Genomic DNA, 72089 nt, shown 5'->3' with positions numbered 1-72089 from the left:
TTCAATTATTGATTACTATAAGTAAATATCTGTCATGCAGTATATGTTTTAGGCATTGATTATTTCAGGTAAATATCTAGCACACAGTACATGTACATGTTTCAGGCATTGACTGATATAGGTAAAAACACTCACTGCATGATTCAGGCATTGATTCATATAGGTAAATATTTCTCATCTAGTCATGTTTCAGGCATTGATTAATATAGGCACATATCTGTCATGCAGTACATGTTTCAGGCATTGATTAGTATAAGTAAATATATGTCATACTGTATATGTTGCAGGCATTAATATAGGTACATATCTGTCATACAATACATGTTTGAAGCATTGATTAACGTCTGAAATTTCAGTCACATGGCATGTTTCAGTTCTTGATTAATATAGATAAATGTCTAACACATGCTTCATTTTACAGGTACTGATTATTATACATACATATCTGTCACACAGGATGTTTCAGGCACTGATTAATATAGGTAAATATCTGTCTCACATTTCAGACGTTGATTAACATAAGTAAATATCTGTCACAGTTTATGTTTCATACATTAATTAATTTAGGTAAAGATCTACCATACGTATATTCAGTTCATACAAATGTATTACTAAGGGAAGAAGTATATGGTCTCCATAATCTGGTACCTTTGATAGAGAGCAAGTTATTACATATATACAAGTTGCCATGAGAAGACACCGATGTAGTCTAGCTGTATTAATGTGTGGTCCAAGCTTATAATTATACATGACGTGATTTAGGCCAGTCTGCTGGCATGGCAGTGGGAAGTATCAAGCTTTAGGAATTCAGTTAGTGAGACTCCTGGTATTCTGTCAGCCATTTCTCTAGCTGTGCCTTATTTCTTTCAGTATCAAATTCCACTGATAACCTCTGGAAGACAGCAGTATAAGGGCTACAAATCTAGTTGTGCGCAGCAAATCATTTTACAAAAATTAAAATGTTTGAGAATAACTGTAACATGCAAGCATACATTTAATAGATAAATGTGTAGTTAACTATTCATTTTGTGTTTTTTTTATTTATTTTACTTAACCAAGTATTATCAACACATGCATTTTATTAAAAGCTTTAAAAATCTATGTGACTCTGCCCTGTGGACCTCACAGCAACCATGTGCAATATCAATCTGCAATAATGCTTATAAAAGTAGAACTAAAGCTTTAACATAGACTGAGATTTATTATTGTATATCATAGTTACATTACACTTGTCATATGATTAAAAGCCATTGAATATACCCAAAACGTTTCCACATTGTGATTCCACTTGGATTGTCCTTTTGCTTCTATAAAACAGGTTTTAGTTGTATGACTTGCAACTTAGGAATAAAGAGTATATTTTAAAAAGTAGACTTATTTCTGAATCAATCATAATATTAATTGAGCTCTGAATGCTAAGAATTACATCTATTCTCCTGCTTATTTCATTAGCGGACAATAAAATATGAACAAAGCATAGTATTTAGTAACAACTGTACATGACTTTTCTAACAAAAAAGAAAAAAGAAAGTCTTTTAATGGCAGATCACTGATGACAGATGTCATATACAAGCACACCTACATAAAATACAAGTGCATATTTTTTTTAGAAAAATGGAATATGTCAGTTTTTCATTTTTCTGTCTTATTACTACTTCTGAGTTTACTTATTCTACTATATTTTTTAACATTCAGTATTTATAGATGATATCATGCACACATCCAGAGAGTGCTGTGAAGTAAAATTTAGTCAAATCTTCTACTAGATTATTTATATACTCCTCTAAGTTATTTAACTGACAAGTATTTCAAAAGAGATTTCACTATCAAAATATAGAAAAAATGAAGCCTTGTTATTAGGAGAAAAAGCATTTCAGTACAACTCTTTAATTTAGTCATTTTATTATCATTTCATGTTGTTTGACGTATTGCAAATTAAAGAAATTGTCCTTGTGTTGTAAATGTAGCCACATTTTTTGCAAATGAAGACAATTCTAGTTCAAGTAGAAAAAGAGATTGTAGTTCTAATTTTATAGGGCATAAATTATAAATTGTTAATTTGGGAAGTGCGCTGGATGAAGAAACCTTTTCATGCTTGACACAGACCATAGCCAGTCAAATTTAAAGGCAAGACAATGTTAAACAATGTAGTTAATGTGCATGCATTCAAATAAATAGTGGGTCGAAATCTGTAAAGCTCCTGGAATCCTGTGCATTATGCCGATATCATCACTAAAGCTGCTGATAACAATGTAATATGTACATATGCCAAAGTGAACTCTGAATATCTTGGCGTACAAAGGAGTATCTCAATAGTAATAGTGTACTGAACAATGCCTGCAAGTAATTCATAAGAAATGAAAAATTGCTGTCTAAGTGTGATGTACAAAAACAAAGTTATGGAAAGAATCTCACAATTCAAGAATCCTGACAGTCTCTAATACACATGTATAACAGAATCGGCCCAGTAAGCTTAAGAACAGCTATGGAATATCACCTTAGCTCCATTATTATAAAATTATGCTATCACTTACAAATTCTAATGGACTCTGTAAATTTTCTAATAAAAAACTTTAAAAAACAAACGTCAATTATGGCCTGTTTGCCTCAGCTAACAATAGTTAACAATGAGTACGGGACTTGTATGGAGAACGTAGGTAACACACATGCACACCTAAGGAAAGTGGGATATAGAAAAGAAGATTTGGGGTATGGGTTAACAAGAGGGACACACAAGATGGATGATGGAATAGGAAAATCAGAAGGAAAGCCAGAAGGGCATGGGCAATTTTTTTGGTAGGAATAATCCCCATTTTTTATTTTGTTAAGAATAGAAGAAAATGTATAGATAGGGAAAGAGGAAGGCAAGGCCATCACAACAGGTATACCCATGAAACAAATATCACAACACATGCCAAATGTTGGAAAAAACACTGCACAACATGAGCAATGGAAACTTGGCAAACATTATGGGGATGCATACCAACCATGATGAAATGCAGAAAAATATATCTATCTATACACTATCAAGTCATGGCATGTTGCAAACTGTGTGAAAGTCATACCTGAATGTGTATGACCAATGGAAGATGTATGTTGTAGGTTAATAAATAAGGATTAATTTGGGTAAATAAAGGCATATCCAAGTTGTCTGTCAGCATGCAAGTGTAAGGCAAGCAACATCACAGATGAGCACATGCAGGTCTAAGAATGCTAGATAACTCCCACAGAGGATAGAACCAAACCTCCGACCATGTATTTCAAGGGCAAACACCAAAGCACAGTGCCAAACAGCAATGCTGCAACAAAGCAGCAAAATGGCTGCTAAGTACACAGGTTGGTGTTTACATCCCAAACAAACATGTAATGGAATGCATATATGTGACACACATATGCCATATCAAAGGCAACATGCAGGTGTGTGTGTGTGTGTGTGTGTGTGTGTGTGTGTGTGTGTGTGTGTGTGTGTGTGTGTGTGTGTATATATATATATATATATATATATATATATATATATATATATATATATATATATATATATATATATATATATATATGACTGTCAGTGGCTTAAACGGAATGTACTTTAAAGTAATGTCATACATATACCCATACCAATGACATGTAAGAATATTTGCAAAAATCTAAATCTAAAGGAGGACTGCCCTTAGGTATGACATACCTGTATATGACCCTACATGACATCAGCATTTTCAACATATGGCACATAACATGACATCATGGCAGTGAGACAGCATGACAAATGACATCCAAAACAAATGGGAAATGACTTGTACTTCTGTTGCATATACATGATATGGCAATATGCAAATTCTAACCATACCACAGTGGTAGTTCTGGACTATGGGCAACATCTGTTGTCTGTCATTTTCCCTCAGTAAAACATATGCTTATAGGCTAATTGTTGCAGCATTAGCTGCAGGTTAACTGCCACAGTGCATTGACAGCTGAATGTGGGAGGAAAGTGTAATGTCTTAATGAGTGTCATGCACACATTGAAGTATAATTAAATGTCACATGACGATAGCACATAAGCATGGCAGCTACATGGTATGCATGCACAACAGTGCATACACAGTCCAGCCAATTATGTGGCTATCACCATGTTGGCATCATAACACAATTGGAGCACACAGACAATACTTGCAAACCAGATGGACCAGTCTAATGGGGAAAAGCCTCACAGATAACATCATGTGCTATGTCCCTGAATGAGTCAAGCATAGTCTGTGCCATATCCTGGAAGTATTTCACCATCATGTGCCTCCTTTGTGTTTGAAACACATCTGTCACAACCTCCCAGATATCATCCTGATAATTGTCTCCGCTCCAGTCCTGGCATGTCTCTTCCAGGTTGCAGCAAGCTTGCCGCTTGATGGCATGGACAGATGCGGTCCATCTTCCTCATCATCATCATCATAATCAGAGGACTCCAAAAGTGGCCTGGCATTTGCTTGTTGTCTCCATCTGATATGTGATCTTCCACAGGTTAGCTGATAGTGGATGCCATAAAAATATATATTAATACTCTTTAAGTCTAAACAAGGGATAATTGGCTAGGCTTGCAATGGCTCGCAAGGGCAGCTAACCTAGTACAAACCTATGAACCTATGAACCTATGACTTAAAGAGTATTAATATATATTTTCATGGCATCCACTATCTACTGGTCACTTTTTAGTTTGAGTTGATATTTTGTGACCTTGCAGATGCCTTACTTCCAGGAATCCATTTTGGACTGATCTTCCACAGGTCCCATGCTCTGTCAAGATGAATTGCAAAACACAATAGAAATGAATCACTCCAAACATTCCCATGAAGATCACGGCTGACCTTAAAAGGAAACTGATATGTACATCTGCAGTCTAACATACTTAATTAACATCCCATCCACTTGTGAGTTGTGGAGATACAAATATGAGACTGAAGGTATAGCAGCATACATTGAAGTTCTTATTCAAAACACAGTTCAGTTTGAAATGGTGCAAACATGAGCAAGTAGCACAACTATAATCAACACAATTGTTGCTAGTGAATTGTTAATGCACACAGCACCTTTCCTATGTCACTTTCTCTATACTTATGGACATGTCCAATAACAGAACATTTCAGAGAGAATGTATCCATCATCAATGTGAGCAGCTCATTGAAAGCCCTGCAATGGCATGCATAACGCAGCTTAGTAGTGGGAATCTTGACATCACCTGAACATTTGAATATTGTACACCATGATGCATGGGAAGCATACACAAAGCCATCATATGTAGCTATGAATGAAATATTGTATTTATTTATTTATTTTTGACATTTGTTTACTGGGAAGGTCCTACTGGACACAGTCCATTTTCAGCGGAGGCCCGAGGAGGAAAGCTCCACATGCCTGACAATGCCTCATGCCACATTAACATGACTGAAATCTGACAAAATAAAAGCTTGTAAATGCTGTAATAACATTATTATTGGGACTTGCACTGTTTAATAATTTTATCTGCCTCAGTAAGTGTTCATCAGAGTGTATATCAGCATGTCATTATTCCCTTTCTTTTTTCCCCGTGCATGCCTTCCCTAAGCAGATATGTCTGTGTGTGAATGTAAAGTGTACTCTTGTCTTATAATGAGTCATATGAACAGCAACCAAATGATGTTGTTAAATTGAAGACACTTTTGAGATGACAATATTTTGGAAATTAGGCAAGCAATATGACAAACATCTGATCAGGCAGCATGGTAATTGGGTGAACCCACATCAGCATAACGAATTAGACAGTAACAAATATGCATAATGTTCTATCACCACAGCCTGTGATACATGAGAATCTACTATATGTTGCAGTAACAGTATTCATACCTCTCAACTGTCCAGATTTTCACAGAATGTCCAGATTTTTGCCCCATATTTTTGGTCTGTTCCTTATAAAATCTGCACTTCTTTGGCAAATCATTGAGGGTTGAAGTCATTAAATAATACTACATAATGATAAATATTTGCATTTCAGACTTCATATCCTTCAGAAAATGCATAATAATGCAAAACCTGTTATTCTAGCAAATTTTAAGTTTATAGGAGCAATATTTAAAATCTGTCCCTTTGTTTTGAGCCTCCCCCCCATTATTTTTGGCTTTGTCCAGATATCTAGTACTGAGAGGTATGACAGTATTGTATGTGTGCAACTTTATGCAATGACATACTTACAATTAGTAGCAATCAGTAGCCTGAAAAATAGAAGCATTCTGATGATGCTTGCTGATTATGAAATATTGCAAAGAAATGCTTATCTGCAAAGGTATCACCAAACACAAGATACAAGTAAGTTGTAACAAAATATGCCACACCAATGTTGAACTGAAAGACATGCCATAGCCTGCAAACAACAGTGTGAACACTGACACCTCAGACACCCATTCAGTGTGTGAATAGGCAAGCTATGCAAAACAGACCAGTCACTGGGAAACACATTCACATATACAGCTGTGCCAACCCATACATTATAAGCAGCAGTTAAAGCGTTAAAGACTTGTATGTAAAACATCTACCTTAACATATGTGTGATAGGTACACAAATCTGACTGTCATTTAAGTTGTGGTGTACATTTCAAAAACTATCTGCAGTAAGCATGGCTTGATGCTAAATGGTATTTCACCATATCTGGATTTGAATCAGACTATTAAGCACAAGTACCTTTCTAATGCATGCTGGGTATTCAGGCATTCTAAGCAATATACTCTACATGGTAATGTAAAAAAATTACTGGCCCGTTACAAGGATCAGATGCATTTCATTAAAAAAAAAGTAATAATTAAGCTATATACCTCATTACTTCCATTGCTCCTCAAGCCTATGCATCCACGTGATGCACAGGGCTCAATCCCAGCTCCACCTGAAAAAAGAAAGACAAGAGCAGCTATGAATGATGTAGACCTCACATAACATGGATATAGATTGCTCTGATCAGGTCAGAGAAAATTTGCATCTGAAGAACATCAGATAATTAACATCCACATTTTGAAATGCTGGAATGAATGACAAAACATTACTTCAGAGCACTTTTGAAAATACCATATTGCATAAAACTTTGCCAGACATATAACAGTGTGTAGCAAGCTTTACGAAACCTGCACTTAAAGAGCTGCTCTTAACAGATTATTATGGATTATGACCATATTCATAGGAATTCACTGAAGAGCCAAGTTATTTCTAACTGTGCACAGAATAAGCGATAATATTGACAATCAGTTGTGTACTGAAGAATATTCATGTATGTGTGAAGTAAACTAAGATAACAGTTTAATGATATGTTTCCCCTATGTGGTGTTCAACCCACTGCACAGTAAAATATAGGTATGCTGGACAGTTTCCTTAAAAGCCAAGCTAACAAGCACACACATTTCATCTTGACAAAAAGGTGCTGCTTGTTTAATCCGTATTCCTGTGGTTAATGGATGAATATGGAAACTTCCAACACTTGTTGGTCATTATAATCTAGATGAATAGCAGCTATCAAAACATAAATGAAAAATTATGTATACACAGTCGGATAAGTGCTCCTCTTGGCTTAAACAAGCAGGACTGTAGTAAGAATGTTCACTTTATTAAGAGAAAGGAAGTAACAAAGTTATTTATAAGTTACCATTCAGACATATACAGCTAGAGTAGGCACTATGTTGTACTACAGTGGATAACTACAAAATGCTTAGTGACCAGTGGCCTAGCTGCTATAGACATCAGTGATACACGAGTACATTGGATGTGTGCAATTGTTGTTATATATTGGAAAACAGATGTACATCAACAAAGTTCAGAATTATGTATATTATAACATTATTAAATAAATTAACACCATGGGAATAGAACCCATACCATGTCTTCTTGATTATCCAGATGAACTAATTGTCAGAACATCTACTTAATAGTTACAAAAGCCATGTATCTGATAGATTTGGGACACAGCTATATCTCTAAATTCCATAGGAATGCTCAGCTATACATATGGTTATGACACTTACTGCAAGGATACATGGGCTGTATTCTTACCTCACTGGCCCTCTGACAAAGCTTCCCTGTGACACTCCGATGCAGATCATCATAGTGGTGGCAAACCTGCACTCCAGTCTGGTACATCCCTGTACATCATCCACGCTTCCTCACAATCTAGTTAAAGATGTTGATCACTGAGAAGTTCTTTGGCCTGGTTCACATGCCATGCTCCACTTCAATGTAGACATTCAGCATCTGTGTGATCTCCTCAGTCCATTTGGGTGCCCAGACATTTCTCATCATCCTGGAAGTAGCCATCTTGATTCTCCAATGAAAAATGCAGTTGAAATTGAAAAATAGAAAAATGCTCGCTGAGGCCCTACTCACTTCACAGGTAGCAATGGTCTGATCTGTAAATGTACTGTACCAGAATCAATTTTTAAAGGTGGCAGTTATGTCAAGTTATCAAATCATTGGAAGATAATGGGCACGTGCTACATATGGTATTGTTTATTGATAACTATTGGGTACTTACTTGGAGAAACTACCCATTATGCCAAGCTATTAGTTAATGCACCAAATTTTGAGAAGTTACATGGAGGTATGCAAATGGGATTCAAAAACCTAAAATTTTAATGAACCTCGTTAATTATGTATGGTGCTAATTGTAATTAAAAATGTGTTCATTAAGCTCTCTCACTTTCAGTTATACCAGAGTCATAGGTAGTTGATAAGGTAAATTGCCACCCACTAGAATTTCTGTTTTGTGGAATATTACTACTGCTAACATTGCTCATTCTCAAATGTATCTATTAAGGGTTCTTTTTATTGAAATTGTTTACTTTAAGACAACTGCTTGAAATCTACTTCACTTCTGTCTAATTTACCTTTATACATACAGATGTTGCCATCTGCATTAAGGACATGCATTCATTTCCCATATGTAGTTGTACAGACAGATTTATTTAGCCAAAGTGTACAATACATAAAGACATATTTACAGATCATCTGCATGTCTTATGGGTAACACCATACACTCTCTGGTGTACGTGTGAAAACTTATAGATTCTGACAGTATCTGTATGTACTTTGTTCATTTACTGTTATAGATGTTTCTTCATTGATAGTTCTTAACACAAGTCTAATACTGCTGCCTTAATATAAAAGGGATACATACTTTCAGGGGCCTGCTTCCAGATACTGAGGTTTTGCAATCCTTTGTGTTAGTTGTTCAAATGACAATCTGTGCAGTATTTGAATGTGAAATGCATGCAGACTCATGTGGCATGATACTTTTGTCTTTGGACTTCCATTCAACACATATGTAGTGTAAGGGGTACAAATCCTACACTTGCATTAATTTTACAACTCTTATGCATGCAGACATTGGTGTTACTTTTGTATGTCACATTAGTATTTGTCCCAGTTAGTGTATCATAGACTTTTGCATTGCACAGGAATGCAGACTGTTTATGGTATCATATAATGTCCACATAATCATCAGCATAACTGGGTCCCAAGAGGAATACGATCAGATGCATATCACTACCTTTCAGATGGCAAACAGACTTAGGGGTGACAATTACTCCTGACAGGAAAATCACATCATACTAAATGTTGTGACAACATGGACAGAGATTCCTTGGATGTGCTTTTAATGTAGTATGTGGGAATGAAGTGTTGACTGACATCACCAACCTGATTAATTCAGTTGGAGGTCACAATAGATCCCCATGAGGCCTGTCAGTGATGCTACTGACATGCTTCTCCATGCAGCCAACAGGTTACAACAGTAAGAGAGATCAAGGGATGCCACCGGTGGTGGACCACCATTGACCTCCCCTAATGAGATCACAATATTTCTTGCATCTCTGCATATGGCGAGTGAGAAGTGATGCATATCTGTGGATGGGATAGAATCAGGAGTTCCAGGCCAAATGTTTATGTCTTAATTTGCATGGCATGGATGATTAGAGAATACATCCTTGCATATTGTTGTTACATGCATATTAATGCACTGTCATTTTGGATTTACAGCAGTGGAACTGAATGTTGTACACAGATCCATACAGGATGATGATGATGAATGTAAGTGTAATGGCATGTACTTATACAACTACAGTATGGACAGAATAGTGCAGCCAACATGTGCAATTCTGTCTGCATTAATATTCACATGTCCACCCACCTCTGGACAACACCAGGGAAGGGCAGGTGAGTATCTCTATACTGTGTTACTGTGACACTGTTATTTCCTCAGCCTCAAGTCATGGCACTACTATTTACTGTCATATTGATATTTCCTTAACATCATACACTATGGGTATATCTAGTGGGGGCCTAAGCCATGCAAGAGTAAATGCAGACAGACCAGGTATGTTACCACAACAGGTTCATAGTTTGCAGCAATGTGTAGCAGATTTGTAATATATGGCATTAATGTTACTGTCTTTTGACACAGGGACATATTGCCTACAGATGCAATGTCTGGCACATGAGTGTCTGCAGCCGCTGTTACTGTGTTGTATATGTTATGTTTATGTTGTCAGTATTCTGTTGCCTGCATACATGACTGTGTTGTCTTTCTCTTTACTTTTCCACTGCAGGATCTGCAGTACAGCACACAAACTCACAACATGGGGAGTCTGTCAGCAGTAGCTATTACCTGTCTGTCATACCTGTCATTGCTGTTAGTCCTGTTGTTGTCCTTCATTAATACTGTGTCTTTCTGCCTATTCTTAGGACAGGCTGCATCATCATCATCAAGTGCACAAATAAGTGATATGTCTATGTAAAACATACGGTATATTTTAACACTATTCAAATGGATCATGCTTACAATGATGTAATTAATAATGCTGACATTTTTCCCTACTATGGTTGAATTGCAATCATCTTCTACCATACCATCTTCCTAGGAGGACTTGTCAGGTGTGTTATTTTTGTATTCATCACAAATGTCATGCATGTTAGCTGTGTAACTACCTGTTATGTAGATTCTGTGACCCATACAGAGGCAAGACCTAATGGTAAGCCATCTGTAACATCGCAGTGAGATATATGTGTCATGTCTTTAATGATATCCAGCATGTGATGTAAGCATGTTGCCCTGATCTATGTCATCTGTCTCTTTTTTTAGAAGATCAACTATCTTTATCCTCCATTCGCCCATCCAGTGATCATGATGTGGAATCTGATGTGTCTTAGTGTGGTAGCATGGCCCTTGGCACATAGGACAGTGACGTGGTTATACAGTCCTGACAAGATGGGGACAGTTATGCAGATGTGGCTGTAGCCTTAGATGTGGAGAGAAACTTATCCAGCCATTCTGACAATGAGGGGAAACTGGGTGGTGGACAGGATGACACCAGTATACAGATCCAAGTTGAGATTGTTGCTGATGTTGGCAATTCCCAACAACATATTGATATTGACCATCACAGTAGGTGTAAGTGTGCAGATGGTGTACATGGGCAGTTGTCAGAGGATGTCTGCCTACTCCTACAGGTAAATTAATGTTCCAAGTACATCATGGATCTGACATCTGTGCACTTGCCCATGCCATAAATCATGTTGCACACCAGCTGGGTGTTCTGCATGAAGGACAGGAGTGCAGATACAGTGAGATTATGGTGTCTTTGGCTGTTCAGAATGAAAGTATGTTATCTGTGGAAAAGTCAGTAGAATCCCTCGCCTCTACACTACTAGAGCAGTGTCATAGTGCAAGCAGGGTTCTGTGTGCCCTGACTCTGCTTAGCCAACTGCCACATTCAGCAGAACCAACATTGCCCATCGGGAATCAGTGACTATGCTCCAATGTGCACCCACTTTGCTGTCAGTCCATCTGCTGCTGACCCAGCAGTTATGAGCAGACAACCAAGTTACAGTCATGCTCCTTCACCTCCTCATGTTGGTGTCACCCCCTCAATATCCTCTGTAGAGCAACCTGGGCCAAGTGTTTCCATGCATGGTAGGGGCAGAGCAGACAGTTGTGTGAGCCATCAGTGTGGGTGCCATAGACTGTGTCAAAATAATACAGACAGCTGATCCACACTAGCCTGTACTGTCATTCTCACCTTTTAGTGATGATGATTGGTTTGTAGAATACTGAGAATGTCACCTGTCTGTGTTTGTTGGCATGTCTGATGCCATGTGAGTTCAATGGTTTTAATAAACATGGCTGACTCCATTTAATACATTACTTTATCCATACTTTGCAGTGATATATTTAGCTTTTGATATTAGCAGTTCTGCATTATGGCCTGCATTGTTTACCTCTTTTCAGTTTTTACACTGGAAAGATAGGAATGTATGTCCCTTATTGTGTGTCATACACTGATACAACAATCTGAGTCTGTATGCATGCCTGTGTCAGTTGTGCCCTGAATTGATGATCCCCGTTGTGACAGATTTGTATATGTTCATAATGATATATGCTATGATTATGGTGTTATGTCTCACGCTCAGTGTGTACATCTAGTGTATAATTGCCATTAGATGCTATTCATGCGGCGGTGGTGGTGGTACAACACCTGAACATCAGTGTTTAGTCTGTATACTCATGTACGTGAGGCTTGTCATAACATAAAGTTGTGGATCAGATGATGTAATGTTGCCTGGGCCTGCACTTGTGATCACACCCTACATTGCCTACACCTGTGTCTTCTGTCCCCTATGTCCTCCTGCTCCTCCTCCTCTGATATCTGTAGGATCTCATCTTCAGACATCTGGGGTTCTTGGGGTAGTTCACCCACATCTGAAGTTAGAGGTCCACCATGTGCTCTAGTCAGTGTGTTGTGCTGCATGCTGTACACCATTATCATCTGTGCTGCGTATCAGGTGTATATTGCAGTGAACCCCTCAGATGTTTCCAGACATCTGAAACTAACCTTCAGTGAACAAAACTCATGCTCTAATGTTTTTCTAGTTGCTGTGTGCACTTTTTTTAGACCTCCTCTGCAGGGTTGGATGGTTTACAGTATGTGGTCGGTCATTAGTCACAGCTTAAGTAGATAACCACAGTCATATGTTGTGAGGAGTAAACATATATTTGTTTAGTATTGATATTGTTGTGAGGGGTATCCTTAGCTTACATCCTAGCTGTGTTTCTGTACTTACCCAGTAGCAGTTTCTCAGGTATTTCACCTTGCTGGAATGGAGCCCTCAGTCCACTTTCCCACCAAATGGGAGCATCATGGACAGTTCCAGGGTATGTTGCCTTGATGTTTGTTATGCTGCCATCTGCTGCACATACAACCTGGCTGTTAAGGGATGACCAGCCCTTTTTGTTTATATATTGACCTGCTTCAGGATATACCGGCATCTTGATCAGTATATGTGTGCAGTGCTGTATAATTGGTGCATTACAGTTCTCTACTCCATAGGGGAAGGATAGAAAGTGGATGTACTCTTCTACATTGCTATACTTTGCTGCCATTAGTTTTGCCGTATTATAGCTGGCAGCTGTCTTTGACACTCCCACAGCATACCACATCTATCAATTATTCACTGGTCTGACAGCTAGTTTATTTGCAGCTTTGATCTGACTGTTGCTGGCTGCCTTCTAGGATGCAGAGCCACAACCTCATTTATAGCTTGAATCGCCGCAGCCTGTTGCATTTCATTAATGGCTGGTTGCATTTTTTTTTTTTTTTTTTTGTTTTTTTATATCATTATTGTTATGGAATGGGCCAGAATCCTTAGAAGTAGGCTCCATTTCTTGTGGGCCATATAGCATACATTGAAGATTTTGGAAACAGAGTCAGTGTTGCAGTTTGGCACAGTTAAGGTGGTTTAGCATGCCTGATGTGTTTTGGAATCAGACAGGTATGTGTGGAATCCATGATTATCCTACACCTAGTACTTGGAAAGCTTTCACCATGTTTTCTGAAATTGCACCTGGAACTGGTACATAGAAGTCTTCCTTCAGCATGCTGCACTGTCCGAAAATATCTTCCGTGAACTTTAGAGAATCCAGCCCAGTATGTTAAATAGTTTGTTAGGCAAAAAGAGCACTTAAAATTAAACAGATATAGCAAGTCTATTAGCTAGAACTAAAAGGACGTGTAGAGTTGTAACCTATATAACCTACGGAGATGTGTGTATCAACACAGTAAATAATGCTTTAACTTGGCACACCAAGAATTAATCAAGTTACAGTGTTAATCAAAACTAGGTCAGCTTACCAGAGAAACTCTTGACTGAGATTATTAGCCAAAGTATCTTGAGAATAGAAAAAAATTATCAGAGGAACAGAAAGGGTAGGGAAAAAGACCCATCTCCCCTAGGAACCAGTTTGCATGTGAATAAAAAGAAACAGAAAGTAAAAAATAAGTAATTTTACTTTTTGCAATACAAAAAATAAATTGCTGTCTTAGAAATACCCATCTTCTATGAAATGCTTATCATGGCTGCTACACTCCCTCTTTTGGCTTACTGCAAATGATTGGGCACTCATCCTTGTGTTTTAGTAAGTGTTAAGCCCGAGACACCACACCAGGCATTGGTAGGTTCCTGATATGGGTGCTGGGTGTAACAGGCAGAGGAGGTAGAGCAGGTAAAGCAGTATTAAGCTGTAGTGTGCTTTTTATATTTGGTGCTGGTAGCAGGAGAATATAAATTTAACTGCAAGAGAGGATCGGACTGCTCATGATTTGTTAGTAAGCTAAGCAAAACAAAAATTATTTTATTATATATATATATATATATATATATATATATATATATATATATATATAGGTCTACCTGATTTAACCAAAAGCTTCAAACGCCGACAACGAGAACACTGATACCGGAAGATTGACAACGGAGAAGACCGACAGTTGAAAATCCTGACGCTGAGCACACCGACATGTTAAGGTAAGTGTGCGGTAGGGACGGACGTTAGGGTCAGGGTGCGAGTAAGGTAAGTGTGTGATGGGGACGGATGTTAGGGTTAGGGTGCAGGTCAGGTAAGTGTGCAATAGTGACAGACTTTAGGTTTAGGGGCAGGTTAAGTGAGTTAGGGTTAGGGTGCAAGTAAGGTAAGTGTGCGATAGTGACGGACTTTTGAGTTAGGGGAGGATTAAGTGAGTTAGGGTTAGGGTGCAGGTAAAGTAAGTGTGTGATAGTGACAGACTTAAGGGTTAGGGTCGGATTAAGTGAGTTAGGGTTAGGGTGCGGGTAAGGTAAGTGTGCGATAGTGACGGACCTTAGGGTTAGGGTTTGGGTTAAGGTTAGTGCTTAGATAGTTGGTATGTAAGGTTTAGTGTAGGTTTGTAAGGTGTTTGGTGTGCTTGTGTTGTGTGTGTGTGTGTTTTTCGGAAAAGGTATTTGTTTTGTTGATTGTTGGGATTGTGGTTTATCGAGCATGTGAAGTTTCGTGTTTTTGAACTTTCGGTTTCGTGGTGTCGGTTATTTAGTTGTCGGTGTTTTGGCGTGTCAGTGTTATCAGGTAGACCCATATATATATATATATATATATATATATATATATATATATATATATACACACACACACACACACACACACACACATATTAGTTTTCATTATTATTATTTTCTTTTTTTACTGGGATGGTGGCACATGTAAGAGAAACGAGACAAACAAAACAGAAGACTGGATTCAGACTAGAAGACTTCTCTAATCAAGTAAGCCACCCACAACACTGCAGCAAGAGTTGCCACATATATTCTCAGTAGCACAATGTTCCTGATTTTTCCATTGTTAGCTCTACTTTGTTTTTCAGTTTCACAGTTTTAGAACAAAAGTTACAGGAAAGGAAATCATTGGTTTTGAATTAACATGTGACTGAATCAGAATGCTAAAACAAAACCCATTATTCTTGTAGCTTTTCTTATGTCCCTAATTTTGTCATTGTAATTTTTTCTTCATTTTTTAGTTTCAGTTGCTGCAGTATATATATATTTTTTTATCAGCTGTCTGACCTTGCAACTTTTGTTAAACACAGGACAAAACTAACATGACACAAGACTTAAGCAGTGAGCTATATAATTAATTAAATTATGGACATGGACGGAGGAAGGAGGACAATAACACACCTGATGTGGAATGAGGAAGTACAGTAGAGAATACAGAGGAAGAGGCTGGTGAAGAAGAAGTGGAATTGTCAGAGAGATGGAGAAAGTAGATAGGAATACAAGGAGATGAAGTGTATGGTGAAGAGAGAGGTGGCAAAGGCTAAGGAAAAGGCATATGGTGAGCTATATGAAAGGCTTGACGCTAAGGAGGGAGAAAAGGAGTAGTAACAACTGGCTAGACAGAGGAACCACACTGGAAAAGGTGTGCAGCAGGTTAAGATGACTTTAACAAAGGAAATTTCCTTAGAAGCAGAGAGAGTGTGTTGAGCAGACGGAAAGAGTAATTTGAGGGGCTGATGAATGAAGAGAATGAGGGTGAGAGAAGGTTGAATGATGTGGGGATAGTGAATCAAGAAGTGCAATGGATTAGGAAGGAGGATGTAAGGATAGTTATGAAGAAGATGAAGAATAGAAAGGCTGTTGGTCCACATGGCATACCTGTGGAAGCATGGAGGTGTTTAGGAGAGATGGCAGTGTGATTTTAAGCAGATTGTTTAACAAAATCTTGGAAGGTGACCGGATGTCTGAGGAGTGGAAAAGAAGTGTATTGGTACCAATTTTTAAGAATAAGGGTGATGTACAGAGCTGTAGTAACTACAAAGGGATAAAATTGATCAGTCACACCCTGACGTTATGGGGAAGAGCACTGGAAGCTAAGTTAAGAAGAGAGGTGATGATTAATGAGCAACAGTATGGTTTCATGTCAGGAAAGAGCACTACAGATGTGATGTTTGCTCTGAATGTGTTGATGGAAAACTATACAGAAGGTCAAAAGGAGTTGCATTGTGTCTTTGCAGACTTAGAGAATGTATGTGACATGGTACCTAGAGAGGAGTTGTTGTATTGCATGAGGAAGTCAGGAGTGGCAAACCAGTATGTAAGAGTGGTACAGGATATGTACGAGTGCAGTGTGACACGGGTGACATCTGTGGTAAGAGTGACAGATGCATTCAAGGTGGAGGTGGGATCACATCAAGGATCAGCTCTGAAACCTTTCTTATTTGCAATGGTGATGGACAGGTTGACAGACGAGATCAGACAGGAGTCCCCGTGGACTATGATGTTTGTGGATGACATTGTGATTTGTAGTAAGAGTAGGGAACAGGTTGAGAAGACCCTGTAGAGGTGGAGATATGCTCTAGAGAGGACAGGGATGAAGGTCAACAGGACTAAGACAGAATATAGGTGTGTGAATGAGAGGGAGGACAGATGAATGGTGAGGATACAGGGAATATAATTGGCAAAGGTGGATAAGTTTAAATACTTGGGATCAACAGTTCAGAGTAATGGTGAGTGTGTAAGACAGGTGAAGAAGAGAGTGCAGGCAGGGTGGAGTGGGTGGAGAAGAGTGTCAGGAGTGATTTGTGAAAGACGGCTACCAGTATAAGTGAAAGGGAAGGTCTACAAGATGGTAGTGAGACCAGCTATGTTATATGGGTTGGAGACGGTGGCACTAATGAAAAGACAGGAGTCAGAGCTGGAGGTGGCAGAGTTAAAGATGTTAAGATTTATATTGGGTTTGATGAGGATGGACAGGAATAGAAATGAATAAATTAGAGTGTCAGATTAGGTTGGATGGTTTGGAGACAAATCCAGAGAGGCGAGACTGCATTGATTTGGACATGTGCTGAGAAGGGATGCTGGGTATATTGGGAGAAGGATGCTAATGATGTAGCTGTCAGCTAAGAGGAAAAGAGGAAGGCCTAAGATAAGTTTTATGGATGTGATGAGAGAGGACATGCAATTGGTTAGTTTTACAAAGCAAGATGCAGAGGACAGGAAGAAATGGAAACAGATGATCTGCTGTGGCACCCCCTCATGGGAGCAGCTGAAACAAAATAAAAGAAGAACATGGACATTTAGATGGTAGTAGTCATTAGCTCTTCATAGTCTTCTTTGATAATAAAGATTATCTGACATACCCCTCAACTGTCCAGAATTTTACTTTACATCCTGATTTTGCCTTATGTTTTTGCTTTGTCTCATAAAATGTTTGATTTTCTGATAAATCAGAGAGGATTATAGTAAATCAATAATGCCAGACATTAGAGTTTCCCAGTTTTTATTACTCAGAAAAGGTATAGTGATGTAAAACCTGATGATCTATTAACTTTTTTAAGTAAATTACACAGATATTTAAATATTGTCCACACTTGGCTCTTTAGTTTGTCCCTTCATTATTTTTGGCTTTGTCTAGTATTCTTACTAAGATGTTGAGAAGTATGGAGACTGAAGAAGATCGATTTTTAAAATCTGTCATTTATTATTCTTGATTTTTGAGTCTTTTGTTCTTCATTATTTATTTATGTATTCACTCAATCCTTTATTTATTTGTTTATTTATCTTTTTTATTTTCAGCTTGGAGGTGGAGGGAACACCAAATGATGGCCTTGTCCCAGGTGCCTAATGGCCTAGCTACAACTCTAAAAATTATATTATTCTTTTTCTTTCTAAAGATGGTAGATGAAATAGTACATCCTATACTGTCCTTCTTAATGAGTATACCAAGGAACTCTATTTCCTTGTCATGAATTCTAGATGTGAATCTTAAAACTCTAGTTGTCACATTTAAGTATTCTATAAATTCCAAACCTTCATCTACTATATTTGATAACTTGAAATTAAAATTGGGGATGAGACCAAAGATAACATTCAGTAGAGGAAAGAACTTAAAGGAACTTTTGGAATCAAGTCAACAACCTAGGTCCAACACATTTAGATCACATATGGATGTAGATATATAAATGAAGGACCTTACATTTACATTCCAGGGTATCACAGAAACCTAGAATGCCCAGGTAAATGCAATTGTGAAACTATCTGCGTTGTTTATGCAGCATCATGCACAGCATGCCTAGTGTTTTACGTCGGGAAAACAGCTAGAAAATTAAAAGAGAGAATTTTTGAACATGTCCGTGATATAAAAATAAGAAGTTATGCAGTGCATTACATATGCACAGCATTAAATGCATGAATTTCAAAACATTTTTGTTTTTTATTATTGACAGGGTCAGACCGATCCAAAGTTAGATGTGGAAATTAGAGAAACAGAGTGGCAGATTAGGTTAAATGCCCACACACACCCCTGGAATTAATGACTTTATTTCTATCAAGGCAATTCTGGAAAAGAAAGCTACTATTATATAACAATTACATACAAGAAATAGGTTTGATGTCAATGTAAATTTCATATTTGAATTCATGTTTCCAAGTACGCAATAATCAAGGTTAAGTCACACTTGTAGTAATTACAGTGTAAAGAATTACTGATAACTAGTTAGAGGCTGAATCAAACATTACATTTGGGGTCGATGTTCAATAAGATTTGTAGAAACAGCACATAATGATTCATAGGTTTGCAAACTTAATTTAATTTCATTGCTAAATATACTGTTGCACACATTTGTTGACTGTCTATCAGGTTTTAATATTTTTGAAAAATGTTTTTAAATCAAGGGGGAATACATGAAATTATGTCAGTTATTTTGATGCACCATCATTATAAAAATGGAGTTTGTTTTATTTTTGTTGACTCTGATGAAGCTCTGCAGAGGGTGAAAGTGCTTAGTCAACGACGATATATATATATATATATATATATATATATATATATATTTTTTATGTTGGTTTTACTTATTAAAGTGGTGTATTTCTCTACGCTGAGCAGGTACTTCGTTTACTTTGTGGTTTGTGTGGATGCAGCAGAACAACTCATTTTTTACATCTTTGAAATTCTCTCAACATATGCAAATGGACAATATTACCTTCTACTTTTGAAATGTTTGGAGAAATAACACCACAATTTATATGTTTAGTGGCAAATCAAACATTGTCATATGCCTTAAAAATCCTTTTGTAGGTTGTTTAGGTAATGTAACCCATTTAAACTGGCACAATAAAACTTGCATGTTTTCTCCTAAAATGTATATTAATGTATTTCATACTTGGTTGCCAGACAAGCTTGAATATCATAATTTGACATTTAACTTGAATTATTTACAGAAAGTATTAAATAACACGCAACATCTTGGAGAACATTTACGAGCAGTAAATCATAGTATTTTTCATCATAAAATGATAAGTATCATTACAGGAAATAAATTGATTAGTTTGGCAAAAAAAAAAAAAATGTAATACAGCACATTAACTGGTGGAACATATTCACCAGATGATCAGCATCCGCCACCAAGTTGTTAAATTGGTTAATACATCCAATATTAGTTTTAACAATTGCTTTGATTTTACTGAAATTCTGGAATTATGGTTTAACTTATTGTATATACAAAAAAAGCAAATACAGTCTTAAATGTCAGATATAAGTGAGTCAATGGTCAAGGGGCAAATGTGATAAAATGTTTTACGAAAGAGGGGAACATTGAGTGGTTGTGATTATTTGACTGTTGCCTCACTATATCTCGAAATTCTCTTTATTTTCTTCTGTGACCTATGCTATGATATGATACTGTGTTCTGGGACATTCTAGTGACTTCTAGTGCTTTCAGCAAAGCCACTATATTTGATTATGAAACATGTTGTGTGTGTTCTGGAATATTCCTGTAAAGTACTGAAAATTGTAAAGTGATTGGAATATTCCAGTAAAGCATTTGAAAATTGCAAAATCATTGTATTTGGCAGGATCTGCTGTCCTTTCTGGGGTGGGTGGCCATTGCCACAAAATGTTCTAGCAAGAGCCAGCATAGACGGGAAAAGTACTGATTCTCATGATCTGTGGTAAACAACCTGGTTATATATATATATCTGATGTTCTCTACACTCAGGTAGAAGCCTCACCTATGGAGTGGATGCACTGCCCAGGACAATTTTCCTGATAAATACTCCTGCCTGACTACAACGGGGCTTCCCAGTCGAGACTGAAGACAGGATGAAGATTTTCTCTTTATCGGTGATGTATAACTTTCTTTAAATGTATTGTCTAATACTGTTTGATTTTCTGTTTTAGTTTTCTGTTTTAGTTAAATAGACTTTATTTAGTTTTCTGTTCTAGTAAAAATAAAGTTTGCTAAAATAAATTCTTTGGTGTACAGTGTATCATTTCTTATCCTGCTTATTAGGCAATACAATCAGCTACTTGGGGTAGGGACACGAAGCACTGGACTTACAGAGACGGTGCTGGAGGACTTGGTTTGGACACTTGGCTGAGGATCTAACCCTACAGCTGTACCAGTGGGGAGACTCATTGGAGACCTGGAGGGAAACAGATATAGAGATATCCAGACCCCGGCTGAGTGTGTTCCGCGTGTGCTCTTAAGGGAAATTGTACTTGATGCAGGGAGGTCTGCATCTGGAAATACTGGGAACAACCATTTGTATTCCAATTGCATGTTTCTCTCCAGTGTCAGTGGCGAGGATTCAGGCTCCTTTATTACTGGCCCAGCATGGGGAAAACACATATTTTGGTGGCCATCACATATTGGTAGCAGTGATGGGCATCACAGAAGGTAGATTGGAAGTGATGAATGAGATTGCTAGTGTGAAAGATGACTTGACAGAAATCAAAGAGTGGGTTGAGCCAGACCCATGGCAGAAAGGGATAAATCTCTGTCTACAATGCAGGTGACCTTGGTTCAATTAACAGCTTAGGCACCTGAGATGCTAGTAGGGAGGATGGGCCTGCCTACTCAGAAATGTCTTTCCTGTCCTGGGGGAAGATGAGAAAGGGCAAGTGCATAAGATACATGTAGATCAGAGTGTAATGTGTATGTGCTATTATCTTTAAGAAGCATGCGAGGTTGTGCGTGCACTTATAAATTCCAGATGAGTGCAATCCTTAGTGACATTTTATAGAAGCAGCCAGAGAGTGAGCATGTATGATCAGTTGTTAGTTTGTATTTAAGTTACTTAAGTCATAGTCAGTAAGCCACTATAGTGATGTCTTTGTATAGAATAAAGCTGCTTAAACAGAACCCACAAAGACTTGTTTATTCATGTATCAACACGAAAGCGACAGTACACAACAAGACTGGATTCTGGTGGAGTTTGGAGAAAACCACCATATAGTGCTTCCTAAGGGTGAAGGGGCAGCTTGCCGACATCAGCCCTTCAAAGAAGTGATAGATGTCTCTGTGCAATCCACCTACTGCACATCCCACCTATAGAGCTTTACCATGACATATGCATAGAGAACAGAGGTTAAAGCAGAAATCCCCCAGGCAGCAATATGATGTTATGCTGAAATGCCTCCGTGTACTCACCAATCCTGAACATGGGTCAGAGTAAGTCTGGAGGCAATATAGACCCATGGAAGTTGATGGTCAGCTACAAGGTTTAGACTGTAGGAAACCTTAGAGAAAACAATTTGATCTAACTATAGTAAGCTGGTAAGAAAAATCACAGATTTGTTGAGTAAGGAGTCAAAACATATCAATAGTAAGAAAGTTAAATGCCATTCAAATGATGTTATGGCCAAGATTTATTTATTTGTTCTGGGACCTTCCTCTGGTAAGTCAAAGTCAATGTTTATTCAGAAAATTCAAGTAAGATGTAATGTTTGCATAAAGTAGAGGACAGGGAATGACAGATGTTAAACTGTATGGACTGGCAGCATTTGATTCGTATATGGTGTAAGAGAGAGAGACCAGAACTGAAAAAGGAAAAATGGAGAAAAGTAAAGCTAGTATTTGAAGAGCAAAGAGAAGCCACACAATTGTTTGAAGAATTTTGAAGGAAATGTGGGGCTAAAGAAACCCATGTACAGTTACTGATTAATATGGGAATATAGAACAATCCTGAGATTAAGAAATAATAGAGACAATTAACTATAGGAAGTGGAAAGGTTTTAATTAACATAGAAATTTCTTAAGTAGAGAAAGTACAATCCATAGTGACTTGTTTATGATAAGGTACTAAGGCTGTATGGTTGCAGTTTGAGCAGTTAAAAATGCTTTAAAATGTTGGTTAATTTAAGATAGGCTTCTCCATTTCATTCATCTAGATAGAAAACTGATGCAAGGTGATAGTGGAAAGAGAAAATGAGATGGTGGAGTGAGAAGTTGAACTCTACAGAAAACTAAATAGATAATTATTTCAAGCTATGAAGCAACTTTGTTTGAGATGGGGGAAAAAGAGAAGAATTCTGGAGCTTTTATGCAAATTAGGGGGAATGGGAGTATTGTTTTTTGTATGAAACTAATATATGAGGTGGTTGCTTTGGTGGTTCAGAGCTCCACAGCAGCTAAGGAGGACACTGTAAATATGTGCAGAAGCATGTTGAAGATGTGGAGAGTGGGAATGTTCACTATGCAAGTCCATATGGGGACAAATGCATCATGGGATAGGGGATGGATCTGGAGGACAAGCCATGAGAGAATGCAAATTCGTTTTCCTTTGGTTCTGTGGAAGTGAGCAAAACAAGGAGGGAGAAGAAAAACTAATCCAGATGTTATTAATGATCAGGTGGGTTTGGAGCCTTATTAAAAAGATTGGAAATGACACATAGTGTGCTGAAGGAAAACAATTTGAAAACATATAAGGCTGTAGTTGCAGGAAATAAAGTTAAAGAGATGAAACAAAGTAAGATGGTAAGTGGAAATGAATCAGTTTGTATGAGGTTAGACTGTATCTCAAATGAATGAGTTGATTATAGTTAAAATAATCAAATAGCTATACAATTTCCATGATAATGGTTGCAGTATTTCTGATCTATTTGTGGATGCTTATTTGCTATGAAAAAAATATATAGATAGATAGATAGATAGATAGATAGATAGATAGATAGATAGATAGATAGACAGATAGATAGAAATAAAAATAGAGGACATATCTTGAAAACAGCCACCAAAGATCAATGCTGTAGCATAAATAAAACAACAGAAAAAAGAGCCAGTTCAATCGCCACTATGACGGTCATAAACTTTAATAAAACACTAAAATAATAAAAAGGATGAGAGCTTTCTGGTTAACAGTAACCCTTCATCAGATCTCTTCACACTCAGTAAGTAAAACCATTTAAAAAAACATAATAACCAGTCACAATCTGTCAAATTACTGACACTCATCAGGGACTGGCTTTAAGTGTTTTATTACAGTTTATGACCTTCACATAGGTGATCCAACTGGTTCTTTATATAGATATAGATATCGATATCTATATAGATATAGATATAGATATAGCTATAGATATAGATATAGATACAGATATAGATATGTGTGTGTATCTCTCTCTCTCTCTCTCTCTCTCTCTCTCTCTATATATATATATATATATATATATATATATATATATATATATATATATATATAAAATGAGATTCACCCAATCAAAAAAATCAAGTAAATTAATAAAAAAACAGTTAAATTTTCTGGGGATGAAGCATGGAATTCCATATAACTCATTCTATATCAAGGAAATAAAGAGATTTGTTTTGAGTTTTCCTGAAAAATAGAATGGAGTTAATTGGAAGTCTCAAATCTGATGTGGGATATTTAAACTACTGGAATGAAAACACTGCATTTAGAAATCCTAGTAAACAAAGTTGTTTGATAACTCATACATGTATAATTCTCAACTGTCCAGATTTTTGCCTTATATTTTTGTCTGTTTGTCATAAAATGTGTGGTTTTCTGGTAAATCACTGAGGATTGAGGTTACTATATAATGACAGACATTTGAGTTTTAGGCTTCATATCAATCAGAAAATGCATGCTAACAAATAACCTGTTATTTTAACAACTTCCTAAGCTTATTAGAGCAATATTTAAAATCTGTTCCTATTTTTGGCTTTGCCCAAATTTTTGCACCAAGATGTTGATAAGTATGCATAAATGTCATAGAAAAACAAAATATAATAAGGATATAAAACTGATTTGTCTGTTTCATATATTATTCATACACATATCTGTACTATAAAACTTAAATCAATAATGAAATAATGCACTTGATTTTTCATTTATACTACTATGTTTATTATCATATTATTTATAAGTCCTTGTATGGCATTCATGTTTCAGCTTGCACATTTTCTTCTGTAAAAGAATAAGGATTTGGAAAGATGATTTAAATGAAATGGCTTTCCTAGAACACAATTAATTTCTGTGCTGACTTTCTTTTTACAAGCACATTCATCAATAAATAAATAGCCACAATTACATAAATGTAAGCAAAACACTGTCATACTACACATGACTTGAGGCTGTCAAGCAATGCTTTTCTTGATAACACCTGCCTTGTTTTGCAAAGCAATTCACTTAAGTTAATAATGTTTATAAAACAAATGAGGAAACATTAATAGCGTGTGACCCCCAAGGTGTGAGCATAAATGAATTATTACAAGTCAGACTTAATGCATGTTAGCATTTGTCCTGGAAGGCAGAGCACTAAAGTAAATGCTCATTAAGGTGAAAAGGGTAGGAAACAATAGTTGCACCATCCTTATTTAACTGCTAGATATGTTAATTATTCTGTTTAAATTTCTGTGGCATGCTAACACTTGGCAGGTTAAAAATGTCAGTGCAAAGCAGCATATTTTCTCACAGTTCAGCAGTGGTTAGAAAAGGTTGGAGCGTTTTTCAGTAGCTTGTTGCTTAACTCAAGGGATAGTATTAGCAATCATGACAGGCAACATGCCCTTCAAAGATAAATCTGAGACAGAAGTTAACTCTCATCCAAAAAATTCAATAGAAAGATTTTAAGGTGACATAATTGCCAGAAGGAAAGATAAAAGACTAATTTAATTGGAATGATGTTCAAAATCCCAATGGGAAGGTATATTTTATCTATGACTAAAACAGTTGGTGACTTTTAGCTTTCAGTTGGCTCCCAAAAGAGAATCTTTTTTAATTTTGTAACAGGAAACCATCCAAGTGCAGAATTGCTATGCTGTGCTGATACTGTTCATCTTTACATGGCTACATGTTCCACTTAACTGTTTGTGCTGAAAAGGTACGGGGTAGTATGGAAATTGTGTGTGTGTGTGTGTGTGTGTGTGTGTGTGTGTGTGTGTGTGTGTGTGTACATGTGTGCATGTGTGCGTATGCGCGCACGTGTGTGTGTGTGTGTGCATGCGTGTGCGTGCGTGTGTGTGCATGCGTGCATGTGTGTGGAGTATATCTGTACACATCATGACTGCGTGTCTGCGCATGTGTGTGTGTGTGTGCGTGCGTGTGTGTGTGTGTGTGTGTGTGTGTGTGTGTGTGTGTGTGTGCATGTCTGCATGTGTGTATGTGTGTGTGCATTTGTGTGTGTGCACGCGCACGCACGTGTGCATGTGTGTACGTGTTTGTGCATTTGTGTGTCTGTGTGTGTGTGTGTGTGTGTGTGTGTGTGTGTGTGTGTGTGTGCATGCATGTGTATGTGTGCATGTGTGTGGAGTATATCTGTACACATCATGACTGCGTGTCTGCACATGTGTGTGTGTGTGTGTGTGTGTGTGTGTGTGTGTGTGTGTGTGTGTGTGTGTGTGTGCACGCATGTGTGTGTCTTACTTTGCTTGGCTTATCCTTTAAGGTATTTATTTTAGATATAATTCACTTCAGAGTTTAATAATGCAAAATTGAGACTAGAGGTAATTTTAACAAGTTACAGACTCGGGTGATAACATAATTATATATAATGCTTACTACAAAACATCCCATTTGCTCCTGCAATTGTCCATTTTTTTGCAATTTATCTAAATGGACAATGTTCAAAATAAAATAGTAAGGTCTTTTTAATGATGTCAAGACAGTTTAATAAAAACACAAATGTTCATATTTTATATAGCTCCTGCATCTGTTTTCTCTCCCTATATTTCTAACCTCTCAAACTGGTTTGTAATGCCTTCTTCTTCTCATGTGTGGTATTCTGCCTGCCTTTTCATCTACTTGTCATAGCTAAATCTAATCCTTGGCCATATTTCTTTCAGTCTTTGCCATTTTACAACCACAGACTCCTATTTTGTATTCATATTAATAATAATCTCCCGCAGTCTTATGACAGTTGTGTTATCTCAGAATTTTTGAATCTCATTTAGCATCAAACATTACACCATTCCTCAGTCTAGCTTCTGCTTTTCATCTGATTATAAACTCACTGTGCAGTTTTGACGCCTCTGTTTCCTATTACTTAACTGTATAAAATATTGCCATTACAGTTGATTTTCCCTCTATCTCTTAAATGTCAGTTTTGTGCCTTGCTTCTCTATGCACCTGAATTGCTGAGATAAAAAACTTGTTGCCTGATTTGCATTTTAGTTTGTATGGCAACTGTCATAAAACAGAAGCAATTAATAACCTGAGTAAAAGCTGTAGCTCAGCTCCCTGAGTATTCATTAAAAGGCCATTGCATAGGTGACATTTCTTTGGTTACCAAAATTAAAGAGACATTTTGTTAATTACTTTCTGTGAAGAAGACATGATATGTACTGCCAAACACACAATCCATTGCCATTGCTTATTATGTTTAACAGTTAATTTTCAAGAAAAAAATAAGAAATTGCTAGTCAGTTTGCTTCTAAAGTGATATTTTTCTTTATCTTATTCAGATACCCTACACATGCTCAAAATGAAATTGCATGAGCATCAATAACATGCAGAAAAATATAGATGAACAGCTTAACGTCAAACATTAAAATAGATGAACAGCTTAATGTCAAACGTTGTTTCCCATAAGTAATCATTGCCGGTGTGGTTTCTGAGTGCCAGCAACAATTCACTTGTTATGGGAGATTTCACCCTTCTTCAAGTTGGTGCGACCATTAAGTTGGTACAGTATATATAAGTCCAGGGTGTGGAGGATTGCCACCTCCAAAAAGCAACTAACTATGCATTTTTGCCTATTTGAATTTCTGCACTTTTTCATCCTTCCAGAACATTAACTTTCAGGAAGTCAGCACTCCATAGTAGACGCATCTTATTCTTATGGCTAGCAAATTTGTTTTGCTGCCATCGCATCGTGAAATATTCTTGTTCATAGGTTACATCATCTGTACCCTGTGAGGCTTTCCTGATCTCATAATTGACCTTGTTGGACTTAATTAGTTCTTTTAGTTTACTGTTTACTTTAATTAGAGAGCTCCTATCATTATGGGAGTTGCTCTTTCTGATTTTGGCCATGACATTTTTAATTTTGTTATATGCATTATTAAGGTTAGGAATCCACCAGTGTGATTTGTTTTTACAGTTTTTAAACTTTGTTTTGTGTTTTCTTCTAGCAGGTACAGCAGCCACTATATAGCTATTTACATGGGTGCACATGGTCTCTGTGAACAATTCTGCATAGGCTGTTGTGAACTCAAAGTTGGGAGGGGCATTGAATTTGGGTAACCTATCGCTTAATAGGGTGTAGTTTGCACTGGAATAGTTTCTAACTGTTACAGGGTTTTGAACATTATTGTAATACATACATATGACTGAAATATTCTGTAGTGACTACATCTATACAATGGAATAGAACTTTTGTTTTATCATAGTATCTCCTTTTCATTAGAAACAGAGAGAAACATCACATCTAGGGCTTTTCATCATCACACTTCTCAACCTCTTAGCACAAGAAATTTGGACAAAGCCAAAAATAATAGGGGAACAAAGGCCCAAAAATAGGGGCAATTTTTAAATATTGCTTTTATAAACTTAGAAAGATGATAAAATGAAAGGTGATGTGTTAGCATGTATTTTCTGAAAGATATGAAGTCTGAAATTCAAATGACTGCCATTATTTAATGATTCAATCCTTAATGATTTGTCAAAAAATAGTAAATGTTATGAGGAACAGACCAAAAATATGAGGCAAAAATCTGGACATTCTGTGAAAATCTGGACAGTTGAGAGGTATCATCATACATGTTCATTTATGGAAGCTTTACTGTTACAGTGACTTTTATTTATAGAAATTTTCATATATCATCACACCCTACCTTAGCTGCGGTGGTGGTGCTGCAGTAGCGTTGTTGCCTCACAGTAAAACATTGTCCCGTTCGATTCTCAGCTAGAGCGTCTTCTGTGGGGAGACATGCGTGAATGGGAATACCTTCGTTGAAGGTTGTGCATCAGGGCTGGCAACTCGGTACGTAAAAATCTACTGCCAATCATTAGAGGACCGGAGAGCGACCCCTAACCGGGAAAAGCCGAAAGACACAACAACAACAACAACATCACACCCTACCTTACCTCTTAGTGTCACACATTATTAGGGATGGCTCATTTTACCTCTCAGATACCTACTGCAATGTAGGAAGGTGGTTTTATCCACCATCCAATGGCATTTTAGAGTATACTTTATAACTATTTATGATGCACTGCACTCTACAAGCACTATAAACTTGGCTTTCTGTTTTCATTACCAACATATACAATGTGCGATACATGTTGCAGGCTTACCACAAACTAAGTGTGCATTTTACCAAAGAAAGACTAGGACGTTGGGTACCTTATAAGTTCATAGGTACTTACTAGGCCATTGATCTGTTAGGACCTTAAGAAGCCAAGCCTTACATTCTCACGGTAGTCCCTTACAATTTGCATAAAAATAGCACAGAGGTGGGCAAGAATATGTTGGAACATTTAGTTCTTGTCCCCTATCTGTGAGGGATATGTGTGCTAAACCTTCTGTGAATTTGTGGTTTCTAATCCATTTGTCCAAATTCCATTTAAATACAGTAAGAGAACTACTTCACTTTATGTGGAGTGAAAGACAGTTCCATAGAACAGGTATTCTTTGTGATATATTCCTAGCCTTCCAATGTTTCCTATTTATGTTACAAAACAGATTAAGATCACTTGGGTGGGTGTTCTTGCTACCACTGGCCTAACGAATGTGTGACTGGTCTGACTGGATAGGGTCTGTTGAAACTCTATATTTAAGGCAGAGATCACCACTTAGTAGCTTCTGAGATATTAAGAAGAGGAACACGGCTATACAATGGTCTGCGTAGTTATTTTTTTAATTTAGACCCTTGATTTTTCAGTGAGAAACACTGTGGTCACTTCACTTGTGACAAGTATTTGGACAGGTACATACCAAATGGTACATTATATTCATTGACTGGCCTTATGAGAGCTGAATACAATGGAATGATTACATCCCTGGACCTGGATGTCATACCTGTAGATATGCAATGAAAAAAGGACTTCCTTACAACAGCAGATACATGGTGATCAAAGAATAGTTAGTTGTTGACATAGGATCTCATATCCCTATGTGATTCACTTTCAGGACTGTATTGTCAATGTGGTAGTTACAAAAGAAGTCATATTTACAAAAAACACTGCAATTATACATTTCTTGTCATTTGGTTTTAATCCATGGTTTTGACACCAACAATTTGTTTAGGAAAGGCCCTATTGCAGGATTTTGGTGTCCTCTGAGGAGTTTATGATGATACCAGGTTTACAGCTGTATGTAAAGTTGGTCAGACACAAACACTCAAAAATTGTTTTCACCTCTGAAAAGTAAATGCCAAAGAGAAGTGGCATGAGGTCTGAGCACTAAGGCATGTTACTAGGGACAGGACTTTTGGGGGAGTTAGAGCTGCCACTGATTTTCTGGGTTCTGCTTGTTTGCCAATTTGCTTTCAATGACTTTCATAAATATTTACATTTAATTGGGCAAGTTTATCAACAATAGCTGAGAGTGGGAGCTGTCCAGTGCCTTTGTCAGGTCTAGATATACAGTGTATACTAATTTGTCTTGATCCATTGCTTCAGTAACCTTCTCAATGAACACAGCCTGGTTAACTAGGCAAGGTCTATCCATGATGAATCTAAACTGGCTTGGATTGAGACTTTATGGGTTAACTAAAAGCTTATTTATTAATTCCATGGCCTTACAGGTTAGGCTGGTCAGGCTTATGGTTCTACAATTACCCAAGTCTGTTGACACCCCATGTTTGTGCAAGGGAAACAATGAGCTCATCTATAATTTGAACCTTGACATCTCAAGCCCAAAGCAAGAATCATACTGATAGAATCATACCAATAGACCAACAAACCACACCATATTCCTTTACAAGCTGTACCTTTTCTTCTTGACTACTGTTTATTCCACTTCTGTCAGCTTAACAGATAATGCATAGTTATTTGATCATTTTCCACTTGGTCCTCTGCTATTCATTTCCAAGGAAACCATTATCATTTAAAACGAACAGAGCGGTACACGGAAGAGTACCACCATTTATACTGAAGGGTCATTGGTATTTTCTATCTCTTCCTTAATGAGATTTTTCCCAACATCTGTCAGTTTCTTTATCTGTATTACAAACGTTCATCATATGAGCACTAAAACATGTGATGCTGCTGATTCATAAGTATGCCACACTTTATATTGTTGCACTAGATTTAACTCGGTGCTCTTCTCTGCCAGCTTTACCACACACATTTTTGTCCTCATATGCAGCAATCTAACGTGGGATCACACTATTGACTTAACACTTGAAAACCAATGAGTTTATGGCAGCAAACTATTTTGTTCATTCCATGCAGTGTTCAGGGTCAGGCTCATGATGGAGTCTATTTAATCCCTGATGTCTTGGTATTCGCCATCATGTGGCAGCAGTAGAGCTCTCAATAAGTACAAATTTTTAGCCATGTGGTCTGCTCATGACTTAGGTTCAGAGCAATATTCACTGAAGTAATTCATCTTGGTTCAGGGGAGTGATACTGTGGTCATCTGTGTTTTCTGTATAAACAAGGGTTAATTGGTAATTATTGGGGAGTTGATTTCTCTCAGGTGATTGATTATGGGTGGGTAGTGAGGTGATTCTCAAGGCCTTTTTTCTGTTTTGGTTAAGGTGGGTCATCAGAGAGATGGTAATTCCATAGCAAAAGCCAATTGTTTGTTCAAAGGTTAGGGATGTTTTCATATATTTATTTATTTATTTTATTTTACATTTGTTGACTGGGAGTAGTCTGACTGAGCTGCAAATAGCCCTTTCTCAGTGGAGACCCGGGGAGAAAAGCTCCAGAAACATTTACAATGCAGTAAAACATTCATTATACAATACAGTAAAACAATTACAGAGGCAAATAATAAAAAAGGATGACAAAGCTCATTTTGCTAGTATTTACAACATTATGGAAGTATCATATATTTGCAAGTCATTACTAATAATGCAGTCAGTGTGAGAAAAAGTCATGCTTACAGTTTTAAAGTATTTTTTCAGTGTAGATATGGGTTACTTTCAGGTGGTGATTTAAAGGAGGTATGTAGGGAGAGAAGTTACATTGAAGAATAGGAAGTCAGCCTTTAAGAGAGACAGGTAGTCAGGCCAGGAGGGATAGAAGTGTTGAGACAGTAAGAAAGTAGAACTTAAAAGTTAGTAGAAGTGGTCAATTAGTGAGCAAGATGGGGGGGAACAATTTATGGTGGATGAGTACAGTGGCAGGACCAGAGTGTTTTAAAATGTTCTTTGGTGGCTGCTTTGAATTGTTTAGGTTGATTTAGTAATCAAATTTGAAGTGGAAACTTGTTCCATGCAGTGGTAGGATGGTAGCTATATAGGTTGCTTCCCATTCTTGTCCTGGGTTTGTTGATAAGTAGTAAGTCTTGGTCGGAGCTGCGGAGTGATCTAGTTGGAGAATAGTGGGATATAAGGGATAATAGGTTAGGGCAAAAGAGAGGTTGATATATTATAGAGTGTAAAATCTGAAGCTGAGAGAGAAGAAGCAGGTTGGGCAGTTCCAGCCAGTTTAAGTGAGACACAGTGATGAGTTTTATAAGTATGTTGGGCAGAGAATCTGGCTACTTTATTATAGGCTGGGTTAAGTTTTGCTAGGAGTGTGGCATTAAGGTTTGTGAGTATATGAGAGCCATATAGTAGACAAGGTAAAAGACAGGTGTGAGATAGGGTTACTTTAGATTTGCAAGTGAAAAACTTTCTATTTCTGTATAGGAGGCCTAGTTTCTGATGGGTTTTCCTGATGCAGTTGTTGATGTGCAAGTCAGGTTTAAGTTGATTGTCTATAGTGACACCTAAGAGTTTGGTGCTAGGTTCAGGTACTATTGGAGTCTTATTGAGAGACAATATAGTGAAGGTAGATTTCAGAAGGGTAAGAGTTTTTGGGAGAAAGAGTAGGAGTTTGCTTTTTTTGGGATTTAGGATTAGTTGGTTAAAAAAGAGACAGAATTATTGAGGGGTGTAAAAGAATTTACTCCTGTGTGGTTGTTAGGCTGGTTTCTTGGAGCAGGAGTGCAGTCTTTAGTCTTAAAGATGGCTTCAGACAAGTTCTTAAATTATAATATTAGAATACAGTCATTTGATGAAACTGGCATTGCTTACTCGTCATTGGTCCACTCAGCTGTCTACATGTGATATAGCCTATTGGCAAAGGCTAAAAGGGGGATTTCGGGAGAGAAGCTTTTCACTCCTGACAAGACTGTATAGATAGATAGAGTAAAAGAGACAAAGATATATATATTCATACAGAGAAGCATGGTAGTGCAAGTCACTGTGACAAGTTGTTTGGCATAGTGGTTTAGTCATCAGATGATGTATTCAAAGTAATTTTATAATGTGTTTAGATATATATGGTTTTAGAGTTTGGTTCGGGTGTTCCGAATTTGTTTTTTACTTCTGTTAGTCTTTAGTCTACCAACTGACGAACATGGGTTTGAAGCTATGAGTGTTTCTTATGTTATGGGTGTCATTTAAATTAGTTTATTTCATGCTCTGTTTGTATAGTGGGTGCTGCAGGCTATACAAGGTGATAGGGAAAGTCAGTTATAGAAAACAGATGAATGCTTGCAGTCATTTCTTGAGGCCTTGAATTTTGAGAATGTGAATATCTACATATCCATATATGTTTTGTAACTTATTTTAATTGTTATATGCTTGTAACCTGTTTTAATTGAGAGTTGTTAACCATCTTAGGAGATATTGAATACCTTGATATTTGTTACACTATTCAGTTTTGCCTTCTTACTTCAGTGGTTGCCCTGTGGTCCAAGGTCATGGCTGAAAAGGGTCTGAGGATTAGCCCACCAACCTGGTTATCAAATGTAATAAATAAATAAATAAATAAATAAAGATTACAACATTGGATTATATTATTATATCATTTGAGAAATTCTCAGGTTAAAGAATGGGTGGTAGCAGACATTTAAAGATACAATTATAAACTTTAATTATTGTCATTTATTAAACAAATCACCTCATCATTTTCTTGAAGTGCTATTTTAGTTAGGGTGAGTTATATTTGTGTTTATTTTCCATATTTAAAGGTGGTAGATGGATACTGGTTGTAGTATATATATTTGCATTTACATGCTAATACATGTCATCACTACTTTTACACTACACTGTTCATTGTGATATTTTCTAAGTTAGTTCGTTATGACTACTTTTATATTAAGGCAAAGTAATTTATAACTTAATCAATATTTGGATGATTTGGTAAACATAATGACGGGTAAGGCATATTAGGAGTTTGTCGTTATTTATTCTTTCAGCAGAATATCAATCAATCTGGTATATAGAAATCAAAATTAGTAAGTAGGACAATGGCTTGTCATTCAAGTATGGGGTTCAGTTCTCTGTTAACTGACACTACAGATATATATATATATATATATATATATATATATATATATATATATATATATATATATATATATATATATATATATATATATATATATATATATGTATGTTTTTAGGAGTATGGCCTTATTGCAGGATTTGTGTCATTGATGGGATCTTAAAGCTGAGGAGGCCAAGTAATTTTCCAAGGACTTGTCAGCTGAAGGAATCATGCAGTCATAACAGCCTGCTCGTATCACTGCAATGACAGGCAGTTAACAATCACTTGAAACAGACCTCTCCCAGGTTCTGATCCTTCTAATACTCAGTAGCTCTTGTTATTCCATGCTGGAATGACGAAGGAGTACTTTGAGGTCATGATTTCATGCCTCCACTTGATTGCTTGTATAGGTTATGCCCAAAGCAGACAGATCACAGTGAATTGGCTGATAACATGCAGGTCACCTCATCTCTGTGGAAGGCTGAGTCTTTCAAGTGGCCATGGACATAGAAATGTTACCTGAATTTGCAACCTCATAAGCATTGTTAATCACTGCAGCTGAAGCGCCTTCACATGCAGGTACCACCCCATCCAGTTTAAGGAATGCACTGGGCCAGTAACATGCACCAGGTGATCTGGACATAATGAAACAGACAGCCATTCAGAGTTATGTTAGGAATGCCTTACTCATATAACTCATGACCATCTGTTTGTCCATGAGGACACACTGTGGTGCAATGTTCTTTCCACATTTCTGTACTACAGTCTTTAACAGGGTCTATATCATTGCATATGCTGCCTCCATGCATCTGGACATCAGGCAGTACACTAACTGTACCACCTTTCTACTGGATACCATCTTAATGCTTCTGTAAACCATGCAGATGCAGCAGAACACATTCACATGGGTAGAAAACATCCCATCAGTGAACAGCATAGTCAAACTCTAAAGGTTAACTTTGTTACAGTCACTGGTGAGAAAAAGATGGTGGTGATGGTGTTCTCATTCATCTGCTGCCATGTAATGAAATGACTCTGATCAAGGGATACCACTTCATGGTAAACTCCATTGGTGTAGTTGTCAGTTGTGGCTGTTTTGCCTTTATCTGCTGCCATGCCTGAATTTTGGTTGCCTTAGAGTGCCACAGCACAGCATATCTTGGACCACAGCCTTCAACATCACATCCTGTTACAGTTAATTGTGTGCTTGTGTGCAACTGACCACCTACTGCTTTGTGTCTTGCCTCAATGTTGCCATGGCCATTTCCACCATGTCTGGTACATGCCTAAGGCTAGATATCCGGAGCAGCATTTTTTCTTGCATGTCATTGTCCTTATCTTTAAACACACTGAGTAATTTCTAATTGTGGTTACTCACTGCAGGTGCTACAAATAGCCATCAATGCAGTTTCCCCTTACTTTTTCTCCCAGGTATGCACACATCAAGTAATTTCTAATTGTGGTTACCCATTGCAGGTGCTACAAATAGTCATTAATGCAATTTCCACTTACTTATTTTCCCAGGTATGCATCCATAGTATGCATCCACCTGCCCAGGTACATAGTCCACAACATCTCTGCCACGCAATGAAAGTCTTGTTCCTGAGATTTCTATATACATGACAGCTGTGAGCAGTTACATGCCCACACTATTTAATCACCATCTGTAGTCATTAAGCAACATTTTCTTCTGCTCCATGCCTCCTGGAAATGGATGGTATGGAGTTATGATGAGTACATCTCCTATAAGTTAAAGCTACCTTCACCTGCTGTGACTCTGTGACACACTGCATTACTGGAAGCATGCCTCTGCAGCCACCTACACACAATGCTCTACTGCTCAATCAACATTCTTTCACTATCCCTTCTGTAATCCACATAAATATGACCAAATGTTATGCCACATGGTGGATGGCCAGCTGGATCACAGACAGCACACAGAAAGTTAGAATTCAGGAGTCCATCTACACAAAGAGGTCAGTCACAAGTGTAGTCCCTCAGGGATCAGTCCTGGGATTGCTCCTTTTTAGTATTTACTTCTCTGAAGTCAAGGCCAATGTCAGTGGCCTCTGGATTAATAAATTTTAGATGAATGAAAATTAGGAGCTATCTTTGAATCTCCCACCAACATAAGTGTTCTCCGCGAAGAGCTGACAGAGACAAATAACTTGTGTTTGAGCCATGGACTAAAAATAAATGACAAGAGATGCATAATAGTATTCTTCGTGAAGTTATCCACCCCGAGTAACTATCATATTGACAACATACCCCTAAGAGCTGACCCAGTAGTCAGGGACTTAGGAACACACATAGACCGCAATCTAGCACTTGACCGTTACACATCTACAGTAGTGAGGAAATGGTTCTATGTTGCGCAGCTTATAAACAAAGGTATGGTATCTGGGTCAAAGGAAGTCATTGTCCCACTGTATTCGTCATTCATCAGACCTATCATTAAGTATAGTGCCCCCCTTTGGTAAACCAGGTATATCCAACAACTGGAAGATACACAGAGGTTCCTCACTAAAAGAATTCAGGGGATAAGTAAGATGTCTTATGTGGGCCACCTCAAGGCCCTATCCCTGTATTCTGTCTCTGACAGGCTGCTGAGGGGAGGTCTAAGCCTGGCGTACAAGGCATTGTCAGATCCCACACTGAGGGATCTCCTGCATATATGCAAAACAAACAACACCAGAATTACCTGTTCTAAAGACTTAAACCTTGCCTGTGATATAAATTGGACCTGCTGGAGAGATAGGTATGTATCCCAGAAACTACCCCTTCTCTGGAACAGGCTCTCCATGCATGTGAAGCAGAGTTCCTCCCTAACACAATTCAAGTGTAACTCAGACAATGGGATGTGGAACAGGAAATTCATCCCTGGTTTGGCACTTCTGTCTCTAATAGACACAGGAAGCCTGTAAATGGTTCATCTCCTAGGCTCTGCTTGTAAATGTTTCATCTCCCAAGCCCTTGCTTACACTTATCAAGGGTACCAAAATTTGTCAGACATTTGGGATGCTTGGCTAGGCTTAAAAAGGCCATCATGGTCATTAGCTTAGTAAACACCTATGAACCTATGTGCTAGCATGATGAACAGCAGCACTAATCCCATATGCATGCTGCTCATCATTTTTGTGGCCAGCAACAATGCTGGCAGCCAAGAAAAAGTGTTAAACACCATGAGCACATGCAGTAAACAAACGGGCTTGCCTATGAGCAAACCTGTTAAGCATGCTTGTGTGGACATCAAAAGACCTACATAGGACAAATAATGCAAGCTGTAAGAGGCAGGGAAAGTGTACTGAGTACAATGTGCATGTAAGGGAAACATGAATACAAAATAAGTAAGGTGGAGAGTAAGCTGCAAATGCAAATACAAAAGATGGGTTACCAGGCCGGCAATGTGTACTGAAGACAATGTGCACAGAAATCAAACAGAGGTATACAGAAATATGTTAGAAGTGAGGAAAATGTTTAAATTGTACTAAGATAATTGATTTAAAGGTGCTCATGTCACAAAGACATTTTTTGTAACAGTAAAATTGTACAATAGGTATGTCATAATAATTAATGGTGAACACATTTCCTGAGCAAATGTAGTTAAATAAAAGCAGCCATGGTATTATAGGATGTGACAGTTACACAAATTAACATTATAGCAGGGGGATTACATGACATATAAATGTCATTAACATGCTGATTTGAGATATCAGTTAGCAAAAACAGTACACATATTAAGGGAAATTTGCATAGCATACATTTTTTCAATATAATATGCTGTAAAAATATGAATGGATTAGAAGCCACAATCTCCTTTTGCAAAAATCATACCATTCCCATCAATGTTACCACTGACCTGTGTATTAACTCTTTATGTCACAGAAATAAGTCTAACACATGTACAAAGAGAATTACCCTTGAAGGGGATTATGCACTTCAGTATTTTAATAGTATTGCATCCCATATGTAGATGAGTGTTGAAGCAGACTATCACATACGTAATACCCTTGTGTAAGGCACTCCTGCCTAACACAGCTTGGATAATTGGGTTGGTTTCTGTTTCTCTGCCTTTACTAGCCAGTGTTTTAAACCAGTTGTATTTGCTCTTGCTTTTCAAAGCTGCAGTGCTCTGCTGTGATATTGGAAAAAGATAAGTGCTTATTTTCAACTGTTTCTGCACTTCTGTTTTACTGTATATCTGTGTAATCTGTGCAACTGTTTTTTAGTCTCCTTTTGAGCTTCTAGTGAAATTTTTTGTCTAGAGAGGCCTAGCTGTTTTCTTTGTGGTAGAAAGAATCAGTTTAGTTTGATCTAGCTAAAAGCATTCGTGGAACATTATTTTTGATTGGCTAATCGGGCTGGTTTATGTTTCTCTGCCTTTAATAGCTAGTGTTTTAAACCAGTTGCACTTAATTTGCTCAAGCTGTTCAGAGCTGCAGTGCTCTGCTGTGATACTGGAAAAAGATAAGTGCTTATTTTCAGCTGTTTTTGAACTTTCTGTTTTACTGTATATCTGTGTAATCTGTGCAACTGTTTTTTTGTCCCATCCACCTGGCTAGCCGTTGTGGTGGACTTAAGTTATGGTGGCTTTGAGTTGCCCACCTCTTGTATAAAGCTGATACTGGACACTCCCCCCCCAGTCACATTACATCAGCTCATTCTACTGTTTATAGTGAGAACTTAGTAAAGGCCCACCCTTTTAGCTTCTGAACCTTGAATTATCTCATTATCTGCTGTCTCTTCACTTTCTACTAAAAAAAACTGTACCTCTTTCAACTTCATTTTGTTGCTCGTGTTTAGGACTTCAACTGCATTTAGCTTGCTGTATTTATTACTGCTTGTTGGTAGCCTCACTAAATTGATGACAGTGTTCTACTGAATCTGTCCTTTATTTGTGCTGACTGTTGCTGCTGTGATTTGTGAGCTATTGTTTCAAAGCAATCTACTGATTAACTATATTTCATTGCTATTTACTGCAATTCTTTACTGTTTAACTGCATTTTACTGCATTTTGTTGCTGTTTAACTGTATTTTGTCATACTGCGAATTCTATTCTTTTTACTATAAGTGATTAATCTGTGCCTCATTGTGAGTTTTTTCTTACTGAGTTTTTAATCTTAAAATTGAGTAGCATAGTCTAGGTACAGGTCTTCAGCATCCAGAGCTTCAGCTGCACAGTTTGTAACCTTTTTTGAGGTATTCCAGCTACATGTTTTCCCTTGGTAACACTTGTGTCATCATCTAGTAGTACTACTTGTAGGCCATCCTCCCTTTACCCTCTTATCTCTTTCAGTTTATGACAAATATGGATGGACAATTTCCTACATTTTTTTCCTGCCAGTTTAGTTGACACAGATCCTGAGACAGTGTAGCAACTGGCTAGGAACACAATTTGTGAGAGATGCAAATGCAAATACAAATACATCAAACATCTAGTGTCATTGCTCTTTCTCCCACAGACCAGTATATCTGGCACTGAGAAGATTGGCAACATAAATACCACACCTCACACACCACTCACACCTACACAACACACCCCCACATATGTGGAGGCCCTCAACAAATGCATAACCAAACAAAATAGACCTCTGAGGCATCATAAGAGACTCCATTGTGAGACACACAGATGTGCCCCTCACCAGGCTGGATAAGGAGAAAGTCATGGTTAGTTGTTTGTCAGGTGCCAGAATCTGCCATATCACCAATGCATGTTGGAGTGAATGACTTGAGGTGTTCCTCCCTGGACTATATGAAGAGGAACATGATCAAGCTCACTGAGTATGTGTCCCAGGCAGTATGTCCCTATCGTTAAGCAGCATTCTGCCATCATACAGAATGATGCCTCAATACAAACAGAAAATTATTGACTTTAACAACTGGCTTAGTTTCTGATGTCATTCAAAGGGGATCCAGTACCAGACAGCCTAGGATGACATGACTGACAAGTCACGATACTTTGCCAGAGATGGCCTGCATCTGTCTCCCTTAGACTTCAGGCTTCTGGTAAAGGCTCTTGCCTCCCCCATAGTGCCTTTTTTAGGCAATGCCATGAGGTCAAAACTACCAACATGAAAATGTCATCAAAACATAAATTAAAAGTCATGCTGCTAAACGCTAGGAGTATAAACGTGAAACTGCACTCATTGCAAGCATTCTTAACCCTGAAAGAAGCTGACATTTGTGCAGTCACAGAAATCTGGTTCAAAGCTGTGGATAGCACCTCAGCCATACCAGATTACCCATCATATCATTCATTCATTCAGAACACAAGCCATGGCCAGCAAAACAAAAGGAAGTGGAGTCGCAATATATATAAAAGACATACACACCTCTAGGCTGGTCAAACAGTATGATGTACAGGAAGTACTCCAGGTGCAGTTAATAATTGACAAGACTCCTATTTAAATCATAGCTAGCTACAGGCCTCCAACTCTGACTCAAAATCCCCACTCCACCTATCTGGGCCTCTTTGAATCTATCAAGATTCAACCCTTTACCCTGATCCTGGGTGACTTTAACTATCCAACCATAGATTGGAATAAATATTCATACCAAAACATAAATTCCCAGAGATTCCTTGATTTTGTTAATGCAAATGCCTTGGATCAGTTGGTTGACACCCTCACAAGAGTTGAAAATATCTTGGACTTGGTATTAACCAACATGAGTAACCACTGCAGCATCCCTACAGTGTCACCATCCCTGGTAAGATCTGACCACAAAGCAGTCACTTTCGAAGTCACCATCTCCCCTGCCCCCCCCCCCCCAGCTAGGGTAAAACAAAAAAACTTCTCCAAAGCCGATTACAACCCCCTGACAGAAGGTGTAAACAGCTTCACAGCCTCCTTCCCCTCCATAGAAACTGGGACGTAAGTCCAAACTTACACCAAAGTACTATATAAGCATTTATATAGCTGGATGGAAGTAGGAATACCAGACAGGACAAAATCATCCACCACAAGGAAGAGTAAACCTATCTGGTGGACATCTACAATAAATAAATTCTATAATAAAAGGAAAAAAAATTGCTGTCCGGGACCAAGAAGGAGCAGGTGTCTAATTGGAAGCAATTTCTCCTTACCCTGAACAAGCAATCAAGAGCACTAGTTAAATCCTCCAAAGCAAACTTCAAGTCCAAACTGGCCACAGCTACTAAAGACAGTCATAAAGCTTTCTTCACATATGTCTACAATCTCATGGGAAGCACCCAGATCTGCTTAGAACTGGTGATCAAGGATACAACACACTCAAACCCTGTAGACATAGGCAACTGATTGCAGACAGGTTCAGTGAAAACTTCATTCCTCTGTCCCCCGCATCAGTAAAACAGGACATCCCCATTACCAGTCCTCCTCCCCTTATCTCTAAGGAGCAAGTCATCCCTGCCCTCTCAAAGGCAAAAAATACACCCTCCATGGGACCCAATAACATCCCAGGCTGCATCCTACATGAACTCAGGCAGGAACTTGCAGCACCATTAGGTACCCTATTCAACAAAAGCCTGAGTACTGGCTTTGTCCCAGCCAAGTGGATGACAGCTACTGTCATCCCTTTGTACAAAGGTGGAGCGTCCACCAATCCAGGAAATTATAGACCCATCAATCTAACTAGGCTGATCTGCAAGACCATGGAGCAGATTATCATGGGCCTCATTAACAAGGACACTGGCATCCTCCAGACACTTAATACAACACAGTTTGGTTTTATTAAGGGGAGGTCATGCCTGTTAAATGTGTTCAACTTCTTTGAGACAGTCAACAAGGCCATATACAAGGGGAAGACAGTGCACACCGCCTACCTTGACCTGACCAAGGCCTTCGATAATATTCCCCATTCAGGCATAATTGATAAATTCTCTAAACTAGGCATCAATCTATATGTTACCAGACGGGTAGCAAACTGGCTTACTGATAGAACCCACCTAGTCAGAATAGGGGGAAGCCACCTCAAGTAGTAGGACCGTAACAAGCGGTGTACCCCAGGGATCAGTCTTGGGGCCTCTGCTGTTTGGGATATACTTCTCAGAAGTGCAAGCCAAATCTAGCGGGCTATGGCTGACCAAGTTTGCAGATGACTGTAAGCTGGGTGCTGTCATCAATTCCTCTAGTGATGTGGACATCCTCAAAGAGGGTCTTACCCAAACAAATGACTGGTGCCAGAAACATGGCCTCAAATTGAATGCCAAAAAATGCATCATCATCCCTTTTGGGAAGAATGACGTCCTCACAAATTATCACATTAATAATAAGGCACTAAGTATGCAATCAGTCATGAGGGACTTGGGAACCCAGGTTAATAGCAAACTGACTTCTGACCACCATATTGCCTCCATTGTACAGAAAGCTTTCTACACAGCCCACCTCATTCGTAAGGATATCTCATCCAGGGACAAGCTGGTCATGAAATCCCTGTATTCTTCCCTTATAAGACTTATTATTGAATATAATGCCCCTTTCTGCATGTAACTCACAAAGCACATGCAGCAGCTGGAGAGACTGGGTCTATATTACAACGGTGAACTCACAGGAGTTTAAAGGTTGTAATATCGAACCCAAACGTTCGAAATATGAAAACAGCGAAGCCATGGCACACCGATTTTTTTCCCAGGGAAAAAAATTGGTGGGCCATTTTCAGGGCTTTGCTATTTCCTCCACTGTGGTGCGATCTCAGAGTTGGTATATTTAAGTAGAAGGATGTGATGGACACAGCCCCCCGTTGGGGGGTGTGTGGGGTGAAGCCCCCCACTTTAGTTTAAGTTTAAAGTGTATTTTTTTTTTTCACAGAACAGCAATTTAAAATTGCTGTTCTGTGTTTTCATTATCATTGGATTTCGAACTTTATGGTTCGATATTGCAATGTTCGAACTCCTGTGAGTTTGACGTAATATACAGACCTGGAGAGACCACAGAGATTCCTCACTCAGAGAATCCAGGGCCTCAAACATCTACCCTACACAGATAGGCTAAAAGCCCTGTCCCTCTACTTAGTCTCCTACAGACTCCTCAGAGGTGACCTCTGTCTGACATACAAAGCAATCTCAGACCCTGCCCTGATGGGACTGCTGCATATCCACAAGCCAAGCTGAACTCGAGTAACCCACATGTGAGATCTCAACCTGGTCTGGGACATCAATAGGACTTGTTGGCGGGACAGATTTGTGTCCCAGTGACTCCCCTTTTTGTGGAATAGACTCCCATTCCACATAAAGCAGAGTACCTCATTAAACCTTTTTAAGTGCAACCTGGATAACTGGATGGGGAACAGAAAATATACCCCTGGGATTCCACCTATGTCCCTGCTGGACAGTGGCATAGGCTGCTGACTTATTGGAACACGGGCTATATTCTTGGCTAGGCTTTGTAAGGGCCTCAGGGCCAATAGCCTAATAACTTCCTATGATCCTATGATCCTATAATCCACACAGTTGTGATCAGTCCTATATCAGTGTTCTGTAGTCAAGGAAGATTTCTCTGTATGTTTGAACACATACCATCCAACAACTGGAACACACTCATGTAAACTACAGTACTAAATACACGCACCACAGTAGCACTTTCACCATGACAATGGCAGAACAAATGTCTACGGCCATGAAATCCAAATGTGTTCATGCAACATATCAAGGGATAAGACTAGTGTGATACAATGGATGTTGCATGACATGAGTACATTCACACAAAATGAATCCCTATGCTTGAAATGAACATCAAGCTGTACAACTCCTCAGACTAACAATATGGCTATTAATCACATGTGCCACAGTAGAACTGTTATCACAGCTGCTGAACTTCACTTATGTGAAGTCACTCAATCAGCTGTACATTATTTAACCATAATTTTATCTGCTAAAATGGATGAGGGAGGCTTCTGCCACTCTATAGGTACAATTCATTCCTACAGAACATTTAAGGGCAGGCATGCTTACAGTCAGTAAATGTTGTTTTGTCGCACTTGACTAAGTGTTGAGAAAATCAGCACCATAGTGGGATCAGTGAATGTGCCAAGGTATAAGTGCATTACCAATTGTCATATGTATGGTTATGTGAAAGCATTACATCATGTCTATGAATCAAGGAATAAGTGTCCCTGTAATTACTTAGAAAGAATTTTGCTGCATGTCAGACAGCATTACCTGATGCTAGGGATGCTAGGTATACACAAACACACCTGTGTCACTGTGATAGTATAACAGCTTTTCTGTACAATGTGGATATAATCCCTTATTGGAACACATGCCTTACTTAGATGACAACAACATACATTACATCGCCTCATGCCCTCAGTCTTGAGGAGGTGTCTCACTACAACTGTTATGGAATAACAATCTGTTCAGATGGGAGCATCAGTCTTCAATACAGCTTTTACAAAGGAAATGTACAATAAAGTTTTGTAAGAGGAAACACCTATACATAAACATAGCCCATATGGGTGACAGCACTGTTAACAACATGTACACTGACTTAAAGGAGTGACATCAGGATTTGAAATACTTACCCAATATGACAGTTAATGAAGGTTTGCTGAAACACAAATGCAACTAAATATTTATTTGACAACTGTAGCACTCCACATTTCAACAGCTGACATCACCATTGTGTATTGCTGCCATGTATCCTCTAAAAAGTGGTTGCACAGCATAAACACATTGTTTAAATATACTTTATATACACACTTGTAGCCTGCTCTGCACAGTAAGAGGAAGAAACACACACTCATAGAACACATTAATTCTTGTATTTGAACTCCCTACCTATGTACTGAAGCAATCTACACACAAGTGTATTAGATGCACACACCACAGGAGAAGTCTGACTGCATGTGAGCCACAATGCATCTTTGAAAGGATGGCATCAGCTGTGTTATGCAAATGAGATGTGTGTGGAAAAATTACTTCTACAGCTATATGAAATTCTAAATGTTTTCAATACTAAGAGGTGTAAGACACTCCTGCATCTATTTGAATTCACACATATAAAGTCAGGAGAGTCTCAGTGCTGTATTCAAACTCCCTACCTATTGAGTGACAAAGTGTACATACAAATGTATTATAGGAATGTACCACAGGAGAAGTCTGACTCTAGTGGTGCGAGAGTGCATTATTAAAGTGATGACTTTGTGAGTGTGTTGTAGACCGTATGCATTTGTGGACAGAGTGAAAAGAGGATGTGAGATTGAGCTGACTGTGTAAATGTTTTTCACAAATGGGAGTCAAATGAACACAACTGTTGAATTAATCTTCCAGTGATGCTATGGACCCATAATCATACACACACACAAGTTGATTGTTGTGAACTTAGAACCCCCTGCTTATCTAGTTATGCAATCTAGAGAACGCAGTATCTACTGCAAGTACCACTGCAGAAGTCTGAGTTCTACACTGTGAGAGTGCAGTCTCCAGAGGATGACACCAGCATTGTGTTGCAGAGAATATTATGTTGGGAGAAGGGTCTGACACTGATGTGAACCCACCTCGCAGTGTAAAATTTTCTCCAGGCTACTACTTTATTGAAGCCAGAAGTAAGTAAGGTCATATTTACATAATTCTACACACACACACACACACACACACACACACACACACACACACACACACACACACACACACACACACACACACACACACACACACACACACACACACACACACACACACACACACACACACACAAGTTGACTGTTGTTAGATCAGAACCTCCTATCTAGCTAGTTACCCAATCTAGAGGGCACAATACACAAAGCAAGTGCCATCACAGAAGTCTGACTTTTATAGTGTGACAGTGAAGTGTAGATAGTATTAGTTTCTTAGTCTGTGTCAGAGAAGATATTGTGATAGTGAAGGTTTGGTGCAAAGCTATATTTGCTAATATGAAGGAGTAAGTGCAATCTTATGGTCAATAATAAATTCATACTGCTGACTTAGGCCAGTTATGCTTTCATTGATGTATATTGCAGAACTGAGACTGGCATGTGCTTGTGTTCTGTAGATGAGACACACACAGTTGTGAAACAAGCAATGGAGAATTAAGCAGTTATGGATTATCAGGTTATGATGATGGTATGTAAACCATAATGAATAGTATTGATATTAGCAATGGTATGTACTCATGCATGGGTAATGTGCACTGACAGTACCAAGCAATACTTAATGTTCCAGTGCAGGAGGAATAAATAATGATGAAGTATGTGTGCCAAATCTGAATGTGGTTGTATATTATTCACAAGTGGCAGTGGTGCATTGCAGACCTAGCTGTCTAGAATGAAGTGGTCAGTTAAGTACACAGTTCAGTATATTTCACAGGAGTACATTAAGCAATTTCCATGTAATGAAGTAGTATAATCCAGTAATAATACTAATATTTGGTCAAATTCTCTTCCTAAAGCATAATGCTGACAAACGTATTTGTGCAGATGTTTGCAAAGTGTTTGAACATGTGTTGATTATACTTGGATGTGTCGAGCTGGGACTGTGAAGTGCCAATGTTCGGTGCTGCTCCCTGACAACCTTTGCTCACATAGGGAGTAGAGAGGAAATGTTGTGATTCTGATTACTTTTAAAACAGATCTGTTGCATACATATGCTTTGCATGTTGTATTATACCTTTCCTTGTTAGGGCCAAAGTTTAATTCAAAAATGAATCGTTGTACCAGCATTCCCCATTTGCTTGATGTTAGGTAATAAGCAAATAGGGTTCACTGCTGAAGGAAAAAAGTGAAAACTTTAAGTGGGTTAGGCTTCTGTTGCACAAAGATGCTTAGCCTGTCTGTCAGCACTCTGAACATTACTGAGAGGATAAATCTACTTGTTACCCTAACTTTCTCTGTAGCTCAAGTTGTAAGCTCATTGAGCTAACTGAAAAAGCAGACTTGAAGTAGGGTTCTCAAGGCCAGTATGTGGGTTATTTTACAAAGGGTGTCAGAATGTGATTATCACAATTGATTTTGATCATGACTTTAAGAATACATAGGAGTGACTATCCTAAATTATGTTGACTGCAGTACCTCTCAGCCTCTTACAGCAAGAAATCTGGACAAAGCCATAAATAATGGGGGAACAAAGGCCTCAAAATAGGGACATTTTTTAAATATTGCTTTTACAAACTTAGAAAACTGATAGAATAACGGGTTTTGCATTAGCATGGATTTTCTGAAGTATATGAAGTCTGAAAATCAAATGTCTGCCATTATTTTCTGACTTCAGTCCTCAGTGATTTGCCAGAAAACTACAATTTTATGAGAAACTAACCAAAAATATGAGTAAAAAATCTGGACATTCTGCGAAAATCTGGACAGTTGAGAGTTATGGGCCCAAATTATGTCAGTAATGCCTACCAATATATTTTTATACCTACTATATATCAGGCAGGCTTTAAGGGAAATCACAAGTTAATTGGGTGTACAATGCAGTGTAAGGCAAAAACTCACCATATTTTGTAATAACACTTGAAATGTCATTTAGCATCATATGCTACACTTGCCCAATAACAGGCCTCAAATAAATGCTGAGAACTACTACTGATAAAACAGAAGGAGGTTAGACAGACATATAGGCAACACATTAACAAAAACAAGCAGTAAAAGTTTCCCATAGTGCTAGAGTAGAACTGTCAACATGAAAATGTGAACTATAGACATGATCGTTATCTCAGTAAAACACAAAGGAAATCATACTTCACACATGTCAAATTCACATCTTTGAAGGAACAATGATGACCTGTTCTGCCAATGGAAGATGCAGGTATTATTCTTCAGCAAAGTAATGCCAGTATGAAATGCCATAAGATGACATTTGCATTCATAAGCATAATTAATTATCAGCAGTACAAGTGCAGAGAGAGAAGGGGTGAAGATAGAGACAGATGCACAGACACATACGAAAGGGTGATGTTATGGGTCAGTAATGCACATCTTTATGGTTTATCCTCAGTATTCATCTGTCATGCTCTGTATCAGTAAGCAATGGCTGTGGGGATCAAGAAGCTGTAAAACAGTCAAAACCTGATTAAGACACGAGTAATCTTCCTTATGGTCATGGGTGTGCTTGCAAATGCTTTTTACAACATTATTCAAAATCTGTAAATTAAAGGTCTTAACTGGATAAAAGGTAAGATGTGTATCATGAAACATATCATAGAAGTACAAGATCACAGTAAGAAGTAATATAGCATACATCTGGAATGGAACCCTTGATGCTATGGTCAAAAATAAATCTGCAAACAACTGATTTATATCAGCACTCCGGAGATGAAGTTGTACTTAGCCACATCCAATATTCAAAGAACATGGCAATAAGGGGTTGACAGGAAAGTGACGAAATGGAGGTCAAAAGAGGAGGACACGGGAAAGAACAGAAGAATTTGAGGGAAGGTAGTAGAACAGAACCATAGCTATCTACTTCTTCACAACATAAATGTAGAACTGTAGTCAGAATTTTCAGAATTTGCTGAAATTGGACTACCACCTCAAAAAGGCTAGGTGACAACATCAGAATAATGCTGTAGAGCCAATTATTCCAAATCAAGTGTGTCACAAAGACACATCAGTGAAGCAGAGAACTATGCTTGGATCATTATCTTTTTGTGCAACAAGTGCACTTTTTATTATTTTACTTTCAAAGAGACAGGGAAGGGGCTTAGAAATGTGGGGGTCAAGTAGGTAGGTTAGGTGAGGAAGCAGGCACAGACATACAGGTCAAACAAGACAGACAGGGATAGGTAGGGGACATTGAAGGTGCACCCACATCAAACCTGAGAAGAGTGAAAATCTACACCTCATTCTCGGAACTGTCATCACTGTTTCCTGTCTTACTTTCCTGTGTCAGTGCTCATCGTGCATTGTCTTGGCAATATGACCAGCACCTTTTCTACACAGACAATTTGGGCACAGATGTCCCTTTTATGATACTATCCACCACCCCTGTCAGCTCTAGGCAGGTGACAAAATCACCACCTCCACTAATACTACTCCCAGAGGGTACCAGTGTACCAGCTCCTAGGGCAGAGCTACTTGAAGTAGATGGAGCAGGTAGGGTAGGGGTTGCATAGGCAATGCTAACAAGTTGGGATCCTGAAGTGCTGGGTGTCAGTGCTGCGACCTACAGAGGGATGGTGGGCAAAGCTGCAGTGATTGCTCTATTTCTCTGTGCTGCATGTCAGTGATGGTAAGCAGAAATGTATGACAACATGTTTAAGCCATTTAAAGTACCCCTCAGAAAAAGGAGCAAGAAGGGATGAAGTAACATAAAAAAGAAAGATAATTAGATCAAATGGCATGTGACATGACTATATACTTCTAGAAAATACACATTTATGATTTCCCGTTTATAAACCTTTGCCACATACTGGTATGATGGGAAGGTTTTACTCTATTGTACCATTAATCGGTTGCACTTCTATGATATCATAGATATAATAACTATTTATTTTAGTATTGCCATATTGCATGTAATTACAATAATGATTAGGCCTACAGTATGACCTGATGCATACGATTTAACCTCTCTTCATGTGTCTCCCTGGTTACTGCAATGTCTTCAGCAGCTATACAATAGAGAAGAAGACATGTGAAAGCATATTGAATGACAGTCTTAGCTGGGTACTGTATTCTATATCATTTAATACAGATAGGTTAGTATACTTACACAACTGCGGGGTGTCAGCAGTTCTAAACCTATCCTCCCATCAGCTAAGGTGCTGCACCACTTCAGGGCTCTAGATCTGTGACAACAATTTTCTCCAGTGTAGGGGATGCCAGTTGTACTGGAAACAGCTTCACAAATCTGTTCCAAGCCTCAGTGTTATACTGAGAACAAGTATAGTCCACCTGCAGCAGTCTATGGCTGTGGCACTTCACAAAGAGTGCAACAAAAATCCTGGACTCCTCAACACCCCACCTCCATGCTTTAAATTCAGCACCATCATCCCTCTCATCAGCCATGCATGCATAAGTCAAGTAACATATCTATGTCTGAAATGGTGCCAAATTCCAATTTCACATTTAACAGCTAGTGCACAGCACAGACATGTGCAACTATGCCAACTGCATTTGCATGATAAAAAGCAGAGAGAGGAACTGGTAAACAAAGAGGAAGGTATTTTATCATACTGCAATGAAGGTGTGAAATCTGGCAGTAAGATTTGCCATGTTTGATGATCAGCCTATTCAAACGTTTTCAGATGGTCAACACTGACATGCTTAATGGCTTGGCTTGTTATCCTTGGTAGTTTGGAGGTTAAATGGGATAGCTTGGCCCATAAATTTCTGGAATTACACACTGTAAAATGTTAGTTGTACTATATGGGAATCAAACCTAAGGAAGAAATAATGCATACTTCCAACGAAGGTGATTGTTTGTCATCGCTACAGGAAAACTCCCTTTTGCCCATTTTCATTATAGATAAAATGCATTCACTATGAATGGAGAAATACTTCAGATAGGCCTGTATGTGAGTGACTTGAAGAAGTCCTATGAAATGCATGCCCATGAAAGCGGCGGTATTACTATTTGTAAATCTGTGTCAGATGAATCGACTTTAATGAGCTGAGTAATACAGGTCGGGGTATGATGCATCCATTCTTCAGAAGACATACTGTCTGAAACAAAGAGTTGAGTTATGTGAGGAGTGAAGATGACTTTAACCTAAGTATTCTGCCCAGCAAAGATATGCAAGTGCATTTTTAATTAATGATCATAGTTATCCCACTTAAACAATTGCACCCACATTCAACTGTTTCATAACTAAATCCTTAATGAGAAATTCTACCTAGAAAAATGCATTTATCAAAACATTAATGGGACATTTCTTGCGATTAACATAATTATGATAGCCATTTTTATATACTGTTACAAAGTGTTGTTAGAAACTGCATTCTGACACCCTTTGCAAAGAGAAGTGTCATTGGGATTTGTATCCTGAATCACCTGTGTTCTATCACTGAGATCAGTGCACTTATACCTTGTGCCAAAGATGCAGTTATACAATAGGTAGATGCTCTCCACACTATACTGTACAGAGTGCTGATGTTTGCACATTGCTGCTAAGCATATCTGTGCTACAAAAAGCTGCCCAAATAACATTTTACACTTTTTCCTTAAGTAGATAAACTTAATCATACGGCACTCAACAGCAAGAAAGTGCAGAAGGCAAGAAATAGAAAAAAAAACAGCATATGAAGTTCTTTTGAAAGTAAGTCATAAATCTTAAGTAATAATTTCCACATTCCCTTGACACAGTATACATATGAACTCCAGAACAACTCTATTATGGTTCCAAAGTCACTGCATTTACAGCTTGTTCCAAAGAAAGAGATATACATCATGTGCAAATCATTCACTCATTACAAACACTGCACAGTGGTGACAAAACTGTTTTTGCTAATAGAGATTACAGAAATTAAATTGTTCACTCTTTCCTTCACCTTTGAGATCTGTTTGCACTCTGCTAAGCAGCATGGAAATTACAACTGCAAAAAATATATATAATAATTTATATACCACACAACAGAACACAAGCTGCATTTTCACATCTGCTGCAAACATGCAAGCAGCACATGGCTTCAAGCTGGATTCAAACCCAGCATTGTCTTTCCTGTTTCTTTAAATGTGTTTGCGTTATACTCTGTACTATATGTACTCCCTACTAATAGCACAACTTAATATAAGAAGTTTAAATAACAAAATTCATCACCTCCATTCACTAGTTGACTTACATGCATTTGACATACTATGTCTTACCGAAACTTGGCTAAAACCCTCTATTCAAGATCAGGAAATTACCCCTCCTGGCTATAATATACTTAGACGTGACCGCATAAGGAAGAAAGGTGGAGGCATTGCTATTATCTATAAATCTAATCTCCAAATCACCCTCTATAATGAACTTCCATCACTAGACTCCAAAGCTGAAATATTATCTATCAAGCTAAACATTAACAACAATAAATCGATTTATCTAATTTGTATGTACCTTCCCCCTGGAAATAATACTCACATTCTAGAAAACTTACTTAGTTCACTTTCTAACCAACTACCTCAGGAAACCATAATACTTGGTGACTTCAACATTGACTGGAAGACCTGTTCATCCCAGCACCCCACCAGCCATATAAATCTTTATGGCTTCTCTCAATTAATAAACACTCCAACTAGAATCCATAAACCCACTAAAAAAGAAACAACTCTTGACTGGATCCTTACTAATAACCACCCAAACATGTACTCGCCAGGAACTCTTCCCGATAATATTAGTGACCATATGCTCACATATGTTATTAGACAAAAATCGCATATCCCAACTACCCATAAACTAAAGATGTCTCGCTCAAACAAATACTTTAACCCTGATAAATTTCTGACTGAATTGAATGCATGTGACTGGTCTCCAATTACTACCCTCGAACTAAACGAAGCAGTGGCCTATTTTAATACCAACTTTTTAAAAATCCTTGACTATCATGCTCCCCTTCGTTCTACTAGGATAAGAACGAAAGTAGCCCCGTGGCTTACTAAGCAAACTAAACAAAAATGCTCCTTAGAAACAAAATTTGGGCTAAATGGAGAACTACCAAAAGTACATCTGATCACCTACTCTTTAAACAATTAAGAAATGCCACTAAGAAGGATACTCTTTCTGACAAAAAGGAATATTATCTTCACCTCCAACAAACTAATCAACAATCCCCCCTAAAATTTTGGACAGGTATTAACAAACTTCTGAAACCAGGCCATTCAACTACTCCTACCCCTTCAGGCTTTAACCTCAACAATTCCACCCTGATCCCAGATGCCTTTAACAAGTATTTTACAGAAGCCATTCAAACACTAGCTAATTCATTACCCTCTTCCACTACCTCCTTACCTAATACCTCTAACACCTCATCCAATGCCTTTTATATTCAGCCAGTTCCTTCATCCCTTATTTATAAACTTCTCAAGAAACTTAAACCTTGCACCCCATCCGCTGACCAACTCCCATCAGAATACCTTCAAATAGCTGCAGAAGCTATTTACTACCCCATATCCATTCTTATTAATAGGACTGTCTCTGAAGGAAAAATCCCCACCTCATGGAAAATATCTTATATAATACCTCTACATAAAGGGGGCTCCTCTATTGAGCTCTCAAACTTTAAGCCCTATTGCCTTACTCTCCCCATTAGCTAAGATTATGGAAAGATGCATACATAAACAAATTCTTAACTACCTTCTACAAAACAAACTTCTAGCCAATAGTCAACATGGTTTTAGACCTTCCCACAGTACTACAACTGCCCTCCTTTCCTTCTCTGATGCCATAAATAATAATAGGAACAACAATCTCTTCTCATCAGCATTATTCCTAGACCTGTCAAAGGCCTTGACATGGTTAACCATAATATACTTCTGCACAAGCTAAATCTCTATTCACTTGGCTCACAAACTCTTCAATGGTTCAGGAGTTACCTCCAAAATAGGCAACAAGCAGTGCTATGGAACAACACTCTATCCTCCTTACTTCCAGTAAACATTGGGGTTCCACAAGGCTCAATCCTAGGTCCCCTTCTTTTTCTTTATTTATTAATGACCTTCATCTGAATATACCCCAAGCCATCTGCATTCAATATGCTGATGACTCAACTCTAATCTGTGCTGCTAATAACGTCACCTCCCTCCAGTCCCTCACCCAAACAGTCTTCCATGATGTAGAAAAATGGTTTATGGAACAATCCCTCCTTCTTAATCCCAAAAACAAAACTTCTTCTCTTTACCCCTACAAACAAATCACCAACACCTTTCTTCACTATCTCCTCCAACAACACTACCTGTATTAGTCCAGATATGACCACTGACTATTAGGTGTAACCATTGACAACCATCTTAATTTTGATGACCACATTAACAACACCATTAAATCAGTTAACAAAAAATCGGTACTCTACAGAATTAAACCCTTTCTTACCCCAACTGCTAGAAAAACAGTGGCCCAGACCCACCTGATCTCCACCCTTTTCTATGCCTCTGCTATATATACAAACTTGTCCAAAATAACATCACCAAACTTTCTACCTGTTACAATAGTATTGCTAGATTCATTACTGCTAGCCCTTTTAGAACCCACCATTGTCTTAACCTCAAGCAACTAGATTGGTTAGAAATCAACAACCAATTACTTTATCAACAACTAATTATCATTCATAAAACCCTTTACTTTCCTGATGCTACCCCTAGCCTTACAAAACTGATTTCACCTTATAAAAACCTAGCCACACTACGCTCAGCTAATAAACTCCTTGTAGCCTTAACCAAATCAAAGAATAAAGCTGGGGACTCATTATTTTCAAATTCTGTCGGGAAGATCTGGAATCAACTACCTCAGGAAATTACAAACCTTGACTCTACATCCCTTTTCAAAAGACATATCAAAGAACATCTTAAAACTCAATGGCTGTGTCCTTGTGCTAATCCTGACTGAAATTACTTCTCTTCTACTCCCAACTTCCCCACCTTGCCCAACTGTCCCTCTAAAATACTTTTTTAACTTTTGACAGTATTATCTTTGAGAATGTCGCTAACATTTTTCTTTTTCTCTCCACCATGTTATCACATCTTAAATTTTTTTTGTATCTAACTGCTGAATGTTGCTTACCTTGTAATTCTATTATTAACCAACTATTTTCTGAATATTGTTCTGCTTGATTTTTTTTTTGTTTCCATTAATTTTGTATAAGTCCACCCTTGAACTTATGGTATTTTGCTAAATATTTTTAATGTTAATGATTTTGTTTACTTCATGTAATTGGAGCTTTTCTCCCCGGGCCTCTACTGAAAATGGATATTTGTCAGTTAGACTAGCCCGGTCAACAAATGTAAAATAAAATAAAATAAATAAAATAAATATGGATACTTAGGTGAGGTGTGGAATTTTTTCTTTTACTGCTGTTCAGAATGATTTTGCAAAGTGCACCTGTGCCACTCTAAAATGCACTACTGATGACATGCCAAATGAAATTTCTTAATTTGTACCTTGGGCAGTGGACTGTTGTTCACTGCTATGAAACTCTACCAATCCAAAGTGTGCTTTGCCAAAACACTTACAAATGAGGAACCCAATAAAAGAAAAAAACATTATCATCAGTAACAAATATCATGGAATAATAATGAAAATGCAGGATTGTCAAGTTTCCTAAATCTGTGTAATATGGCCTGATCATATGCTTAGAAAACATGCACTAACTCTGCCAGACCACTCAATATCTGGATTTGAACTCTCATTTCAGTGCAGTAACAACACACACAGGTGTGTTGCTTATGCCTCTTTGCCACCACCGAAGGCTTAGAGTAGTAATCAGAAAATGTACATACTACACAGATCTGACTTAGAAAACATTCGAGTTACAAGTCCAGCAGTAGAAAGATCAGAAAATGTTCCTTTCTCATTTGCTTGAACATGTCTAGATGAATGAGACATTGGAAAATACGTTCAACTAATAATAGCCCCCACCATATTAATGTAAAGTTGTCAACATTGCCAGCTATTTCTTCTCTTTGTTTTCTGAGCATCTCCCCCCCCCCTCTCAGCTTAATTAAAAAAATGCAATGTCGGGGCAATTACTGGCATCTATGTTTCAGTGTGCAATACAGCTGATGACCATTTCAGAAAAAAATTTTAAGCAGAGGATAGTGTGCTATTAGTACAAGAATATCCAAGTTAATGTTGTTCTCATAGCTAGCAAGGTGCTTCCACTTTTTATTTTAAGTCTACTCTGCATGATACACACATTTCTGAGAAAGAAGTCTTTTCAGTACTGCTTATTGTTGTAGTCAAAGTAATCATTAACACATGTAAGTTATTAGTGGCTAACAATTGTCATTGCTCCTGCCTGCAGTCCTACAGTGTGTGCATGCAATCATGTAGCTACTTACACAATGTATACTCTACCCCATGTGATTTTTGTTTTGTAGTCAGGAATGCTAATGGTTTCACACCTCATTTGCATCTTTCCAATGCTCATAGGGGTGGATCTATATTACTTAAAGGTAATGGTGTAGCTAACCTAGGGAAGTGGAAGTAGTGGAGGCTGATTAGATAGAGAGAGACCATTACTGCTAGCTAACTGGAGGAGATTTTTCTACATATCACTACACTATTTTGTAAGGTACATTTGTCCTCTTCATAAACTGTTTATGTTTTCATATTTGGAATGTATTTCAATATGCAATAGAAAAAATGGATATGTATGCAATTTTTTCATTCACTGCTGGTATACTGCACGTGTCAGTTCTTGCTGTGCTTTTCAAGTTAGTCAATAAATGGTATAGTTACATCACATTATTGTGTTACCATTTGCTCTTGGAATTTCACCAGTTATTGCACATGCCTGGATTGTATTTATTATCAACTTAAATAAGTTGGGCATGTGCAGCTAATAGAGGTGTTAGGCTTCTTGGATGTCCCATGGTGACCTCCACAGCAGTGGAGAGACCAACCAAAATTGTCTGGGGATTTGGATTTTGAAATTTTCCTAGTTATTTATAATCCTGCCATCCAGTAGTCAGTTACACAACTGTTGTGCATTACAGAAACATTAACAAAATGAATGCAGTGCCAATTTATTACAATGTTTCTTTTTTGGGGGGAGGCTCTCTTAGCTTGTGTGTAGTCCAGAATAAGCATTGTGTGTTTAATTGCTCTGTGTTGAGGAAGGGTGCACAGATTTTCTTTGAGGGAAATGATTTCTGCATGTGCTACAAATGTATTTTGTTATTTTTTCTGTTTCATATCATACAGTATTATGGCACCTAAACAATCTGTTCCACACAAGCCACCATTCAGTGATGCAGAGAACAAGGTCATCACTGAAGCCTTATGCCTCCATGGATCATTCACACTTTGATATGTCTGCCAGAAAAAGCATATGGCAGCAGGTGGCCACTGACATAAATGCAGTGAGTGACTGTGCCAGAAACTACAATCAGGTATGGCACCATGCAGTTGTGGTAGCATAAGAGCATATGGCTAGGGGAGTGGGGAGGGTTTGCTATGGAACCATTAGTCACTGAAAATAAACATTTCCCATCTACTGTCAGAAATCCAGGCAACTCAGTAAGAGATTTACACAGACTCCTTGATGTTCATGCTGATGTGGACAACAGGCCAAGCATGTTCCAAGAAGAAATTCCAGTTATGGTATATATATATATATATATATATATATATATATATATATATATATATATATATATAATTTATAAGGCATTTACTATCATTCTAGACATCTGTATGTGTTACTACTTGTACATCTGTAAATAATGAGATGTGTACCTTAGAAATGACATGAGCCAACAAAGATTGTGCTGGAGGGAAAGGGTCAGTCTGATTCTGAGATTTTTCTTAACACCAAGACAGACAGAGCATTTTCCCTTGTCCTTATGCCAGTTGCATTTTGATGCTTATTATCTTTCTTTGCACTGCCTTCCCCCTTTTTCAGGGACATCAGAATGACCTTATGAAAGACTGCTTGTACATTGTAATCACATTATTTAGCTGTAAGTCTGAGGAGAGAGTCAAAAGTATCATATTCCTTTAACATCTAAAATTTTTAACATGAGTGTTTAGAACACAGTTTGGATCATTTCCCGTCACTGTTTCTCTCCTTCTAGTTCTTATTGTGTAGTATCACAGGTAATCCTGGCAGTGGCAGTGTAGAACTCATATCTACTGATGTCAGAGTATCAGTAGCCTCTGATGATGATGATGATGATGATGATGGTGATTTAGAGACACAGTCAGGTGTTGCAGATGTTCAGTCTGACACTGAGGTTGTGGCTCACACATCCACCATCCACTGGCCTTATTTTTAACACAGTCAGTAGGCATACACATACGCATTCCATTAAGCCTACAGATATAGGACAGGTTGAGAGTGACTTGGTTGATTGGGGTAGTGTGATTACTCCAACTGCAGAACTGGTTGGGTCTGCCTTAACCATTGTGAGGGTGTGGTACCACACAGAAGGGTTACTAGAGGTGATCAGAGGAGGCCTACTGTTCATCATCATCCTGATACTGGTGTTGCATGCACAGAGCCATCATGGAGGCACAGACATGTTCCACCAAGATCTCAGAAAAGATTATGTGAATTCTAAACTCAGCGCATTCTGACATATGTGACTGCCTCAACTGTGTCGGTGACTCATTGAACAGAATCAGTGACATGGTGGATTGGGCAGTGTCTGTGATGGAACATCTGCTGAGATAGGGCCAGCATTCACATATTCATTTAGCCACAATATCCTCCGGTGTTAGACAATGTGACCATGCCAGATCCCACTAGCAAGTGATACTACTTCTACTGCTCCTTCAGTGATTGAGGTGTCTGCACTCTGATATAGCAAGTCACAGGGTCATGTTCCTGGGCATAGTTGTGAAGAATGCTCACCCAACAGACATCTCTCATATTCAGGTAGCACCCCCACTTCGAACCAGGGATGTGAAAGTGGCAGTGCAACATCTGGCAGAGGCAGCTTGCATGGTCAGGAGTGACAACACTGAACTGACAGCTCTACCATGCATGGCTCATGCTTGTCTGACATGGCAGGATGTAGGGCTAGCACAGACCATTGTTGTGCTCATGCAGACACACACAAATTCTTCACAAAAACTGACCATACCAACCTGCACACATTCAAGCTAGGAAAACCTTAATGTTGATTGGGATACATCTCCTGTTAGTGGCCCTGAGATATTCCCTACTTTACTGAATGTTCTGTATTTCTTACTACTTTGATGTCAGCCTTGGCCTACTGCTTGTCCCCACCCTGTGCAAATGATGATGATTGTGCTATGCCCTTTGCTCACTTGGGTTTGAGTAAGGGTTGCATATATGTCTGATGTAAAAATTGAATAGCTAAGAGAGTCTTTCTCACTATGCTGATTTTATGCATACTTATTACATAAAAAGATTTTGGATGTTTTTAGACCTACTCATTTCAGATGGCTTTTTTCACTTAGAATTGTAATTCATACATTCAGACCACTGATATTGCATTCCTGCTTATTGCTCTGCTTGTGAAACTGTTGATATAATTGTCCTGTTGACTATTTAGTATACAGTAGGTAAGTGACTGGATTGATAACAGTTATTGTGTACAATGCATACCTGTACATTGTAGATATCATTCCTGTAAGCCAAGAATGCCATAGCTGGCCACTTCACACAGGTTCTGATTGAGTGCATTTATTTATTTATTGATTTTTGTTGACTGGGAAAGTCCACTGGGCTTGAGACCCATTTTCAGTGGAGGCCCGGGGAGAAAAGCTCCAAGTTACATGAAAATCATTACATGAATTTGTAAGGAAACAATTAATAATAAAGCAAGTGAAATAATACAGAAAACAATCTAAACAGCACATATGTTGTAAAAAAGCACAATACAGTAATAATGGAACATTAGCATGTAGGAAAATTATACAGTTAGAAATATTTAACAATACAGCTCAATTGTTTTTGGGGGGGTAGGAAATGGAAAAGGTAAGTGTAGGGGGAAGGTAGAATTAGTGAGTTAAACTTAAAGGTAGGATAGATATAGTTAGAATCTTATAGCTATTTATTTTTATTTTATTTTATTTTACATTTGTTGACCGGGCTAGTCTAACTGGATACATGTCCATTTTCAGTAGAGGCCCGGGGAGAAAAACTCCTCTTTAAACTAACTAAATCAAAACAATCGAAAGTACATGCAATATATACAGTACATAAACCTAAAGAATTATTACATCAAATTGAGATGTACAGAATTATAAATATACAGATTGTGACTGCTAAGTTTAATAAGGTAAGATACAGAGTAATAATCAGGGGAGAGAGATAGATAATACTTGATTAGAAAAAAGGATATGGATGAGCCTTTGAAAAGATATAAAATGGCTAAGAATAAGGGAGAAATACTGAGAAGTAAGAGGATTAATGAATGTAAGTACAAGGGGAAGAAGTTACCTTCATAGTGAAAGAGAATAAATTGGTTTATATATACAAGGTGGAAAGATAAGAGCTCTCAGAAGAAAGCAAGGTTGTTTGGAGCATATTCAGTATAAGCAGCTAGGGAAAAAGATGCTGAGAAGGGGGGGGGGGATTGTTAATACTGCAAAGAGGGTTATTGGAAGAGAGTTATTGAGTGATGTTATATTGGGGGGGGGTTAGTCAGGGTTAGTACAAGGACAAAGCCAGCTCTGTGCACATTTGAGCACTGTGTTTGCGAGGCGCATCCCCGGGCTTAAACAGGAAGGCAATGGGAAGGGAAAACAGCAGTAGGAAGGTAATCTAGGAGAACTAGCATAGCTGGCAGGTGAAATGTATCAGAATCAGCCAATTACACAGACAGCAGACCAGCCCAGAACACTACTATAAACTATGCAAACACCTTCCCATCTGGTTTTTCCCATACTCTACACCACCGGTGTATACAAGCGGGGAACTTTTAACAATTAAAACAACAAAATGATAGGGGCTGCAGCAGGCATCATACAACATGTGGAAAAGGCTGAGGGTGGTGAGGATGTGAATGCTGTCAACCAACCCATAGTGAGGAGACAGAGAAGAGTTTACAGACCCATTGTAACCTACCAGGGGCTACATGAGCTGGAGATAGTGGAGTGCTATAGGGTGGACAGGGACCTCCTACAGCAAATTCTTGAGTTCTGCTGGCCACACCTGACACACTGAACTAACAGAGGGGAACCCATCCCAGTGGATACCAAGGTATGTGTAGGCCTAGGAATACTAGCCACAGGTACCTCCCAAAGCTCAACTGGGGATATCATGGGAATCTCACAGGCATCAGTATCCAGAGTATTCCACCAGTTCCTGGATGCCATGTCAGCACATGCCAGTGAGCACGTATATTTCCTCAACACCCATGAGGTGTTGGCCAGCATTATGCATCTCTTCCACCAAACAGCAGAATACCCTGCAGAAGTGGGTGCTATAGATTGCATGCACATATGCATCAAAGCACCATCCGGTGATCAGGGTAGGGTCTACATCAAACGCAAGGGCTTCCCCTCCATCAACTGCCAGGTCGTATGTGATGCCCAGGGCATTATAATGAATGTGTGTGCTGGCTGCCCTGGAAGCTATCACGATTCCCACATCTGGCATCTGATGCAGCTGTACCAGAGATATGCCAATGGGGACATCCCTTATGGCCACCTAGTGGGGGATGCTGGATACACACTGGAGCCATGGCTGATGACACCCATCAGAAATGCACACACACCCGAACAAGAATGACATAATGAGACACAAGTACAGACCAGACTTATAATAGAGCGTGTGTTTGGGATGCCCAAGTCACAGTTCCGGTGCCTGGTCACATTTGGTGGAGCCCTGCAGTACTCACCAGCTACATGTACTCAGACTGTTATGGTATGTGCCATGCTACACAATATGATCCTGTGGAAACAGCTGCAGCAGGAACAGCACGGGGCAGGGCCACACAGCCCCCCCCACCACCACCAAGGCCTGCACAGGCACAGAGTGACTCGGTGGAGGAACAACCTGAGCATGCCCCAGTAGGCAGATGGAGGTGTGCCAATATGCCCTGGCCTTGGCAAAGAGGCAACACATAGCACATACACTGACATAGTACGGACCCAGGGAATGACACCTCTCTCTGACTCGCACATACAGTAAAAGGGATGCCAAACATGACACTACCTGTGCTCAACCATGTATAGGGAGTGTACTATGTGCATCTGACATAAGCCCTCCAGCACCATCCTCAATACTGGCACACCCACAAGGTAAGTCAATCAAACTACCAATTGCCGAATGGAGTAGAATGTGTCGTTACCTATATCTATGGTATGGATGTGAGCATGCAAGGGAATCGAGTGGCTGAATGGTATGCCAGTAGATAGTAGACACCCATAGTGGCACCATGAGATCTGTAACAGATACTGGAGTCACCATAGTAGCCAGTACCACACAGGGTGACAAAACCCACTGCAGGAAATGTGCTGGGCAACATGTGTGTCCATATGACTCACACATGCCCATCCGGGAGGTTCACATACCTAACAACAGTCTCAGCCAGCAGGACAGGTGTAGACAAACACAACAAGAGGCTGTGTTATGGCCTCTGAATGATGCCTATGGGTAACCTCCCTCCCAGGCCTACACAGCCAGACTACAGCAGGTCAGGCAGTAGGATGTTAGTTCTGAAGGGTAGAAAGTCAGACACTAATATGTAGGTCAACCAAAGCTAAGACCTGTAGTACACTGATATGTCTCTAGTCAGCATGATAGGTTAGAATACAGAATGAAATGGAGTACCTGACATACTAGTACAGTCATAGCAAATGTGTACAAGTGCCAGGTGTGCCCCCCATCCTATGTAGAAATGTAGAAACAGTCAGATGTGCCCCCCAAAATCCTGTGTAGAAATGTCGAAACTCAGAAACCAATCGTAAAACTAATAAAAAACAAAACAACTGACGAGAAGCCAGTCCAAGGTACACTATAAAAGGTTTATTGCAGGATACAATAAACTATATAATCCAAATCTTTAAGCACAATGTAGATACACTAATACAAATGCTTTTCATTTGCACTAAAGCAAACTTCCTCAGAAGACCTTGTAATTAGAAACACTACGAGTTTAAATTCGTATTACTAGTGACATCACAATTACATAATTATGCTATTGCTCAAACTTTAAAGATGTAGTGCTTTAAAATAATGAACCACTCAGTTTAATCAAAAACACACTTTAAAATTTCCTTATACCAAATATAATATACATGTTATTGTAACATTTTAAAAATAACCCTAAATGTAGTACTTATAAACTATAAAAATGTATATGTATATGATATATCCATCTATACCATTATATATAAAATCATAAATAAAAAATGTGTATGATAACCATTCCCTTAAATTCTGTATGGCTTTTCATGTTCAAAGGTACCTAATAATAAGGTTCAACAAGATATTTAACCACAATTGCCACTGTGTACTGTAAAACAAGTAAACTATCTACACATATTTCTATTTTTTAAAATGCAACTAACTGAACACATATCATTCAACCCAGGCAGTCTATATGCATCATCTGATTTGCCATGTTAGTTCCAATTCTTCTAAAAGAATTGGTATCAGGCCCCCTTTCGGGGGTATGTTTACTTGATTTATTGCCATGTATGCAAAACTATGGCCGGGTGAGGTATGTACATTCTTTGCTAATGCATTATCCATTTTACCTTTATTTATAGCATACTGGTGCTCATACACTCTCTCTCAAAGTTTACATTCCGTTTTCCCAATGTAAAACATGTCACACTGCTTACACTTTGCAAGATAGACTATAAGTTTAGACTGACAGGTGAATTTAGATCTCAACTTATATTTCAAATTATTAACAACAAAATTATTGGAAGTTTCCATATATTTACAATAATTGCATGCTTCACATTTAAACATGCCAGTTGTTTTTGTAGTTTGAAACTTCAATGATTCAAAAACATTTTTCATGTTCCTGCCCCTTCTAAAGGTTGTACTACTAAAGGTTGTCACCCAATCTATCCCATAACATTGGAAATTATTTAAATAAATTCCAATTTTTCTTTAAAATACCCGTTACTAGGTGGCTGTCACAGGTAAATGTAGTGATGAAATTTGAACTATAGCTATTAACGCTACATGATACAACCTTTTCATTTTTGTATGTAGAGGTTACTATTTCAAAGGGCTCACTTGGGGTATCCATTTCTATGTCACATTGAATTTTTACCGATAATATCTGTGAATAAATTCCATTCATCCTTCTGTCTGTAACCTTGTCAGTCAACTTATCGATTAAATCTTCAGGATAACCTCGGTCTAGAAACATAAGTTTAAGACGATTGCATTCAGCATAAAAATCACACAACTGTGTGTTAATCCGGGCTGCTCTTACTAATTTGCCTTTCACGACTGAGTGTTTCTGATGGAAGGGGTGGCAACTTGAAAAATGGATAAAATCATTTGAATAAGTAGCCTTCCTATGCATACTTGCCTGGAAACAGTGTGAGGTTCTATTTTTTACAACCAATAAATCAAGGTATGCTATTTCTTCTGTACTAAACACCAAAGTGAACTTAAGGAAATCAGTTGTACCACTTGAAATAATGCAATAAATCAGACCCTGTTTGGGTGGAACCCTTTACCAGAATAAAGATGTCATCCAAAAATCTGGTATAGTAAATTATTTTGTTGGTTACATTGAAGTTGTTAATCACGTACTCCCTCTCCCACTCGGCCATAACAATATTGGCAAAACTCCCCCCACAAGGGGACCCCATGGCAATACCAGACGTCTGCAAATAAAAAGATTCCTCAAACATAAAATAATTTTTTGTTAACACCAAATCTAGTAATTCAATCACTAGACTAATCTCACAATTGGTTGCACCATTCTGCTTTAGTCTGGAAACTGTCCAGTCCATACCCACAGAATGGGGAATACAAGTATAGAGGTCCTTGACATCTATTGTAAGGAAGTTATAATCATTGCTATACTCAATTTTATTTAAATCTGCAAGGAAGGACCATGAATCCTTGCACACTTGAACCTCTGGTTTTAAATACCTTTTTAACAAATCATCCACAAATTTCGGTATAGGGTATGTAGGTGAATTTCGACCATCAACTAATGGTCTCAAAGGAGGTGAAGCTATACTTTTATGTAGTTTGGGAATCCCAAACATATAAGGATAGCATGGGTAAGAAAGAGAAAAATAATTATAAATTATCTGATCGATGCTGCCATCAATAAACAAATCTTTGATACACTATTGATTAGCTGATAGGCCCCGTTCACCTCTGAGCATGAACTTGGTTTATAGGCTGATGAGTCAAGTAACTCCTCCATACGTAAAACATAATCGCTGGTATCAAATATTGCTAGCCCACCATCTTTATCTGGTTTACATACCCTTATTCTCTGAGTTTTGATGAAAGATAAAATTTCTTTTTCATCATTCGAAATGTTGGGTTTCACCACGCTATTATTTGAACGTGGAATCTGCCTAATGTCCAATTCACAGATTTGCTCAAATGTTTGTAGGACTGGGTTCAAGGGTGGATTAAAAGTACTTAAGACAAAAAAGGGATCAGGATGTGACATAGATTTACCCATCATCAAAACTAAGTTAAACTTCCTCACAAATAACTTGATGTCAATAATTGTTTTCACAACGTCTAGTTTCTGGGTTGGTACAAAGGTGTACCCCTTTGACAACAAGTCAGCCATATCTCTAGTGATATTAGAACTAGAATAATTGTAAATTTTAAAATCGTCCTTACTGTTGGATATTACCAATGGGTTACAGGGGGAATTACAAACTGGTCTTTGGCTGATAGAGTCAGGCTCATCTAACTCACCCTGAACACTGTTGGTTGAATAATGGTCAAAATTAGAAACCACATCATGTACAACAATGGTATTAAATTCAGCGGTGATATTTTTTCCTCTATGTACACTCATACTGTCCAACCCAACAGTGGGATGTTTAAACTGAGTGGTTCATTATATTAAAGCACTACATCTTTAAAGTTTGAGCAGCGGCATAATTATGTAATTGAGATGTCAATAGTAATACTAATTTAAACTCGTAGTGTTTCTAATTACAAGGTCTTCTGAGGAAGTTTGCTTTAGTGCAAACGAAAAGCGTTTGTATTAGTGTATCTACATTGTGATTAAAGATTTGGAATATATAGTTTATTGTATCCTGCAATAAACCTTTTATAGTGTACCTTGGACTGGCTTCTCATCAGTTGTTTTGTTTTTTATTAGAAATGTAGAAACAGTCAGGTGTGTCCCCCCAATTCTGTGTAGAAATGTAGAAACAGTCAGGTGCCCCCCCCCCACAATCCTATGTAGAAATGTAGTAACAGTTAGGTGTGCCCCCGCCACACTCCTATGTAGACATGTAGAAACAGTCAGTTGTGCCCCTTCCCCCAATCCAGCGTAGAAATGTAGTAACAGTCAGGTGTGCCCCACACAATCCTGTGTAGAAATGTAGAAACAGTCAGGTGTGTCCACCCACAATCCTATGAAGAAATGTAGTAACAGTCAGGTGTGCCCCCCACTCCTATGTAGACATGTAGAAACAGTCAGGTGTGCCCCTTCCCCCAATCCAACATAAAATGTAGTAACATTCAGGTGTGCCCCCCCAATCCTGTGTAGAAATGTAGAAACAGTCAGGTGTCCCCCCCCCCCACAATCCTATGTAGAAATGTAGTAACAGTCAGGTGTGCTCCCCCCACTCCTATGTAGACATGTAGAAACAGTCAGGTGTGCCCCTTCCCACAGTCCAGCATGCAAATGAAGTAACAGTCAGGTGTGCCCTCTCTCAACCACTGTGTAGAAATGTAGAAACAGACAGGTGTGCCCTCTCCCCCAATCCTGCGTAGACATGTAGTAACAGTCAGGTGTGCCCCCCTCCCCAATCCTGTGTAGGAATGTACACACAGTCAGGTGTGCTCCCCCCAACCCAACCTAGACATGTAGTAACAGTCAGGTGTGCCTACTAAACCTATTTAGAAATGTAATAATGGTCTGGTGTGCCCCCCAATCTGATGTACACACATCGTAACAGTCATGTGTGCCCCCGCACAACCCTATGTAGAAATGTAGTAACATGTATGTGTAGGTATAATACTAGTGGAGCACAGATGCCCAGAGGTGGCCAAGGTAGCAGGATAGGTTGTAGCATTTGCACAATATGCTGGTCTGTGTGTGTTAGGTTGGTGTGGGTTTCATATTGTGTGGGAGTGGTCAGTTTGTATGCATGTTGAGGTAAGACCTGGTGGCCATTGCCACTACTGCTTATGACAGGGACACGCCCTCACAACTGCAGTGCCAAAGACAATTCCCACCAGTATAACGCATGCTAGCAGTAAGCCATTGTAAATGTATGGTGGTAATATGTGTCTCCATCTAAAAGACTGACATGACATGGCTGTTGGGCTAGATATACAAGCAGTACACAGGGGAAAGAACGCCAGACATACAGTATATTTTGTGTCACTGTGAAATGGAGACACTGTTGGAATTGTACATACAGGTATGCATCACATTAACTGGTCCTGTAGTAAGGGATACCGGTGATGTCTGCCTGAACACTTGCAGATCACAAAGGAGGCAGGACTGATGTATTGGGAAACAGCTGATATACCTGCACAAGCCAGCATAACTGGAATGCCCCATGCATATCTGTGTGTCAGATGCAAGTAGAGTCCATAGCACACATGCACCCAGCTCATGCAAACACCACCCACAGGTACCTCTCTGGTCATATCCCTGCTGTGGGGAATAGGTACAATATGACCCCATCTGTATATGGCAATAGTGGAAGAATGCAGCATGCAGTGCAGGTTTCCCATGCAGGTGTGTCCTAGCTGTAGGTAGCACCCTGCTAGCATCCAAATCACCTGATCAAGACTGATAGAAGGTATTGGCATGAACACCTATCAGACATACCCTGTCTTCCCAGGGGAATATACTGTATGGTGGCCTGAGACTGTAGGACTGACAGAATGTAACAGCCTGACACATCTTGCCTGCAGCAACACCTAATGGCCCACAGGCACCTGCCAAAGCTTGTGTCTCACACATACTGCCAATGCATGTTATGTCATGGACACCCAAATAACAACATAACACACTCTACATAAGCCATATGCAAGACCATGTGGACAAACAACAGTAACATGTCCGCCATGTCCCACTTCTTGAACTGTGGACCAACACTAGCAGACACCTGTGATGGGGTGATACCCTTAGGGAAAGTATCAGAGAATGTATGCATAATGTATGGAAGAGGTTAGAATAACAGACGGGGGATGGGAGCATGGGCAGCATGGAATGTGCATGGTCCGACACAAAGCTGTATGCACACACTATACCTGGCTGCAAAGACATAAATGGGTAGCTACACACCTGCCCATACACCACAATAGGGGTAATGTCCTGACCCATAGCCCCTGCCTCTGGGTAAGCTATGCGAATCTGTACAGCTGTGAGGCATTGCCACAGAATGATAAGGCCATACTGTCATGTCAATGGATGTATAAGTATGGGATCCTCTGCCAGCACTGTACCAAGATACTGAACCAGATACACAGACCCAACATCAGGTGTCTGCAACTCCCCCTCCAGAATGGCATAACTTACCAAGAATACGTAGGTGTCTGCCCACAATACAGGACACAGCTGCAGTCACCCTTGTCCCCAAGACATCACTGTGAGCAAGAATGTCCACCTGACAGTACATGAGGACAGAAAACATCACAGTTTATAACAGTACATATGTCTGAATATCCCTGCTAACAGCAGTATCATGCAGCTGAAGCAGCACAGACACAATCACCTACAGTACACATTATCCCCTGCACAGTTTGTCCACATATTGCCAAATGATCGATGGATACCCTGCAGAAGCCATTTGCTACCTGTAGGTGTACAACACAAAGGTCTACACTGGAGTACAAACTACCTGGAATTGATCCACACATTCAGTACAAAACAGCATACTGGAAATGCTCACACACTTGGAGAAATGAAGACAATGTCAGACAACAACATACTGAGAGGTCATACTGGGCATGCTCACTCACTTAAACAAATGAAGCCCATGTCTGCAAACAACAGTGGACCATACATATCTGGCATTTTCAGATGTTAGTGCATACACTCCTCAGTATGCACCAATCATGCCATGCACACACAGTGGATAGGAATACAGACACATATCCAAGGACAACACACTATAATAAGCCAAAAGTAGATGTACATAAATGTGTGGAAGAGAGTGACTGTGACAAGGAGCCATCCATTATGAGGCTTGTCCCACCCAGCACATAGCCAAATGGCTACAACCACATGAGGTATAAATGGCACTCGCTGTAGATATTATCCACTGGTATCTATCAGCATTGCAGACTATGTGGTGTAAGTGCTAGCTGTGCAACATGACTGTACAAGGAAGTAGTCATCTAGCAGCTATATACACGTACCTGTGGAATATAACACTGCGTGTGCCCGCATGTGGTGTGTCAACCTCTAGATGAATGGGTTATGGCCCATGCACAGACACTGCCCTCCCCATAGTCCTACTATGACAAGCCTGCTGAGGTCATCCACTTTGAAATGCACTTTGGGAAAAGTACAGCCCAGAAGTCCATGCGGTGCATCCTAGAACTGTATAATGCTGTAGTGTCATAAACTAGTTACATTGGAGTTCTAATCCCAGGCATGTCAACTGTGTGTGCCTCTGTGTAGAGAGCAGTGATTTTTAGGCTAGTCACACACACTGCAACTCAAGTGCCCTACCTTGCAAGGCTGCTGATGTCATTCACTGTGAAATACACCTTTGGGAAAAGTGTAGCCCATTGATCTCTGTGGCGTGTCCCATAACTGCATACTGCTGTAAAGTGATGTGGTGTGATAAGATAGCTAGGTAGGAGTTCTTAATCCCAGATATGGCAACTGCGTGTGTCTCTGTCTGTGTAGAGAGCAATGCTTTTTAGGCTAGCCACACTCACTACAATTCAAATGTCTGACTTTGGCAAGGCTGCTGATGTCATTCACTGTGAAATACACCTTTAGTACAGTTGTAGCACAATAATCTCTGTAGTGCATCCTCTAACTGCATACTGCTGTAGCATGACAAACTATTTAGATAAGAGATCTAATCCCAGACATGGCAACTGTGTGTGTCTCTGTCTGTGTAGAAAGCAATGCTTTTTAGGCTAGTCACACTCACTCCAATTCAAATGTCCTGCTTTGGCAAGGCTGCTGATGTCATTCACTGTGAAATACACCTTTCAGAAAGCTGTAGTCCAGCAATCTCTTTGGTGTGTCCTATAACTGCCTACTGCTGTAGTGTGATAAGGTAGTTAGATAGGAGTTGTAATCCTAGATATGGCAACTGTGTGTGTCTCTGTCTGTGTAGAAAGCAATGCGTTTTAGGCTAGTTACACGCACTACAATTCAAATGCCCTACTTTGGCAAGGCTGCTGATGTCATTCACTGTGAAATACACCTTCAGGAAAATGGTAGTCCAGTAATCTCTGTGGTGCATCCCATAACCGCATACTGCTGTAGTGTGATAAGCTAGTTAGTTATGAATTCTAATCCCAGAAGTGCTAACTGTGTGCGTGTGTGTGCGTGTGTGTGCGTGTGTGTGTGTCTGTCCCTGTCTGTGTAGGGAGCAATGCATTCTAGGCTAGTCACACTCACTACAATTTAAATCCCCTACTTTGGCAATCCTGCTGATGTCATTCACTGTGGAATACACCTTTGGGGAAAATGTGCTCCAGTGATCTCTGTGGTGCATCCCAAAACAGTTAAATGCTATAGTGTGATATAGAACTCTGGTAGAGGTTCTATTCCCACACATGGCAGTTGTGGATGTTTTTGTGTGTGTTTCTATGTCTGTGTAGGGAGCAATGCATTCTAGGCTAGTCACACTCACTACAATTCAAATGCCCTACTTTGGCAATCCTGCTGATGTCATTCACTGTGAAATACACCTTTGGGGAAAGGATGCTCCAATAATCCCTGTGGTGTGTCCTATAACAGCTTCATGCTGTAGTGTGATATAGAACTCTGGTAGGGGTTCTCTTCCCACAAATGGCAGTTGTGGATGTTTTGTGTGTGTTTCTATGTCTGTGTAGGGAGCAATGCATTCTAGGCTAGTCACACTCACTACAATTCAAATGCCATACTTTAGCAATTCTGCTGATGTCATTCACTGTGATATACATCTTTGGGGAAAGAGTACTCCAGTAATATCCGTGACACATCCTATAACTGTGTAGTGTAATAAACTAGTTCAGTAGGAGTGCTAATCCCAGACATGACAGGTGTGTGTGTGTGTGTATGTTTGTGTGTGTGTGTGTGTGTGTGTGTGTGTGTGTGTGTGTGTGTGTGTGTGTGTGTGTGTGTATGTGTGTGTGTGTGTGTGTGTGTAACAACTGGACTCAATGTGGAGTGGGTTTTGCAACTTTCTTATATGGTGGTCCTAGTATATATCACAATGTCCACCATACAGGGATAACAGATATGAAATAGCCTAGAGACTGGGTTGCAAATCCATACCCCTACATGTGAAATCACGGCCAGGTGAACAAAGTTAGCAAATCTTGTATTAACCAGAGAACACTCTCAACCCATGTCTCATACATACACACACTTGCCGAGGCAACAGCTGCTATGTTGGTAGTACCCAGCATATTGCCCCCTGATAGTAACCATGGTGTGACTGCAGTAGGCTACAGAGGGCATGAAACCCTGTCCATCAGTCTAATAGGCACGTACATGCCGACAGTGCACCTTCCCTATGTTCCTCACTGCACACCTGCAACACCTGTTGTGCCATCAAATGTGACCCACAAAGGACATACCATGCCTGAAAAACATGCCCTGTATGGACAGATGCCACTGACACCAGGGAATACTGGTATCATGCTATCAATGTGGGTGCAGGGTCAACCTGCTGTCCATTAACAGTTCCCACCACATGAGGCCGGGACTGGCCCATCT

This window comes from Protopterus annectens, chromosome 3.part0 (assembly GCF_019279795.1).
Source record: "Protopterus annectens isolate FY-2018-M chromosome 3.part0, PAN1.0, whole genome shotgun sequence".
In the NCBI taxonomy this organism is placed as follows: domain Eukaryota; kingdom Metazoa; phylum Chordata; order Ceratodontiformes; family Protopteridae; genus Protopterus; species Protopterus annectens.
The sequence above is the reverse complement of the archived record's forward strand: the minus strand, read 5'-3'. Positions refer to the sequence as shown.